Source organism: Nannobrachium achirus, assembly GCF_963921795.1.
Source record: "Nannobrachium achirus genome assembly, chromosome: 17".
Taxonomy (NCBI): domain Eukaryota; kingdom Metazoa; phylum Chordata; class Actinopteri; order Myctophiformes; family Myctophidae; genus Nannobrachium; species Nannobrachium achirus.
This window is the reverse complement of record NC_137824.1, coordinates 21766765-21838853: the sequence shown is the minus strand read 5'-3', so window position 1 is coordinate 21838853 and position 72089 is coordinate 21766765. Positions and strand designations below refer to the sequence as shown.

The window sequence follows — 72089 nt, the reverse complement described above, 5'->3', positions numbered from 1 at the left end:
AATTTAGGACAATCTAATGCTGTGTTGGGTAAGAACCATGCAGTTTTTTGTATTCAGTACAAATATGTAATTTACGCCTATTGTAAATCTGTTTATGAACACATACATTAACTACTGTACTTTCTTTACAGGGGCGGCATAGCTGAATGGTTGTCCCAGGTTCGATTCCAGGCAAGGGTAGCAATGTTGATCTGTGTGGAGGAAAATAGGTATCTATCTATCTATATAGACCACTGCACTGCATCTCAACTCAATTAAAAGCACATTTAACATGACCACATTGACCAGGTCATCCATATGCTGTACAGTAAAAAAAAAAACATAACAATGCAGTATAAATAGACATTAGCCTAGCATAAAATACCAATGAATACCAAAAGCAAAACATTAGCATACAAGGAAAATCATGGACTGCCAGGGAGGTCTTTAATAAAGATAAAATATCAGTCGACTGGGCAGCTCTGATGTGTAGGGGCAAGCTGTTACAGAGCCTTGGGGCCCGAGGCTGTCCTGCATAGATCACAGTAGTGCATCTGTTGACCACTGTACTACATCTATAGACACTACATTGGTCTACAGATGCATTCAAGTGGTTTACAGATGCACTTGAGTAGTCTACAGATGCACTAATGTGATCAACAGATAGTGGTATGCAGTTGAGCTAAAGTGGTTTATAGATGCAATAGAGTGGTCTATATATCACAATATTGGTCTGCAGATGTGCTAAAGTCACGTACAGATGAAATACAGTGGCCTGTAGGGCAAGCTGTTACAGGGCCTGGGGCCCCAGGCTGTCCTGCATAGACCACAGTAGTGCATCTGTTGACCACTGTACTACATCTACAGACACTACATTGGTCAACAGATGCATTTGAGTAGTCTACAGATGCACTGTGGTAAACAGAATACAACACACAGTTGCACTAGAATGGTCTACAGATCACAACAGTGGTCTACAAATGTATTACAGTGGTCTATAGATGTAGTACAGTGGTCTATAGATGTAGTACAGCGGTCAAAAGATACACTACTGTGGTCTATGCAGGACATCAGAGCTGCAGTCTTTATTAAAGACCTGCCTGATCTTTAGCTGAGACTGGCAGTCCATGATCTTCCTTTACTGATGCTAATGTTTTGCTTTTGTTTATTTTGATATTCTATGCTATTTATATTGCATTGTTATGTCTTTTCTATTATTGTTTTTAATTGTACAGCACTTTGGGTGACCTGGTCATGTTAAATGTGCTTTAGAAATGTGCTTTTAATTGTGTTGAGGTGAGATGCAGTGCAGTTGTCTATATACATAGATAGATAGATAGATAGATAGATAGATAGATATTTTCCTCCACACACATCGACATTGCTACCCTTGCCTGGAATCGAACCTGGGACAACCAGGGGCTCTGGTTCCCCAGGCAGGCTCCCCAACTATTCAGCTATGTTGCCCCTATAAAGACACTACAGTAGTTAATGTATGTGGTCTAAAACAGATATACATTTTTACATATTTTACTGGATTAAAAAACGGCATGGTTCTTACCCAACACTGCATGGGATTGTCCTAAATTTGGCATGTCAGTACAGGGAAGGCTTTCACACATTTCCGTTCACATAAATCGAGGTGAAAGCTCGATTGTCCATTTGGAAATTGGTGATGGCCGTTTATCCCTTACCAAAATGTTGTCTATCTTTGAATCATTAGGCATTTACCTGCATGGCAAGGTTGGCTCCATTGGAAACCTGAGGTTGTCTAGAATCAAATCTTGGTATGAAATGGTATTTTGGCATGACATGTCATGCCAAAATAGAACAAGATAGGGTATTTTGTCTATGTGTAACCCTGGGTTCGAACCCGGGCCTCGCACGCGAAGTCCAATATCTTAACCATCGCTCCAAAGGGATATCCCTATGGAACAAGGGAGATACTAGACTTTTGAGGCTTCAAGGCTGGGGCTGCGACTCTCTCCGCCACATTCACCCCCCTTTTAGACCTCCTCCTATGGGGAAGACCGGGACACGGCACCATTGTGCCGCCCAACCCGGGCTTCGAACCTGGGCCTCCCACGCGAAAGTCCAATATCTTAACCATTGCTCCAAAGAGCTATATCTATGGAACAAGGGAGATACTAGACCCTTGAGGCTTCAAGGCTGGGGCTGCGACTCTCTCCGCCACGTATGCATATCATTTAATTAAGATGTCACGTATATTTGATATTGTTTGCAGATATCCAAGACTGTAGGCAAAATTAAAACCTGGCACTATTTTGAATTGAGGATGGGATGTGTGTATCAAGCACCTAAAGCAAAGCATTCATTAACAATTTGAAGAAAGAAAATGCCTATGTCCTCTGGCCCAATTCCGCCTATTGAATTGTCTGCATTTTAGTTTGAGTATTGATGATCCATCACTAGCCATCTCCCTCAATGCCTCATGCAAAAATGAAACAGACAAATTGGACATTTGTCTCAGAAAATGTATAGTTAAGACCTTAGGTAACTATTGAATTGTTTGCATTTTAGTATTTATTTGAGTATTGATGATCCATAAATGTACATATTATGTCACTAGCCATCTCCCTTAATGCCTCATGCCGAAATGAAACAGACAAATTGGACATTTGTCTCAGAATAATGTATAGTTAAGAACTTAAGACCTTATGTAGAATTTACATTCTCTTTTTTACATTTGCAAAGATTCACTATAACAAACACTATGCCAGAATAAACATACATGTGTCAATATTTCAATTAGTCAGCCGGTAATGTTTACAAGCATGGAAGTTGCAGCCGGAATGGCAGCATTAGCGGCCCCTCTGGTCGAATGTCTGTTCGAATGCAGCGACGGTTGGGGCTACGTTCGACCAGAGCAGTATAATCAGATTATCCATTCTAGGGCTCTGCGTTCGACCAGAGGGGCCGCTAATGCTGCCATTCCGGCTGCAACTTCCAGGCTTGTAAACATTACCGGCTGACAAAACTAGCGATTTTAAGGGGTTGTTTCATGCCGCGGTTCATGTTTTATGTACCGAGGTGAGGTTTTTACAGTCTGGGAGCTCGGAACTGCCGTTACTTTTTGGACAAAATTTCGTTTTGTGTGTTTTCCAACTGTGATGTGGAGGCTGTCGCAAGATTCCAGAGGCCATGTTTCTAGGACCTCATCTCGGAGCACAACAGTATGCAGCGACGGGTGAGGTTCTATATGGGGCTAAGGGAAAGGTTGTCTGCTCGTCTGAGAAGGAGTTTTGCATAAGCTATTCCCAACAAAAGGAACCTTCAATTCCAATATAGCCGAGGCCATGATACATGATTTTTCGCTACATGCCTGCGGCATATAATGCCTGGAGTCAGTATGCATTGTTTTGTCTTGAGGCATTATCGCAGGCACGTAGCGAACAGATTGACTTTCGAGCTATAGATAAATATGCGATAATTTATCTGATCGCTCCAGTCTGAAGCCCTGGTCGGTTAGGACACATGGACGCAAAATGGAATATATTGCATTTCTTTTTTTTTTTTTTTTTGTAACATAATTTTTCATGAGGAACAATTTAGCCAGCCAGTAGACTTTCATTATACCAGATCACGCTGCATTGCATTGTACCTGTGCGCCTGCGCCAGTACCCAGCCAGCACGCCCACATGGGTCCCGCATGGGTACGAGTTGGGCTACTTGGGTACCACGTGGGCATGGGCTTGATGTGGGCAAATTACATGGGTCCCACGTGGGATACATGTGGGATACCTGGGGGATACCTGGGCATGGGTTGGAAGTGGGCTTTCCCACATGGTTCCCACATGGGCTACATGTGGGCTAACTTGTCATGGGATTGATGTGGGCTGGCCCAAGTGGTTCCCACGTGGGCTACATGTGGGATAACTGGGCATGGGATGGAGGTGGGCTGGCCCAAGTGGTTCCCACATGGGCTACATGTGGGCTAAGTGAGCATGGGATGGAAGTGGGCAGGCCCATGTTTTTCCCGCATGGGCTACATGTGGGCTAACTGGGCATGGGATGGAAGTGGGCTGTCCCAGGTGGTTCCCGCATGGGCTACATGTGGGCTAACTGGGCCTGGGATGGAAGTGGGCTGGCCCACGTGGTTCCTGCATGGGCTACATGTGGGCTAAGTGGGCCTGGGATGTAAGTGGGCTGGGCCAAAAGGTTCCCGCATGGGCTACATGTGGGCTAACTGGGCATGGGATGGACATGGGCTGGCCCACGTGGTTCCCGGGTTATGTATAAAGAAGAAAAATAAGAAAAACATCCATGGCTTTAATGCTATATCAATTCCATGCTGTACCGGTACCAGTAGGAGAGATAGCAGGCAAAATGTTGACCAAAATAACACGTCTACTTTCTCTAATTGTGTAGACTTGGTGTAAATTAAGTAATGCAGATGTTTAACAATAATTTAGTGTAAAATGAAACTGTAGATCTATGAGGGTCCATTTGGTCACCAACTCACCATCATTTAGCTAGGGACCACCTGGAACGCTCCCAAAAACCACTGGTGGTGTGTGTGTGTGTGTGTGTGTGAGTGTGAGTGTGTGTGTGTGTGTGTGTGTGTGTGTGTGTGTGTGTGTGTGTGTGTGTGTGTGTGTGTGTGTGTGTGTGTGCGTGCGTGCGTGTCCAAAAATGTGTTTTGCAAGAATCGGCCTCATGGTGGCACTAGAAGAGGGGCATGAGGGGTGGAGGTAGTGGTTTGGCAGCCAAGGAGTGTGTGTGCAAATGTTGGCATGGATTGGGGCAACGGTGGCGGAGACATGAGAAGGGCAAAAGTGTGATGTGTGACGTGTGACTGACAGACTGACAGACAGACTGACTGGCAGCCGGTGGAGGTTTTGATAGTAACTGCGACCTGACGGTCGCAATAAATTATAAATGATTTGTCATTTTCTCATATATAAGTCCATTTCCACCTTAACGCTATAATAGTTTCTTTAAACTGTATTATCTTTGCTTTCAATTGTCTTTGTAGTCCCATTAGTGAAGTGAATATAGGGTTGGGAACTGGAATTTTCGTTTTATTTTATCACATTTACTGTACATTAATGGTTCCTGATACCGATTCCCAGAATGTAACTTATCTTAAATGATGTAACTTTCTTTTAATTAGGTCTACTCTACACTGTATTATTCTTTTTACATTCCTGCCTGTTTGTCTGTTGCCTAAGTGCCGTAGCACATCATTTCCTGAAGTGAGCGCGCAGTGATACATTTATAACATTGTTGAGTTTGTTGCCGTTCCTTAAGCAGGGTGACAACAACATGCAGTCACCATAAGAGTGTTGACACCATGCGCTGTGACCTCCTGTAGGAAACCATCTGTTTCTGGTGAGTTACGTTGTATTCTCATGAACATGTGAAAAACAGGCTTATTATAAGATTGATCAACCTTCATGCTACGCTACGCTACAAAGTACCGTTAAACCACAGGAAGCAGCTGCACGCACGGAGCACAGGCTCAGCAGTTTAAACTACTCGCTGCTTAGCTTGAAATGTCCAAGTTACAATGTTTACTTTGTTCTTAATGAATGACTGCTAAATGTCCAAGTTACAATGTTTACTCTGTTCTTAATGAATGACTGCTAAATGTCCAAGTTACAATGTTTACTCTGTTCTTAATTAATGACTGCAGGATCATTAATGGTAAGCAAACCTTTCCTTTTGTTACTCACAGGATTACTCTGAATAACATCGATTTTCTCTAAAATATAAAACAAGATAGTCAGTGCTGTAAAGTAACTAAGTACATTTACTTAAGTACTGTACTGTAGTTTTGAGGTATTTGTACTTGAGTATTTCCAGTTTTCAGTACTTTTACTTCCACTGCACTATACATCTCGGATTCAAATATTGTACTTTTACTCCACTACAATTATCTGAAAGAATAGCTGATCTACAAGCTGTAGATCTGCTATTTTCAAACATTTTATACTTTTACTTTTGGTACTTTAAGTGCATTTTGATACCAATACTTTTGTACTTTTACCCAAGTACGTTTTGAATTTTGGACTTTTACTTGTAACAGAGTATTTCTACATTGCAATATTGATACTTTTACTTAAGTAAAACATTTGAGTACTTTTTACACCACTGCCAACATGGCGGTGCCTTTCATGCTGTCTGAACAGGAAACAGAACTGCATGCTGGCCTGGGTCTACAAAGGGGCGGCATAGCTCAGGGGTAGAGAAACCGTTTTTAGAGCACGAAGGGTTCCCAGTTCGAATCCGGGCTCCCCCTGAGTTAATGTCGAAGGGTCCTTGGGCAAGACTCTGAACCCCACATTGCTCCCGGTGAGCAGGTTGGTGCCTTGCATGGTTTCCTCCGCCACCGGTGTATGAATGTGTGTGTGAATGTAATGCACAATCTCTGTAAAGCGCTTTGGATAAAAGCGCTATATAAATGCATACATTTACCATTTACAAAGCAGAGTCTGCAGCTATTTGGTTTTGTTATCCATTATGTTTGATTCGTATGCAGAAGCATATCTCTAATGCAGGGGTCTTCAACGTTTTCAGGCCAAGTTTCTACCACACAAAGCTTTGGAGTACCCCCTGTAGTAACTCTGAGGACCCCCTAGGGGTCCCAGACCCCCTGTTGAAGACCCCTGCTCTAATGGTTACCTCTCAGATTATAGAGAGATTTCTTTTGAATCAAGATTGCTTTATTTCCAGGAGTATAGGAAAGCTTCACAGAGGCTGTTGTGACGTTTATTTCACTCAATACGTGTGAAACGTGTGGGCGTTCCATCAAACTAAACAAACATTCACAGAAGAGAAATTTGAACTGCAGTCACTTGTTCAACTAGACTCTAGGAGTCTCTGTTGTTCAACTAGACTCTAGGAGTCTCTGTTGTTATGGCATTTGGTGGTCTCTCCACATGTTTAACACCAAAAGCAGGGGTTGGCACTAAAGGTTGGACAGTCAATTTCTACTTGCCCAAAGGTGATGCCCACTTGCCCGAAACCTAAATCGTGATAGGTTTAACTTGAACACTTAATATTTTTTACTTTACTATACTATTCTGGGTCTGTTAGATATTGATCAATATCAACTCAATATTATCTCAACAGCTGTACAATATGACCTATAGGTCATAGTTGTGTTTGATGTAATCGTCATCGTTTCCATGTTGAAAAATGTAAAGATATTTTCAGACATTTTCAAAAATAGTGGAAATAGTTGATCTTCAAGCTCACAACGCGACGCGTTGAGCTCGTAGTTCGGCTATTTCCACTACCAATGTTATTTTTTTAAGTATTAAGTTGTCAAATATGTCAGTCATTTCTTTGCACATTCAGGTTATGTGTCATATCTGCCATGTGCAACTTCAAAGCCTACAAGCCAAACAGAAATGCAATTGTCAACGACAGAAACACAATAAAATCGTTAATCACAATTATTTGAGTGACGATTAATTGTCATGTAAAATGTCATAATGGTGACAACCCTAGCCACAGGCAGTCGTTAGTGTCAACTCCTGCCAAAAGTTAAATATTAGCTGACACTCTAATATTTTAGACACAATTAAATGTCCAGCGTTCTGTTCAACAGGAGCAGTCGTGTCCCTGATTCAGGTGTCATGTTACGACCTGTGTGTTAAAGTTAAAGTTACATGTAATTGAGTTACATAACTAAGTTACATTTTGCTGTAACTTGCTGGTAACTGAGTCACATTCATATTTCTGTAACTCGTCAAGTAACTGAGATACCTTTTGGGTCATTTTTGGCTCAAGTTACAAGTTACAAGAAGTTACAAGCGAAGTTATAATATCACATTTAAGTTTTGTTAAGATTGACGATCAAATGTCCTCAACAGATCATATTTTTTTTTATTTTTTAAATAAGACATAAAACTCAGTTGAGAGGCATATTTCTGCTGGAATGTGACTTGTTTTGTAGGATATTATATTGTTTTTCATGTAGGCTACACTCAATGTACATTCTCAATTTAACGCTGGAAAAAAAGGGTAACTCAAGTTACTCAAGTTACTTTTTCTATGTAACTTGAAACTTTATAAGTTACATTTCTCCAGGGGTATAACTTTAACTTGATCAAGTTACTGCCACGGTGAGTTACTTGTAACTGTACAAGTTACGTTTTCAAAGTAACTTCCCCAACACCTGCAAAGCCTGTGCCAGATAAGCCGCAGTATTCTGTCTGGGTTCCACGGTTTGGTCAAAGACTTCCAAAAGCATGACAGGTCTGGGCCTAAATATTACAAAAACACACCGCGTGGAGTGTAACTTTGAAACTATGAGTGTTCCTGTATTGAGACACTACATGCATCTGTTCTATTAATAGACACTGCAGCACTTGCACACACTCAGAGAGGAAGCTGAAACCACATAGTCTACTTGCCAGCCCATAGAGCCACATTATGAACCGGGACATGTTGAGTACACCAATGTTTTATGTTATAAATGTTGAGTAAGGGTCCCCAGCATTAGGAAACTGCCGGATGCTAACTTGCATATGTTGAGCAATTTTCATAATTTGCATAATTAGCTTTAATTTGCATAATTACCTATAATAATGGACAATATGTCAAAAACTGATTGGACGATTTGAACAATATTGGAGATGTTTTGGGGGTTATTGAGGACGCAGAATCCATTTCTGACATTTTCTAAATTCAAAACGACCGTTTTAAACCGGAAATGGCCATATACCAAATTAAATTGGGATGATTTTGATACTTTTTTGTTGATTTTGATTATAAATTAAATTATAAATGTGGTTATTTATATGCTTATACATTATCAGCATTTCAAAAGCAAAATATAGACAAAACTACACTAATTATTAGAACAATGACTGCCACAATAGCCTATCAAAAATAGTCACTTCATCATTTGGAAAATCAACAAAAAAGTATCAAAATCATCCCAATTTAAGTTGGTATATGGCCATTTCCGGTTTAAGACGGCCATTTTGAATTTAGAAAATGTCAGAAATGGATTCTGCATCCTCAATAACCCCCAAAACCACTCCAATATTGTTCAGATCGGCCAATCAGTTTTTGACATATTTTCCATTATTATAGGTGATTATGCCTATTAAAGCTAATTATGCAAATTATGAAAATTGCTCAACATATGCAAGTTAGCATCCGGCAGTTTCTGCATGCTGGGGACCCTTACTCAACATTTATAACATAAAACCTTGGTGTACTCAATATGCCAGGGTTCACATTCTGGCAAGTGGACTAACAGGTCTCTTGAACAATACCAGTAAGACTCCCTAATCGGGAGATAAGCGACCGTTGGTCGCTTATCTCCACAAATAGGCCAAAAGTTTGTTTTACCAATTATCAAGACATACGGGCAGTTGACAGTTTGCCATGGTTACTCATTGAAGTTGAATCTCCATATATGGAGATAACCTACGCATCACACTAAGTCTGACCTCACCAGCCCATATTTGGGCATGAGCAACTTATGTCTCCATATATGGAGATATGATGACATCACACAGTCCTCAGCCGATGATGTGGCGTGATGTCATACAATACACAAACGACCCCTACAGTATAAAGGGGCAATTCTTGCCAGGAAAGAAGCATTTCTTCGACTCAGACCTTATCGCCAGGGTTGGCTTATAGCAGCTGTCGGTAGGACCATATATGGATTCTGTTAGTGTGGATCTCCTAACAGGGCATCATCTGGGATACAATCCCTTTTATGCCCATATATGGAGATCCCTAACAGAATCCCTTTCATGCCCATATATGGAGATCCCTAACAGAATCCCTTTTATGCCCATATATGGAGATCCCTAACAGCATCCCTTTTATGCCCATATATGGAGATCACTAACAGCTAACAGAATCCCTTTTATGCCCATATATGGAGATCCCTAACAGAATCCCTTTTATGCCCATATATGGAGATCCCTAACAGAATCCCTTTTATGCCCATATATGGAGATCCCTAACAGAATCCCTTTTATGCCCATATATGGAGATCCCTAACAGAATCCCTTTTATGCCCATATATGGAGATCCCTAACATAATCCCTTGTATGCCCATATATGGAGATCCCTAACAGAATCCCTTTTATGCCCATATATGGAGATCCCTAACAGAATCCCTTTTATGCCCATATATGGAGATCCCTAACAGAATCCCTTTTATGCCCATATATTATGGAGAAATCCCTGCTCTGAGTATCTGACATCAGTGTGATGTCACCTGTTTATGCCCATATATGGAGATCCCTGCTCTGCGTATCTGGTTGCTATGGTAAACAGTTGGTTGCTAGGGTAAAAAAACATGGTTGCTATGGTAAACAGTTGGTTGCTAGGGTAAACAGTTGGTTGCTAGGGTAAAACCATGGTTGCTAAGGTGGTTGCTAAAGTACACTAACAGACCAGCAACAACAGACTGTTGCCACAGCAACGTACACAAAGGTTTGTGTACACATGTGGTGTGATGTCATACTGATGCGGAGATATGAGCAGGGCAAAGGTGTGACGTGTGACGTGTGACGGACGGACGGACGGACGGACGGACGGACGGCCGGTGGAGGTTTTCATAGTAAACTGCTCCCTGACGGTCGCAATTAATTCAACTCTTAAAGCGATATTCCACTTTTGGACATTTTATCGTCTAATCAGGCTTTTGGGAACACCATGAACAGTTTTTAATTTGCTTGATTCAATATTTAGATATTTTATGTAAATGTTACCAGGACCTCCCCATACACACCCATTGTAATTTCAAACTCCATTTTAACCATGATAGATTATATAGTGACTCATAGTACCCCACTAATACGTGATCTGGCCGTGTTTTTTCGATAACCTTTTTCATTTATTTTTTATAATTCTTTGGGAAAATAGAAACAATTAAATGCAATCAAAAGATATAAAAAATAAATGGAAAAAACACTGCCAGCTCACACATTAGGAGACTGACTCAACAGAAAAAAAATAATGGGTGTTTTTAATGAATCTGTCATGGTTAAAATGGAGTTTGAAGTTACAATGTGTGTGTATGGGGAGGGGCCTGGAGAGGGAGGACCATATAACATTTACATCATATATATATATATATATATATATATATACTGAATGAAGCAAATAAACAAATCAAAAGAAAGGGAAAGGTAACATTTGTGGTAAAACAGACAACAGACCCCACAGCTCTTTCTCCAAATCCTCCGTATATCAGGTGCCCTGCACTGACAGAATTATTCAACCAGTAAGACTCCCTAATCGGGAGATAAGCGACCGTCAGGTCGCAGCGTGATTTTAGGGCAAAATGTGCAGGAGCAGTGTCCAAAAATGTGTTTGAAACTAGAATTGAATATTTCAATAATAACGTTTTGTTGCTTGTTGTTTTCTTAACCTCACTCAATGCCAAATGCCCAAATGGCTCCAAGGTAGCTGTGCCCTGATTTTGTATGTTTTTCTTTGCCATGCAATGAAAAAAAATGATTTTTTTTTTTATAATTTTTTCCCCACATAAACAGACACAGTTGTTGTGATTTAGTGGCAAAAAGAATTTTGTCAATCAGACAAATGGTTCCAGAGATAGAGCTGTTTGAATGAAAAAAAGTGTCCATCCACTAGAATGGACACACATTTTCTCAATCAGCTAAGCGAGGGAGCCAACACACAAACAGAGAAAACCATCTCTCTGATCTCAGGTCATTTTGACATCTTAAAAAAAAAAAAAAAAAAAAAAAAAAAGAATTCTATACAAAAAACACAAAAGACGTCAAAGACGTCATTGGCACTGAGGCCCATTGAAAAAAAGACTTGAGTGAGTTAATGTGTTAAGCCGCAGGGGGTCCGGGGGGGTAATCTGCCTAAAATGTATGGCACAAAATGACAATGATTGTGCCTAGTGTTCACCCACCAAATGTCAGCTAACCCCTGGAAATGCACAAATGATATGTATTTGGTCCACGGAGCGGCTCCATGGCCTGCCCATCCCAAAATATTTTGTTCCAGGGACCCCCAGAAGTAAATATTTGAGTTAACAAGACTGACCTATGACTGTCTTGATCCAAGGCTAAACAAGCGAAGCTTAAACCAGCGCCCTTCAAGTTACACCACTTTTTATGTCAAGGACCCCTAAATTGAGACGTATTAGCCAATGACCACCATGAATCACTGCTGAATCACCATGTAGTCTACTTGCCAGCCCATAGAGCCCCATTGTGAACCCGGACATATTGAGTACAGTAAGGTTTTATGTTAGAAATGTTGAGTATGGGTCCCCAGCATGTAGAAACTGCCGGATGCTAACTTGCATATGTTGAGCAATTTTCATAATTTGCATAATTCGATTTATTTAGCATAATCCCCCATAATAATGGATAATATGTCAAAAACTGATTGGCCGATTTGAACAATATTAGAGTTGTTTTGGGGGTTATTGAGGATGCTGAATCCATTTTCTGAATTCAAAATGGCCGTTTTAAACCGGAAATGGCCTTATACCAACTTAAAGTGGGTGATTTTGATACTTTTTTGTTGATTTTCCAGTTGGTATATGGCCATTTCCGGTTTAAAACGGCCATTTTGAATTTAGAAAATGTCAAAAATGGATTCAGCATCCTCAATAACCCCCAAAACCACTCTAATATTGTTCAAATCGGCCAATCAGTTTTTGACATATTATCCATTATTATGGGGGATTATGCTAAATAAATCGAATTATGCAAATTATGAAAATTGCTCAACATATGCAAGTTAGCATCCGGTAGTTTCTACATGCTGGGGACCCATACTCAACATTTCTAACATAAAACCTTACTGTACTCAATATGCCAGGGTTCAGATTCTGGCAACTGGACTAATGCCCATGTTAGTTGAAAAAAAAATCTCTTTCACTTAACTACAGTATTCAACTGTAGCCTACTTTCCTCTCTCTCTCCCTCTCTGTAGATAGATAGATAGATACGGCGACAAGCCACAAAACTTATTATTGAAATATTTCAATTCTAGTTTAATGTGAGAGCGCACTGTCTCGCAAACAGGGAGCGCGTGTACTATTTGATTCACTGGAGTCGGGACCCTAGCTGTCTCCGTTCTACTCTCTCTTCTCCTTTCTCCTGCGCTAGAGACAGATAATCACCCCCTCGTTTTAGGCGGAGGGGGAACGGTGAACGAGTGTTGTCTCTTCTATGATGTGATGGGTTGTGTGCGCCGGTTTTCCATTGTTTTATTTGTTTCCCCGGCCGGTCTCCTCTCTCCTCTCTTTCCTTTCTCCTGTGGCTACAGGCAGATATCACCCCTCGTTTTTAGGCGAAATAAGCGAATATTGCCAACAGATAGATTATATCACGGTTTCATTAAAAGGGGTGCAAATGATCTAATTCCATGATTGATTGATTGAAGAGTTTAGCACTGTTTGCAATAGAAGACGCAGTTACAATACACAACATTGGCACACACACACAGTCCCATTCCGCGACCCACCCGTGGGTCGACACCCAGTACTTGGGAAACAATGCTTAAAACATCATACACACGCAGTTTTTATAGACGCTGTCTGTATCTATCTCCGAGGCATTAACGCACACTCACTCACTCACTCACACACACACACACGCGACGCGAGCGAAAAGCGGTTGTCCGTGGTGTAAGATAACTCTATGGGTGTAACACGTTGAAAAATTAAAAATATCCGAGCACATCGGTGCTTAATAATAAGTGAACTTTCCGACGGCGAAGTCCTTCTGATGGATTTTTCTTGGCTGTCAATGTCTCTATAGTCCGCTCTGAACGTGAGTAAAACGATAGTGTACTGTGTACGCTGTATCGACTTGTCATCTAAAGCATTGCCAAATGGGAAATGTTAACTTGAGCATGTTTAAACCACTCGCCGTTTTTTCCTCCTCTGCTGCAATGAATCGCTCGCCTCTGCTCGCACGAGCCGAGCACAAACGAGGAAGGGCGAAACTTGCCGAGGCACAACTGAGGGAGGGCTGGTGGGCTGTGGCGCTCGATTCCACATCTAACGAGGAGAAAGCCTCGTTAAAATACGCTAAAATACGTGCAGACAGCCTGGCTCCGCCCGACCAAATACCTTCCGACACGTATATCGCCCTTCCCAAACCAAAGAAGGGGGGCGAAAAAGCAACTAGCAAAGCCCACGGATAGAGGAGCAGTTGATTCCACATGATCTGCACGCTGAGCGGGGGCGGCGCCCACTGACTTCAATAGAATACGTGGAGCCAGCCGAGAGAACCGCCCGCGTTTATCATCAAGTGACATTTATCCACTTTCCATTCTGACGTCACTGCCAAAGTGATTTCCAGGGGCTAGGTAAAGACGTTTTGCTATCACAAAACGTAAAAATCGGCCTGAAGGTGGCGCTAAATGGGACAGATCCATGTTGATGACATGAGTGTAGACATAGTGTGTAGCGATTTGCGTGATTTTAGGGCAAAATCTGTAGGAGTAGTGTCCAGAAATGTGTTTTGAAACATCGGCCTGAAGGTGGCGCTAAATGGGACAGATCCATGTTGATGAGATGAGTGTAGACATACTGTGTACCGATTTGCGTGATTTTAGGGCAAAATCTGTAGGAGCAGTGTCCAAAAATGTGTTTGAAAAAATCGGCCTGAAGGTGGCGCTAAATGGGACAGATCCATGTTGATGAGATGAGTGTAGACATACTGTGTACCGATTTGCGTGATTTTAGGGCAAAAAATTGTAGGAGCAGTGTCCAAAAATGTGTTTTGCAAGAATCGGCCTCATGGTGGCGCTAGAAGAGGGCCATGTGAGAATTGAGTGTGTGTGCAATATTTGGCATGGATCGGGGCAACGGTTGCGGAGATATGAGCAGGGCAAAAGTGTGACGTGTGATGTGTGATGTGTGACTGATTGACGGACAGACAGACAGACAGCTGGTGGAGGTTTTGAAGTAAGTGCGACCTGCCGGTCGCAATGATGCGGTGATGCGGACATGTCCGGGCGTGCGGCGAGCCGCGAGCACAAACAGTCACGCAATCAAACTGTCTGCAATGTGTCTCTGCTACTACTGAAGTAAGCTAAAGTACACACAATCATTAAACAATTATTTTACTAATCGTTCACTCTCTCAGTGCAGACTGCAGGGTCCTGCAGAAACAGGCAGAGGGGAGGGGGGTGACTGTCTGTCTGTCTGTCTGTCTGTCTGTCTGTCTGTCTGCCTGCCTGCCTGTCTGTCTGTCTCACTGACTGAAACGAGCCGAGGCACTGTCTATGCTGTGACGAACGGAACGTCACGGAAGAGGCGTGGTCCCGAAGTCGAGGGAAGCAGAGGGAAGTAGAGGGAGACACTGATTATAACTTCAATGTGCCTATGTCTTTTGTGTATTTATTTATTTTAAATGTATTTGGACATCCTTAGGGGATCTTTGAGAGATATGCTTCATTATTTAGATAAAGAAAGATTCCTGCTCCTCCTCCTTTAAGGACGTCCACAATGACAAGACCAGAGGCATCGCCACAGATCACTTTCAACCCAAAGTTAACTCAAACAAAGGATCAAACTCGCTCTTCTGCTATAGGCCTACAACCAAAATGTGGAACGCCCTACCGAAGGCCTTAAAATCGCCCTGAAAAACCACTTACAGGCAGCAGCCGTTGGCAACTGGCAATAACAAACCTAGCCCAGCCTCCCCTGACCCTTCTCTGTATTTACCCACTTTTTTTTTTTGCACTGTTTATTTCATTTTTATTTCATTTTTATTTTACTATATCTACTGCATAGTACTGTGTTCTATCCGTCTGTCATTCAATGTTATATGAGATACTTCAATGGCTTCCTATGTAAATAAGCCAAGTGCTTTCCTAGGATCTGCTTTTAGTTGACCTTGTACCAGTGAACTGTACCGTCATGAAACTGTACCTTTTTCTATGCAAACTTCTAATAAAGTCTTCAATCAATCAATCAATCAATGGTCAAGGACTCTTCCACATTAACTCTGGGGGAGCCTGGGATCGAACTGGGAACCTTCGGGAACCCTCTGTGATGTTTGTTCTTATTATTTTCTTCCAGACATCCAGCTTTGCTGTGGACAGAGACCTCTTCAAGATGGATGTGATAACCTGTTTATTTGTCTTTCATTTGGTAAAACTATTAGCTGCCCCACACACACCCACTGTACACACACACACACACACACACACACACACACACACACACACACACACACACACACACACACACACACACACACAGTATTAAAAACATCAGTAATGATGATAATCATGTTTCATTGTTGAACAGATGTTCATGATGCACATGGATGTTGGATGTGAGGTCACATGTTCCACTTCAGAGTATGCTGTAGAGGGGAGATGCTGCCCCCTGTGTGGCCCTGGTAAGAACTGCATCTTTTAATCGTCTCAGTGTCCTTATATTTTGTTTATAGTAAGTGTGAAATGAGCGCTGCTGCTGCTGATGATGATGGTGATGATGATAGACCCACATGATGTCTCATCATTATATTGTCCAATCAGAAAAGGGGACATACGATTACTAGTAGATTAAGTATGTGATGTCCTGTCCATTTTGCATGGACATACACACAAAGCCACGTACTGGAGCTGCAGCGCCGCTCAAGAATATTGACAAAGGTAGCGGTGACATCAACCATAGGTTTAAGTTAGCTGTGACATCAACCATAGGTTTAAGGTATCGTAACATCACCCGTAGGTTTAAGGTATCGTAACATCACCCATAGGTTTAAGGTATCGTAACATCACCCATAGGTTTAAGGTATCGTAACATCACCCATAGGTTTAAGGTATCGTAACATCACCCATAGGTTTAAGGTATCGTAACGTCACCCATAGGTTTAAGGTATCGTAACATCACCCATAGGTTTAAGGTATCGTAACATCACCCATAGGTTTAAGTTAGCAGTGACATTACCCATAGGTTTCTAAAGACCCATTTTCTGTGAATTCAAATCCTCCATCTTGGAACTTCTGGTCCCTGAAAAGCAACCGCAAACAGATGCTATTGGCTGGAAAGGCAGCGAAGGGGCGGGTCCTCACTCGGTAGAGCCCTAGAAACACTATTAATTTATCATAATTTTTTAAATTGAGCAGACCATATTTAAACTCATCATAATTATTGCAAGAAGACTTAAACTAGCAACTGAACAGATATATTATTTATGATAGTGATTACCAAAGTAATAGAATAAAGTGTAACGTCCGGTAACATTTTCATTGTAATCAGTGGTGTGGTAATTGCTCTGCAGCTAGCAGGGTGGAAATAGTGACACCCAGTGGTACCGGCCCCATCCTCTTTTACAGTACACTTTAAGACATAATAAGACATAATAAGACAGAATAAAGCCATAATAAGAAATAATGTGTTGGTAATTAGAGCTAATATATTTTATTAGACAGAAACAAAGACAGAATAGTAGAAAGAGCGAATACATTCTCTGGCACCGTCACCTGCCGCGGAACTGCAGCGACAGACACTGCCGCACGACCGCTAGTTCGACCAGCAGTCGCACTGCACCAGTGGACCAGCAGTCCCGCCAGTAGGACCGGCGGCCGCCGCACGGACCGGCAGGTCCCGTAGCGGTAAATTGCCCGTCCGTGCGGTGGTGGCTGAGACAGAATAGCAGAAAGCGAATACATTATCTGGCACCGGCATCGCTGGTAACTGCCGCGGCAGCCACCACCGCACGGACGGGCAGTTTACCGCTACGGGACCTGCCGGTCCGTGCGGCGGCCGCCGGTCCTACTGGCGGGACTGCTGGTCCTATCGTCGGCGATGCAGTGCGACTGCTGGTCGAACTAGCGGTCGTGCGGCAGTGTCTGCCGCTGCAGTTCCGCGGCAGGTGACGGTGCCAGAGAATGTATTCGCTCTTTCTACTATTCTGTCTTTGTTTCTGTCTAATAAAATATATTAGCTCTAATTACCAACACATTATTTCTTATTATGGCTTTATTCTGTCTTATTATGTCTTATGTCTTAAAGTGTACTGTAAAAGAGGATGGGACCGTGGTACCCATGGTGTGTGACCGCGAATGTTTTCACGTGCATGCACGGATGTCCCCCTGAGACCCCTCGATTCATGAGCCAAGTAAATGGTAACCCCAAATGGCTACTTCGCATAACAGGTTTACAAGTGAGTGTGCAATGCATCTTCGCATAGACGCATTGTGTCATGTTGGCTTCAGTAGGGCTGCTGCTAGTATACTATCTGCACGCAGCAATACCTCAGCCACCATCACAGAGTAATAGTCGTTCAAAGCAAACTTTTAGTTTCAGCTCCTATAATTTAATTTAAAACAAGAAAAAAAAAGTTATTTCCTATACAAATATGGTTTAGATTTAGAACTACCAGGTGTTAAGGAAACACAAACCAAATCAATTCCAATGTGATGGTGTGTCCAACAGGAAGTCATGTGACTGAACACTGCACAGAGTTCACAGCAACTTCCTGTGGACCATGTCCTGAAGGAAGCTTCCAGCCTCTGCAGAATGGAGAACTACAGTGTGAAACATGCAACCACTGTCATACAGGTACATTTAGAACTACAGTGTGAAACATGCAACCACTGTCATACAGGTACATTTAGAACTACAGTGTGAAACATGCAACCACTGTCATGGAGGTACATTTAGAACTACAGTGTGAAACATGCAACCACTGTACGGAGGTACATTTAGAACTACAGTGTGAAACATGCAACCACTGTCATACAGGTACATTTAGAACTACAGTGTGAAACATGCAACCACTGTACGGAGGTACATTTAGAACTACAGTGTGAAACATGCAACCACTGTCATGGAGGTACATTTAGAACTACAGTGTGAAACATGCAACCACTGTCATACAGGTACATTTAGAACGCTGCCACCTTTGTTTTGGAAAGTAATGAAAGTACTATTGTTTAACCCAAATGAAAGTTAATTTGGAATGGAATGGAATATTCGATTCCAGTCTGAGGTATTTACATGAGCATTTTTATTCTGAATGAGCAGTCATTCTGGATAATGCTGCCCATGTAAAGACAAGACAGCCATTGTAACCCACAGTTCCTGGTCTGACAGAGAAGAGTCCATGTACACTAACATCTAATGAACTCAATGTAATCCACAGAGAAGAGTCCATGTACACTAACATCTAATGAACTCAATGTAATCCACAGAGAAGAGTCCATGTACACTAACATCTAATGAACTCAATGTAATCCACAGAGAAGAGTCCATGTACACTAACATCTAATGAACTCAATGTAATCCACAGGTTCTAGTCTGACAGAGAAGAGTCCATGCACAGCAACATCTGATGCAGTGTGTGCAATTTACCACTACGTGACAATGCATATTCACTGTCACCCAACAGACGATGGATGTTTAAAAGCACAGACACACTGCAAGCCTGGTCAATATGTTGTTCGAAAAGGTTATTCTACTCATATTGATCTTTAACATCACAATGTATCATGAAACAGGAATGCTTTCAGTAGATCCTGAAGAACGTCCCTCACTATTTATCATGAAACAGGAATGCTTTCAGTAGATCCTGAAGAACGTCCCTCACTATTTTGTTATTGAGAAAATGACAACAGAAACATGTACATGGACTGACTGTGACAGAAATAAAGTTGATTTTTGCGATCGGCCGGGTGGGTGGTTGGGGTGGTTGGGGGGGGAACAGCACAACTAGCGGCCAATCATAGGAAGTTTTAGTTCCGTATTGGAGTCATTTTAAATCGGCGGAACTATGCCCCTGCCCTCAACCTAACCTCCGTGGGGTGAGTCGCTAACCCTCCTGACGCTCCATGGTCAAAATGACGGTTGTTCGAAAGAGCGCGATTTTCCCGTCTTGAATGACGTGATTCAACATTAAGTTGAATTAAGGTTGACAGGAGAATAGAGCGATAAATCATGTTCAACTTTACATTAAACTGAACTATTAAGGTTGTTGCACACTGCTGCGTTTTTTCGGACGAATATAGTAGCGAATTTCGGAGCACGTAAATAAAGAAATCAACCTCGCGTTATGGCAATCTCGTTTGCACACTGTCGCCTGTTTCGCATTTATTTTTGGACAACTGGGGCCCTTGCTCTCTCTCTCCTTTCCCTGAAAAACACATTTAGCAACGAAACAATGCAGGAGTGTGCAACCAGCTTTACTGTCCTATGATCCCTTGCAAAATAATTATGACAAGGAATATGTAGCCTACTGGACATGTTCTCTTGTTGTTCTCCTACAGGAACATCCTCCACAGATACAGAGTGTGACGACTGTACTGGTGACACCTATTCTGATGGTACTTTTACAACCTGTCAGCCTCACACACAGTGAGTATCATTTACACTCCAACCTTCATCACACAAATTCATTTAATGAACAAAACCAACAACAAAGATATTTCTTCTTGTCATTCCAGCTGTGGATCTATTGGACTTGGTCTAATAAAACCAGGAAATCATTCACATGATTCTAGATGTGGAGGATTGAATTCATTCACTCATATTGTTGGTTTTGCTATTGGTGTTGTTCATGTTGTTGTTGGTGGTGTTTTTTCTACCGTTATGTTGTATTGTTTTAGTGTTGGTGGTGTCCGTGATAAAGTTTCTGTTTTATGTAATTATCTTGATATTTATGTCTTTCAACGTGGGCCTTTCATAGTCGGCCTTTGTTGTTTAGTTAACTGTTTTGGGTCGTTATTAATTACAGTGCCTTTACTTTCGTTTTCTTCTAATTGTTTTCATGCTGTTTGTTTTGCTACATTTGCTACTGGTTTTGTTGGTATGTTGGTCATGTCTGGTCGTTATGTTGGGGTTGATGGTGTTTTGTATTGTGGTAGTGTTTTTTTGGGTAGTTTGGTTGGTCATGCTGTTGTTTATGCGTTGGTTGTTGGTGTTGGTGGTCATGATGTTTTGCCTCGTGGTATTGATGATCGTTCATGGTTGACTGCAGCTGGTTCTGCTGGTGGGATTGTTGGGACTGTTGTTTATGCCTTTTTTGATATTTATAAAGAGAATCAGGGCATTTCTAAAATGGATCTTTCCGTTATTGTTAGTGTTGTTGTTGGTGTTGCTGCTGGTGTTTTTTGTGGTGTTTATTCTTTGCCTGTTTTTTGTTTTTTTAGTCCTTTTTTTTTGGGGGGGGGTATTTTTTATTTTTCATGTTTTCATATAGGTTATGGTCGTTTCTTGGTTGTTTTCTCTAGTTTATTTAGTGGTGTTCATGTTGGTCTGAGTTGTCGTAGTGTTGGTGGTGGTGATGTTTTTGCTAGTCTTGTTATTGGTGAGGTTATTGGTTTTGGTGTTGATTTTGGGCTGCTGATTCTGCTGTGTATTAGAAGATCATTCCAGAAACAACGTGGTAAGTTTACATTTATTAACCTTTCTATAAACAGCCTTTGGATACGCTGATGGTTCTCAGAGTTATTCTACATGTCATCTATATCCCTTCTCCCTCCCCATATCTATTTATCTAGATGTGACACGCGGACTAATAATGCGTTCTGATTCTGGATCTGATTCAAGAAGAAATGTTACACCACAGGTTTGTTTTCCCACAGGCTTTCTCTTCCTGAAAACATGCTATAATAGACGGCATTGTTCTCAAATAAATAACAGAAAACAACAAAGATATCAATGTAATCTTGTCTGAAATGAGCAAACCTACCAATGATGTCACTGGTAGGCACTAGGCAGGTTTATGGATGTAACGCTGCTTCTAAAACCCTTTTCCCACTCGCAGGAAATGCCTTTTGGAGAAAATGACACCTTGTACCTTGAACAGGAACTCTCTATAAGCCGTTCAGCTCCTGATTATAGAGGACGACAAGTTAAGCTTGCACCGAGTCAAGAAGTGAAAGACAGACTATTTTCTGTGAGGAGCAGCTTCATCGAAAGCATTTCAGCTCCCAATCTCACATGTGTTGTGGACAAACTTTTCCAGGAGGGGATGCTAACTGAGGCTGAGCGGGAGACGGCCCAAGAGAAGCAGCTGAGACGTGAAAAGGCAACCTTTGTCATCGATACAGTGAGGAACAAAGGAACTGATGCAAGTGAAAGCATGATATTGATTTTATGTGATATTGACCCAATGCTCTCTGAACATCTAAGCTTGATGTAAAACTGTACAGATACACAAAATCACTGCTAGTTATTAATTCATTCACCCACCCGCTGCCACAATACATGACTCCCGGTAGCTCCGCCCCCACCTTTCCCTCTACGTTACTGCTTTGAAGTCCGACAGCCCTCACTCAGTCATTCAACAACACTGTCAGCACGATGGAGGAGAATGTCACACACAGACACACTGCATGTCGCGTTTTGGACCCAGAGCGTCGAAATCTCTTCCAAATCCGTCAACAAGACCTGGCATGAGATTAGAAAAATATGTAGGCCTATTATTAAAACAAAGCAGCAGAGAATACATAAGTTCTCTGCTGGATTCAGAGCCGTTTTACACTGACTCGGAAAGATTTAAATATGAATACACTGTATTGGCTAAATGGCTCATGACTATAACATCAACACCTTATTTGTTATGTTAAATAGCTACTGATTATCCCCCTTGGGATAATAAAGATATCTATCTATCTATATATCTATTAAGTGGCCTGCCTAACATAAGCCATAAGCATACTACCATCATCATTATCAGCACAGACTTTATTTGTTTAGATCGATTCATGCCATTATAATGATTAGTGTTATTGACCTGGGCGGAATATGAGTTACTTTCATCAAGTCATATGAACTGAGAAAATATGTGTAGGCTACTCATTTATACCAACACAAACATTGTATGTGTTTATATGAAGAAGCACCAAGGAATAGGCTACTTCATCTGATATAAAGCAACTTATCGCTGGACTGGACAGTTGTGTAGGCCTACATAAGGTAAGAAAGACAACTAATAAATATAACTACCAGTGAATTTGACGCCTAAACGGCGTGTTAATGTATTTATTTGATCTGTGATGATGGTGTTTAAACAGCCTATAGCGACGAACGAGGTAGACAGTATCCTACTCTGTCTATTTCTCTTATTTCACAACAACCAGAATAAACTGCTTCAAATGTAGGCTAGGCCTACATGTTTCTTATCATGTCGATTGCTTATAAATGATATCTCTGGCGTTAAAACGTCTCGATTCCGAAAAGTTTTAGCAGCAGCGAGTCGCAAATACAGCCAAGGGTGTCGTCGCACAAATTCTGGGCCCTGGGTACAAGGATTCACTGCGGGCCCACATGAATGTTCTTCATCTGGGGATTTCAAAAATAGCAGATATATACAAGCTCGCAGCACGGCACTCTCGAGTTTATATAATCTGCTATTTTTCGATAGCTAAAGTATAAAATAATTAAGGCCCTTCCACCTTGGGCCTTAGTAACTCAGTCCCTCTTCCCCCTCTTGTGACGCACCTGCACGCATCCCCTGTTGCATGTCAGAAAAAATACACTTCGCGTTGTTCATTCATCATTAGGCTACTTGATCAGTAGCTATTTTACATAACAAATAAGGTGTTGTAGTCATGGGTCAATGGCCTTTTAGCCAACACAGTGTATTCATATTTAAATCGGCTTTTTTATATAAAAAACGGCGATCTGTGGTCCAACAGACAGGGGCTTCCTCATTCCTTTATTTCCCAAATATTCCTCTGCGGTTTTGTTCCATAGTTTTGTTCCATTAGCCGTGTAAGCTACTACACCTTCCTCCAATGCATGCCTTGCCCTGCCGACGGACCAGGAAGAGATTTCGAAGCTCTGGGTCCAACACTGAATTAGTATTTAATGTGTAAAATGTGTGTACAATCCGCCGTATTTCCCATTGAAGTGAATGAAGCCAATAGCGGCGCGCTGTGATAGTGGCGGAGGCAGCTTTTGGAGGGGGCGGAGCCGGGAGTCGTCCATTGTTTTTACCTTATTTTCGCCAGCAACAGGAAGGCAATATGTGACCAGGATTACATCCTGGCCACATTTTCTTCCACCCAGAAAAGAAAAATGATCTGTTCTTTAGATAGGGTCCGTACCAAAAAAAGTTTTGACCAAAAACACAATCTGAGATAAATAGATTTTGGGTTGTATTCTGGGATCTGTAGTCCTGTGATCACTCAGGGATGTGGGAGAGCGTGTTTTCAGCGAATCGATGAAAACACGGACATGACGTAGATCTTGGTTTGTCAGTGAACGTGTTAAAGTACCGTCAACCTCCTGTACAGTGACACGCAGGATTCTGTCCCCGTTAGTGCACCTGACCCCTGGGAGATGGATTACTGAGGTGGAGCGCCACACCTCACCTACCATCAGGCTCCCAGTAGGCTTACTTAATGCACGACTTGCTGCACCCAAGCGATGCAATATCCACCTCTTTCCGCGGGAATTTACTGGAGAATTTTTTGCACCACACTTCCGGTTAACAGCAGACATACAAGCTCACGTCCCCGTCACAGATGCAGCCATTGTGAGCTTGTAGATCACACTCGGCTGCAGCGCCGGAAGCTCCATGCAACTTCTGCGCAATGCATGATGGGATGTTGGAAAGTTGTGGATACGCTGAGTTGGCGGTGACCAGGATCGAACCCTTGACCTTGTGGTCCAAAGGTGAGAGCTCTACCGACCGAGCTACCTGGACTCAACCCTAACCCAGATTCAACCTTTTGTCACAATTAGCCTTCAAATCCTGCTTTGTGATATAGAAATTTCAGAACCAGAATTATCAGAACTATGTTTATTGTCACATCACAGGTTTACAGGTGTAAAACAATAGTGACCATCTCACTCCAACTCTACAAGCTGGCCTCTAAGCTCATCATGTTATCTATGCAGGCAGCATCTAAACATTAAATTGTTCCCATAATAATGCAAGCAAAGTCTTGTGCTGTGTATAGTACAGTAGTTGCTGCTCCTCTGGTGCAACATGTCAGTGCCACCACTAGAGGTCGTATGAGACCATGTGGTGAACAGCTCCAGGTAATGCGTGAGTGCCTTCTTTACCATCAACCATTGTTGTGATTTTCCTCTTTTTTAACTGCCAATAAACATGCAACAAGCATTGTGAGCTTATAGGTGGGATATTTTCAAACAGTATATACAATGAGTTGTTAATACATGTTTCATCGTAATAATCTATGGGGCCTTTTCCACCAAAAGAACCTTGGTTCCAGAACCAGTGCCGGTTCAACATTCTTGGAACCTTTGTTGATTCTTGTGAACCGGCCTGCGTTTCCACCAGATTGAACCATGATTGAACCAGAGGAACCAAGGATTTTGTGGTTCCCGTTCGGAACCAACTTTTACAGTTCAGAACCAACTCGGTTCTCGGTGGAAAAGCTCACCTCTGGTTCATCCCATAGGCGGGAGAAAGAACCTCTGGTTCATCCCATAGGCGGTAGAAAGAACCAGAACCGGTTCTTTGCCGGTGGAAAAGGCCCCTCTGTGTGAGATGTGGTGGAGCAGACGTTCTCCACTCAACACTTCCAGACTCCCACATTATGGGTCTCGAGTCTCGACCCACTGTTTGGCAAACAGTGCTGTTTAGTGTTTATTTTCAGTGTGAAATATCTCTGAACCTACTCCTCTGAGCCTAATGTCTCTGAACCTACTCCTCTGAGCCTAATGTCTCTGAACCTCCTCCTCTGAGCCTAATGTCTCTGAACCTCCTCCTCTGAGCCTAATGTCTCTGAACCTCCTCCTCTGAGCCTCCTCCTCCCTGAGCCTAAATGTCTCTGAACCTCCTCCTCTGAGCCTAATGTCTCTGAACCTCCTCCTCTGAGCCTAAATGTCTCTGAGCCTAAATGTCTCTGAACCTCCTCCTCTGAGCCTAAATGTCTCTGAACCTCCTCCTCTGAGCCTAAATGTCTCTGAACCTCCTCCTCCCTGAGCATAAATGTCTCTGAGCCTCCTCCTCCCTGAGCCTAAATGTCTCTGAACCTCCTCCTCCCTGAGCCTAAATGTCTCTGAACCTCCTCCTCTGAGCCTAAATGTCTCTGAACCTCCTCCTCTGAGCCTAAATGTCTCTGAACCTCCTCCTCTGAGCCTAAATGTCTCTGAACCTCCTCCTCTGAGCCTAAATGTCTCTGAACCTCCTCCTCTGAGCCTAAATGTCTCTGAACCTCCTCCTCTGAGCCTAAATGTCAAACCTCCTCCTCTGAGCCTAATGTCTCTGAGCCGCCTCCTCCACTGAGCCTAAATGTCTCTGAACCTCCTCCTCCACTGAGCCTAAATGTCTCTGAGCCTCTGTCCATCTGTCTCCACTGAGCCGTCCGTTACACAACCTGTTGGATGATGTGTGGATCTGGCAGGTTGGTTCACACAGCAGCTTCTCAGGCAGGTCTCCAACACATGCTGAGACTGTTTTTACTTGAGTAGAAAAAACCACAACGTGGAAATACGTAAAACACCTGGTATTACAGTGTGTTACTTTGAGTAAAAATACTAAAGTACTGGCATCAAAAAAGTAACAAAAAGCAAAAGTGCATTGTGCAGAATGTCCCATTTCACTAATTATTAGTAAATGATTACTGCTACACGTATTGAGAGCTTATACTGTAGATGGGCAAATTTCAAATGGCAGTTACTTATCCCTGCAAGCCCCGAATGAATTTCTACTGGCCAAAAAAAATCCAAAAAAAAAATCAGATGGTGTTGTAGCAGTCCTAATCACAGGAAAATGTAATGCTAAAAAATAATAATGTTTTTGTAAGGTTTTATAGCCATAAATCATAATTCATGCTCTAATTTGCATTTTGGGGATATTTTTCACAATAATAACACATGTACATGTTCTAGACATCACGAAAAAAAATATTACAGGCATTTTACTTCTGTTTTAGTGAGGAATAGCTTCAGTTAAAAAGTGAGATTTTGTTCGTCCAGACGCTGGAATTTCAGTGTGAATGTCAGCCTCTGTGGGTGGTATTTATATGCAAATATCGGCATTGTAATACTAAACAATAGGATTTAATGGTGATGTTAATGTGAAAAAAGAACAGGAAAACTAATTATAACATTTAAAAAAAAATGATTTAAAAAATGTTGCCAAAAAGCAACGCTGGGTCTTGCAGGGTTAAAATAAAGTAAAAAAGTACTCACTGACGGCGCTGAGCAGAAAGTCCCATTTCACAAGCTCAAGTATAAAAAAGCTATTTTCAATTGGCCGAAATACTTTATACAGTCAGTATAGGACTGAATGTTTTTTGTAATAATAATAAATACAAATCTATAAAGTAACTAAAGTTGTCATATAATTGTAGTGGAGGAAAAGTACAGTATTTGCCTCTGAGATGTAGTGGAGTAGAAGTAAAAGTACTGAAAACAGGAACTACTGAAGCAGTGATTAAAAAAAGAAACCTCCACAGAAGGGTCATGTGTGCCCCTTGAAACTGCTTGAAAGCCAGTATTGTATTCATCATTTTAAAAATGATTTAAACTTGTAGCCGATCATCATTTTAAAAATCAAACCTCGGTTCGAAGTGGAGCGGTGAATTTGAGCAGCTGTACCCTATGTGAGTGAGTGAGTGAGTGAGTGAGTGTAAACTGTGCCTGTGAGTGAGTGGTGAGTGTGCCTGGCCTGCACAAAACAGCGCCCCTCCTTTAACTAGTGTTTTGTGTGTGGCCACTCAAGGTATTGCCAGGCTACGGACATGGCCAGCCAGCCACCCAGCCAGCCACCCACCCACATACCCACGGACATACCGGTTCATTGGGAGCGCTTTCACCGCTCCAAAAATGATTTAAACTTGTAGCCGATCTACAAGCATACAATGCCTCGCGGTGCGAGGCGTTGTGTGCTTGTAGATCTGCTATTTTCACTACTGTTGTGCGACAGCCTTGTATGATGAAAGCAGGGCTTTACTTTGCGAATAAACGTACACATTTGAAACTTGGAGATACAAGGTTTCTTCCCGACAGTGAGGATATTTACACCCCCGTATTATGTTGGTGTGACCATGGATTCTTGGGACATGAAAAGTGTGCCCATGCAGAAAAAAGGTTGAGAAACACTGCTGTACTGTACTTAGAGTACAACTACTTTAGTTACTTTCCTTACTGAAGGTAAACTTCATGCTTATGCAACGGGGACAGCTCTTTGTGAGTTGTGGGTTCTGGCAAAACACGCACATCCTAACATTAGAACTCTGTGACATGAGAGGGAAAAAAAGAGAAGAAAATCCTAACATTTGGTGCAAATGTGTCCCATGAGCCCCCCCCCCCCCCCACACACACACACACACACACACACACACACACACACACAGCTTTCTGCTGACTCATGCTACAGCTTCAGGGTCGTCAGGCTGTTCTGACTTAAAGGATTTTCTGAAGACCAGGCTTATAAAAGCTGATGTATGATCGGTTTGATTGATCCATTCAATACGTTGTTATTACAGTCTGATGTATGATCGATGATTGAGCCGTTGAATGTGTTGTTATTCTAGTCAAACAGATGTAAACATCACAGAAGTGCAGTAAGACATACTGTATATAGGCTCATTGTATTGTGGTGCTGTGCGTTCAATGTGCGTTCAATTCATAAACGGAGCAGAGAATATTAAAGCAGAATTCTGGTCTAGAAGGTCATCTTAACTTTAGAAGTTATTAACTTCCCAAAAAGTGGTCCAGGAGTTTATTTATTTTTTATTTTTTTTCATAACAGGCAATCTTGTTCATTTGTCCTAGCCGACCACTGCTCCAAACTGGAGCGATTGGTTATATTGTTAATCCGTGCATTTCTCTCGCTCGAAATATTTTTTCGGTGTGTGTCGTACGTAATTACAGTCAGTAAACAGCCATTTCCCCCAGGCCCACACTAAGGTCAGGTAGGTTAGAACACAGTCCATGCTACAGTATGTGGGTCTAATTAACACCAACATGGCAACACACTACAGTATGTGGGTCTAATTAACACCAACATGGCGACACACTAATCAACAAAGTCAATGATACTTATTTGGGCTGCAGATTAAAATAAAACTAAAACCAAAGTGATCATGAAAGTCAATGAAAGAACATGATTTCTGTGCAGGATCTTCTGGTTCATCAACAGGCTGTAGTAGCAGAGTGTCTCACTGCCTCAGCCTGAAGGCCTCCATTGTCTGGTATCTCCCTCAGTCCATAGGGATATCTCTTTGGTCCAGTGGTTAGACTTACACGCGGGAGACCCGGGTTCGAATTCCGGGTATTACACTAGGAGTGCACTGTTGGAACCCTTTAATTAATACATCATGGTACATAGCATCTCAATGTCACTAAAGATTAAACTTCAGGCCTTACAAAACACACTAATAAGAATGTTACTGGATCTCACCCCTAGGAGAGAAGACCCTCAGAGGATCTTTAAGAAGAAAACAGACACGTTTCAACCTGTGCTTAATGTCCTTAAAAGGATATTTCACTGTTTCAACCTGTGCTTAGTGTCCTTAAAGGAATATTTCACGTTCAAACATATTTGCGGTCATTTTAACGTCTAATCAGGCTTTGGCATTTCACCCCAGACAGTTCTTACAGTTGCTGGATTCAGTATTGTTCAGATATTTGATATTCATTTTTAAATGCCATTTTAACCATGTTAAACTAATTGAAAACACGTTCTTGATTCTGATGACTGATGTCGTCCTTCTAATGTGCATTTTTTCAATTACTGTTTTCAATTATTAATTATTTATATTTATTTTGCACGCACACACGCACACGCACGCACGCACGCACGCACGCACGCACACACGCACACACACACACACACACACACACACACACACACACACACACACACACACACACACACACACACACACACACAGCTTAGGGACAACGGGTTCAAATAGTTTCCTAATTGCTGGGTGAACTCCGTGCTCGCTGCGATGTGATGCACATTTTGGTAACATCTTCAACCTCCTCCTGTGAGTACAGGAAAGTAACACATCATATATATTATACATAAACATCACACAGTGTCATATTTACAGCCCTGGGCTTGTTTTCAAATGGTTTCTTCAGGATCCGCAAGGCCGTAAATCTGCTCCCGATCCGTCATAGTGAAACCAGATGCTATCTGCAGCTAGCGACCAGCCGGAGGCTACAGGACCGCTTTACACATACTCTGGAGACCAGGGGTTCCCAATTTTTTTTGTCTCAGGGCACCCCATGAATATATTTTTAATCAGAGGTAATTTTCACACCCAGCACCTTATATTTTTAGCATATCGTCGTTGTCGGGTGGAAACCTTGTATGTCCAAAACCGTTCGTTTTGTATTTATCATCTATAAAATGTACTAGTGAAAATAGCAGATTTACAAGCACACAACGCCTCGCATCGCAAGGCATTTTGTGCTTGTAGATCGTCTGTTTTCACTAGTTTTGTGCGACAGTCTTGTATGATGAAGCAGGGCAAAAGACGTACACATTTGAAACTTGGAGATACAAGGTTTCTGCCCGACAGTGACGATATTTTAGTGATTATGTTGTGAGGAAAACGTTGAGACAACAGCCATTTTGGTTAGAACTGACTGAAAATAACTTTGTACTTCAAGTTTAAAATGATACTAAATATATAAGTGTCCAATTAAATTCCAAATATTATCAAATGATCTCGCGGCACCCCTGGACTGCCGTCACGGCACCCCAGGGTGCCCCGTCACCCACTTTGAAAACCCCTGCTGTAGATCTTCTATTTTGGAAAATGTCTTGAAAATGTCTTGGAAATGTCTTTGAATAAATACATCTATTTTTAAAGCAAACATTTTTTTTTTACTGGAAATCTTTGCTTCTGGGGGTCCCTGGAACAACATATTTTGAGATTGGGGGGGGGGGGGGGGGTTGGCGCCAAAATAGATATAATTGTATCGTTGTTTATCCACAGTGTTTATCATCAATCATATCGTTGTGTATCCAAACTGTCCCACAGTCATAAACCAAACTTTTTTGTTGGGAACTCTCTGTGACGACGTCTTTATAACGACTCAAACATTTACATCAAGTGATCTAAAACATCCTCTGTTTGGAGAGTAGACTAAATGAAGCAGAGATGTCATTTTCAGTTCAATGTGTGATGGTGTCGCATGACGGCTGTCGCCATGATGGTACATCTAACAGACATGGTGCTGTTACACCATATTTGGTGTCCATTTAAAGGAGAAGACCGTTCATAAAGGATTTCTTACTTTTTAGTTGTCTCCCCTGAGATGTTGAATAGTGGTCGAGGTCTTGCTTTTATTTCCCAAAGCATTGTTGTGATTTTCGTCCAAACCAGAAAACCGAGTTCCATCTCACAACGGCGGTTCATGGGCCAAACCAAAATCCGAGAATTTAAACATGTCAAAACAACAAAATAAGGCCTCAGGTATCCTTCTTGGACTCACAGCAGTGAACGGATGTCAACAAACTGCACGTGATCGCAGCACTGTTGTGAAACAGCCGTAAAGCGAATGCTGTCTCCAGCATGGAGAATGTTTTTTATTCTACCAGCAGGGGCGTAGTTTTGCAATCTTTTGTTGCTTTTACCAGCTAAATGTATGGAAAAAGCGATCTCTTGCAGTTCTATAATGTTCCAAACCCCTATGACTGTATCTACTGCACGTTTATGATGTTGCATATTCATGAGCCATTGGCATTGATTGTTGCAACTTGTCACACTCTAGTAGTCTATTCAGCCAAGGCAACAAAGAACATTCCAGCGACAATAACGTGTGAAAAGCCTAGTACACATTTGAACCTTTAGACTTTAGAAATTGTATTTCTACCCTTTTGTTTTATTCCTTGTGAATATATTTTTGATATAGTGTCTTAGCTTATAGGCCTATTTCAATTTGATATAATGAGCTTATGATAGATAGAAATTTAGTATGTATGCTTTTTCTATTTATCAGATGTTTGTCATTATTGTCACATTTGGTCAATAAAAGAACAGCTATGAATAGGCCTACATATCCACTTTTTTTCTCATCCAGAAAAGCTATAATGTCCATTATCTATGCTACTACATTGATGTTTATCTTGACTGTTATCAATAACCTTTATTCTGATTTACAGTAACCAGGGGTGTAAAGTAACTATTTTAAAGTACTTTACTTGAGTATTTCCAATACTTTTACTTCTACTCACTACAACACTGATCCAAATATTCTACTTTTACTCCACTACATTTATTTGAAAACTTTAGTTAGGCCTACTGCAGTAGTATAACATATAAAACAGGTTCAAATTTGTACTAGGCTTTTTTCACACGTTATTGTCGCTGGATTGTTCTTTGTTGCCTTGGCTGAATAGACTAGAGTGAATAGACACTAGAGTGTGACAAGTTGCAACAATCAATGCCAATGGCTCATGAATATGCAACAACATAAACGTGCAGTAGATACAGTCATAGCTGGAAGAAGCAACAAAAGATTGCAAAACTACGCCCCTGCTGGTAGAATAAAAAACATTCTCCATGCTGGAGACAGCATTCGCTTTACGGCTGTTTCACAACAGTGCTGCGATCACGTGCAGTTTGTTGACATCCGTTCACTGCTGTGAGTCCAAGAAGGATACCTGAGGCGTTATTTTGTTGTTTTGACATGTTTAAATACTCGGATTTTGGTTTAGCCCATGAACCGCTGTTGTGAGATGGAACTCGGTTTTCTGGTTTGGACGAAAATCACAACAATGCTTTGGGAAATAAAAGCAAGACCTCGACCACTATTCAACATCTCAGGGGAGACAACTAAAAAGTAAGAAATCCTTTATGAACGGTCTTCTCCTTTAACAGAGGCCATGATGCACCATACAGGCTGACATGATGCTGTGTTACACCATATCTGGTTACATATCAAATTCACAAGTAACTCTGCAACCTTGGAATCAAAAGTACAATACCTTATATTACCAATTAGTAGCCTGGGCGTTTATTATGCAAAATCGATGTGGACCCCGGGCGTTTAAAAGAGACCAGGGGCTTGGTAACAGCTTTTATTTTGGCACCGGCCAGCACTGCATGGGCCATTATAATTGGTTACTTTTCTCAAACTATAAGGCTAACAATATGGCAAGGTATGGCATTCTCAGCCAACTCCAACTTATGATTAAGCCTCCATGGTCTCACCTCAAAATAGTGGATTAAATCTTCAAATAACCGGATCACACCGAGGCAGCGGGCGTGTAAACTACGAGGTAACGACTGATTAACATCCAGTAGTAGAGATTTCTACATCACGATCCTTTGCCATCAAAGTATGAAGTCATGTTAAGAGCTGTCAGTCTACTGTCCTATCAATAAAGAGCTGTCAGTCTACTGTCCTATCAATAAAGAGCTGTCAGTCTACTGTCCTATCAATAAAGACCTGTCAGTCTACTGTCCTATCAATAAAGACCTGTCAGTCTACTGTCCTATCAATAAAGAGCTGTCAGTCTACTGTCCTATCAATAAAGACCTGTCAGTCTACTGTCCTGTCAATAAAGAGCTGTCAGTCTACTGTCCTATCAATAAAGACCTGTCAGCAGTGGCGGTTGGTGCCTATATTGCGCTCTAGGTGAGGTAGTATAGCGCCGCCCTATGGCCGCGCAAAGCGCGGCCGGAAAAATCGGGTATTTGCGGGCAAATTATGCATTTTTTTAAGTTAAAAGCGGTTCGGTTCTACACGGCGGCAGAACCATTTTGGGCTTAATATAATAGGGTTTATAAAAGCATGATCTGACTGTCTTACCTTGGGCTGGTCAGGAGAAATGGTTCTTTCACAGTCACGCACAGTGAGACAAGAGTTCCTATATCCTGGCTGATAGCCTGAGGTCTGTGTTAAGTCAGGAACAAAATGATCCTCTCCATGTGATGTTTCAGGGCAAGCAACTATATTATAATATCTAGTCATCATGACTCATGTCGATAGTAGTGAAGAACTCCATGCTTTCTGTGTTGTTTTCAATTTCAATACTGGTGCGTGGATATGACATCACATGGAGGGGAGGGGGGGGGGGGGGGGGGGCGGAGTGTAGTTGCATGGAGCTGCCAGCCTCTATCACTACCACCAGGGGGTGATGTTGTATTCGGTCTGGTTTAAACAGACAAGGAGTGGACTGTTGATCTTATGTTTGCAGGGGCGTCACTCTACTTTTTTTTTTCTTTTTCTTCTTCATACGCCCTCGCAAAGTGGCGCCCTGGGCAAGTGCCCCGCTAGCCCCCCCTGGCGGCCGCCCCTGCCTGTCAGTCTACTGTCCTATCAATAAAGACCTGTCAGTCTACTGTCCTATCAATAAAGGCATAAAGTCCAAAGACAAATCTTTAAAAAAGGAGTAATAAAGTGATAAAAACAGTTGGAAATGGGGAACATAAATACAGTTGGAGGGAGTATAGTACAGCATTGTGTAAACAGCTCTGTTTATATGAGCAGTAGGTCTGTTAAATCTACTCAGTACAGATAGTGTTTATATGAGCAGTAGGTCTGTTAAATCTACTCAGTACAGATAGTGTTTATATGAGCAGTAGGTCTGTTAAATCTACTCAGTAGATAGTGTTTATATGAGCAGTAGGTCTGTTAAATCTACTCAGTACAGATAGTGTTTATATGAGCAGTAGGTCTGTTAAATCTACTCAGTAGATAGTGTTTATATGAGCAGTAGGTCTGTTAAATCTACTCAGTAGATAGTGTTATATGAGCAGTAGGTCTGTTAAATCTACTCAGTAGATAGTGTTTATATGAGCAGTAGGTCTGTTAAATCTACTCAGTAGCTAGTGTTTATATGAGCAGTAGGTCTGTTAGATCTACTCAGTAGATAGTGTTTATATGAGCAGTAGGTCTGTTAAATCTACTCAGTAGATAGTGTTTATATGAGCAGTAGGTCTGTTAAATCTACTCAGTACAGATAGTGTTTATATGAGCAGTAGGTCTGTTACATCTACTCAGTACAGATAGTGTTTATATGAGCAGTAGATCTGTTAAATCTACTCAGTAGATAGTGTTTATATGAGCAGTAGGTCTGTTACATCTACTCAGTACAGATAGTGCTTATATGAGCAGGTCTGTTAAATCTACTCAGTACAGATAGTGTTTATATGAGCAGTAGGTCTGTTAAATCTACTCAGTAGATAGTGTTTATATGAGCAGTAGGTCTGTTAAATCTACTCAGTACAGATAGTGTTTATATGAGCAGTAGGTCTGTTAAATCTACTCAGTACATAGTAGTGGTGGTTGTTTTCCAGTCTCTATAGTCTTCTTTTATCACAGCAGTTCGGAGTTTGAGGACCAATAACTGTTATTAAATCATCATAATTTAATAGATGAAAATGTTCTTGTCAACAGGATGAATCAGCCCTGTTGAATAAAGATGGGTTTGCTTATCAACTTAGATCTGATAGAAGACCTCGTTTAATTACTGTTATTGTCTGTTTGTTTGTTACATAATTGATACATTTTCAACTTTCAAAGTGATTACATTGATTTGAATAGCAGCCGGTCAGCATACTGGATGTTAATGTCATGTTAAAGGACAACTTTATTTCTTTACAACAAGGGTTCATATTTTAGATTGTAATTAAAGAATATAAAAGATGAATGTTAAAATCATTTCATTTACTTCTTTCTATTGTTTTAGAGATTCTTATTTCAGTGGTTGGGGGCATGCGTACAAGTGGCTAAATATATCATTTTACACAGAATAAGCCCATTACCAAGATACAACGCAACCTTTCATAGTTGGATGTGACTTATGGGGGGTAGACGTGTTACTGTAAATAACAATAAAGAAACTGCTGGCTTATTGTGTCTAAAAAGACACATTTTGCCACTTGTATGCATGCCCCACATTTTAGCACGGTAAACGCTATGAAACAATAGAGCGAAGCAAATGAAAACATTTTAACACTCACTTTTTCTTTTCTCTAATTACAATCTAAAATATTTAACCCTTGTTGTAAAAAAACAAAGTTGTCCTTTAACACGTTGCAAGCCGCGGCAGAACCCTCTGAACAGAGGTAGCGCCGAAGAAATAAGCCATTTATTTACAAACATGTTTTAAAAAAACAAAGCCCACATGATAACAACACGTAATGGAGTGCTCGACACAGCGTACACATTCATCCTGCAGAGGTCGGCGATCTTACTTTGGCGAGGCGGAGGGGAGATCAATTCCATTCGTTTACGTGCGGCGAAGCAGGGAAAGGAGCGATAGAGAAGCGGCGCCCGAACGTGATTGAAACCGCGATCCACGAACAGAGACAAAGACCAGCCATCTTGTTTGAGCTTCTTGTTGATTTTCAACACTGGGGAGAGGATGAGGCTCCTCCTGGCCAGCCATCCATCCAGAATGTGAGTCAACGGCGTGGCCTGCTGGATATTAGGAGTATCACACCCAGCACCAGAAAATGACTGTCAGAGCATATTAACCGTTTCAGATCGCTCCAAAAAGACACAGAGAAGAATTTCCGATGTTTTTTTTTTTTATTATTATAATTTATATCAAAAGTCCGGGAATAGACGTGTGGCTGATGAGACCCAGTAGGAAGTCCGAGGGAGTACGGCCAGGCTTAGAAGGTGTTAATGTCATACTAATGTCATATGATGTCTTCCCTGGACCCAAGCTAGTGAAAATAACAGATCTACAAGCCTGCGACACATCACATCTTTTTTTTTATTTTATTTTTTTTAATAATTTTTATCCCACAATTTTGTAACCCATTTTTTCACCCAGTGCTAATTGCCTATGTAATCCTGGGCTCTGCTCTCCCTCTGCCGCGCCTGGGGAGACAACGGACTGACCTCATGCTTCCTTCTATGCATGAGGAGTCCAAGTTGCTTCTTTTCACCTGACAGTGGAGATTTCCCTAGTTTGGACGTAGCGCGTGGAAGGAACACGTTATTCCAACCAGTTCCTTTCCCCTCCATCAGGCGCCCCGGCTGGCCAGGGGGAGGCATTATTGAGACCAGGATTACGTGCATGTTTTTGTGAGGGTATCAACCCTAGGAGACACGGGGAGAACATGCAAACTCCACACAGAAAGGCCCTATCGCCAACCCCACCTAGGGTGTGGGCGCTGGACACATCACATCTTATGAGCTTGTAGATCTGCTGCTTTGACTACTTCTTAAAGGTTTTAAAGTGTTGCCTGCAACGCTTCTACAGCTGTCTGTCTGTAAAATGGTAAATGGTAAATGGTGCATTTATATAGCGCTTTTAATCCAAAGCGCTTTACATAGATTGTGCATTACATTCACCCATTCACACACACATTCATACACCGGTGGCAGAGGAAGCCATGCAAGGCACCAACCTACTCACCGGAGGCAATTAGGGGTTCAGAGTCTTGCCCAAGGACCCTTCGACATTAACTCAGGGGGAGCCCGGATTCGAACTGGGAACCCTTCGGGGATTTATACCCTTCGTGCTCTAATACCAGTTTCTCTACCCCTGAGCTATGCCGCCCCTCTGTCTGTCTGTCTGTCTGTCTGTCTGTCTGTCTGTCTGTCTGTCTGTATGAGCACGGCTTGAACAGCTACAGCTCACGCACGCACGCAAGCACACACCAGCAACCCACACATCTTTTAAACGCCTGGGGTCCAAATAGATTTTGGGGACACTATTTGGTGTTATACGGTATGATTATGTTCCATTACAAACCACAGTATTGTTATATCACAATAGTTAACTAATAGGTCTAACTATATAGCATTATGTTACAGTGTAAACACCACAGTATATGATACACGTGGCATCTCTTCCAGACACCAGGACAGTACAGGATGGTCAACTCATTAGAACTCTTCTTTAGGCTCACAGCCAAAACAAACAAACACACTTCTACCTCCACAGTCAGGTAGAGAAACAGAGTTTGATTAACTTAAAGGGCCAGTTCACCTCTGGGACAACCAGATCTTATTGTATTGTTGTTTGGGACAAGATCAACACAATCCTTTATGTTTTGTGTTCGATCTGTGTTTTGAGATATTTTAGTGTCCTTGCTCAGGGTCCTTCTCCATTCAAAACAATGGAGGCAAAGGCAGCTCAACTTGCAAAAGTGAGAGATAAACTAAAAAGATGTCCTATCAATAAAGGCATAAAAGCCCAAAAACTAATCTTAAAAAAAGAAGGAACAGAATGGGAGGAATTCAGCCAAGTGTTGCCTGGACATGCGTCCATTTGACATCGTCAGCAGCAAAGGATTAACGCAGCCCTTACGGTCGGTGGCCTAATGCTTGTCAACATTGGAGCTACTGTAAATATGCTGTTGATGTGGATTCCATCATCATACCCCAGCGTGTGTGTGTTACGCAAACATTTATATTCTGACAGTTTCTGGCTTCTCTGAAACACAAAGATTATCACTATGTGCATGTCTGTGCGTGTGTGTGCGTGCACGTACGCCCTCATATAAGGCACGCCTGCAGAGAAGTAGGACAATCGTAATTAATCAAATTGACTTGGGACCCGGAGAGAAGAGAGAGAGAGAGAAAAAAAAGACAAAAGCGTGGGGTGAAAAAGGAGGCCATCGTCACAGCTGTTGTATGAAATGAAGTAATAAATGAAACATTAGAGTAAACAAGCAGACGGAACTGAACAAAGAATGTTTCCTAACATTCTCCCTGCAGTCTGACGTCCACTCAGAGTCCACATGCTATTTACAGCCCAGGGAACCAAGACATATAACACTGCCAAGGCCCTGCCATTCAATGTAACTACTGTACACAGCAACAGTACTAGCAGTATCAGTGTTAATTGAACTCTGAACGTGTGAAATGGATTTAGTCCATGCTATGCACGTTAACACATGACTTTTTGTTGAGAAAATAATTGGTCTTTCAATTGGACGTGATAAATAACAGTACTTGAATTAAAGGAACCGAGGCCATCGGGGCAGTCTTAAATTTAAAGGGATACTTCACTTTCAAAAAAACATTTGGTCATTTTATCGTGTAATCATGTTTTTATGAACACCCTGAACAGTTTTTAAGTAGCTTGATTCAATATTTAGACATTTGATGTAAATGTTATCAGGCCCTCCAATTAATAATTGTGTTTGGAAAAATGGAAAAAATGAAATACAACAATGAATTATTAAAAATAAATGCTCACGTATTAGGAGGGTATTATGAGTCACCATAAAAAATAATGGTTGTTTTTAATAAATCTATCATGGTTAAAATGGAGTTTGAAGTTACAATGGGTGTTTATGGGGAGAGGCCCTGGAGGGCCTGATAACATTTATATCAAATATCTAAATATTGTTTTGTTTTTTTAAGTGAAATATCCCTTTAAATGTACAGATTTTCAAGTTAGCAGCTAAAAAGACAAAGATATCATGGAGGTCGGAGAGATTTTGCCGTTTTTGTCATGCGAATCTTCGCATCAAAGCATAGCCGCGGGAAGTCATTTAAAGCAGGAGGGGCTGTCGCACGCACCTCTGCTGGGGTGAACATCTCCCAGAGGCCGTGGAACCTCCATGTCCTCCACTTCCTCATCCTCCGATGATGACAACAAATTGACAGTCACTGACTCGTGTCATGTCATTACAATTTACAATTTAGGCATTTTAGCATATCTTAATCCAGAGCAATTTACAATATAAGGTAATACATCAGTTCATCAACATCAATACATCAAATGCAAAGAAATAGTTGCAAAGTTTGAGATCCACTGCACTGTTTCAGTCATTTTAAACATCCATGCCTGTGAGCTTCCCATGTGTAATTGAGGTCTCCACTCAACACACACCAAAGTTAGGTTAAGTACCTTTTATTTAAAGATAATAATTGGAAAATGCAAATTAATGTTAATTGTGCTGCATGGCCAAAGAGACTGTTATTATGCCCACTTGTGGGATGCTGTCAGCATATGTATACAGGGCTTTTCAGATAGAGTGGACATTTTCAACATAAGAAAAAGGGGTCTGTCATTCGGTTGCTCACCACAGTCCACACTAAGGGATGGAGCTCGTTAATTTATATTGATGATTATGAGCACCTTATCGATCCTGCTTATTGAGCCCACTATTGAGGGCTTTCTAATATTTGGTGGAAAGATGTGAGACGACAAATTCTGAACAGAACTGGTATCTTTTTTTATTTGCCAGTTGTGAGAGTGTGGCTGGCCACCATCTATGAAATGACAATTCACAAAAGTAACACATATTATCATTAAAACAATCATTCATTAGTGTGTTAAGTTTTGGCTATTCAAAAATAGCGCTGCAAGCTTGGGGGTTTGAGGGGGACGAAATGTACTCAAAATGGCTTCCCACACCAAAGTGCTTGCTCCTCAGGTCATCGCAGACTTAGTCTGTGCCAAAGTACCTCTGTCCAAAATGAGCTGGAGCCACGGGGTGCACCTCCGTGGTCAGGATGGTTATGTCTGGGAACGCCTGGATGATAGACTTAGCTCCCCGCGGAGTGGAGAAGAGACTCAGGAGGATGATGTGTCTGGGCTGAACGCCGTGCTCCGTCAGCTCCCGGACGGCCTCGGTCGCGGTGCTCCCCGTGCTGAGGATGGGGTACATGAGCAGCACCTTCCTCTTGTGCACGTCCGGGGGGAACTTGGCGTAGTAGACCTTGGCCCTCTGGGTGTCCTCGTCGGTCTGGATGAGCACCTTGCCGATGCGGATGGAGCGGCAGCAGTCCCGGAGGCCCTGCTCCATGGCCTCGCCGCTCCTCATGATGCTGACCCCACAGTTGCCCCTCTCAAACTGGACCCCTTGGTAGCGGTGCCCCGTGGGCGTGGTGACGGTGCACCCCGAGTAGGGGAGCTGGTTCAGCCCCTCCTCGACCGCCAGCCTGATCAGTCGCTCGGCGCAGAACACAAAGTCCCCTCTGCTGGTCGTCTTGTCCCGGATTATCGTCTGTAGTTCCCGGATCTGGTCGTTGAGAGGGAGCAGCTTAAGCTGAGGCCCCAAAGTCTCTTGGATGGCCTCGGGCTGCATGCTGCTGATGCCACCTGCCTCGGCTTTAGACTCCACCACAGCAGGAGAGCTGAACCCAAGATGCTTCAGTGGCTGCTCCTGGCAACTGTTGATCTTCGGGCTATGACTGGGGCAGAGCATCCTGGGGTGGATCGATTTATTATTACTTGTTCAAGTTATTTGATTAAGTCTCCCAAGTTTCTTTAGATTGTGTTCAAATCAACACAGCTGTGTTGAAGAGAAGGATGCAGTCATAAAACTGCCGTGCTAAACATACAATCTCCCGTTAAAAATTGCTTAATGACATGTTGTTTATTACCTGACAATTAATTTAAAGTAATTTGTTATGATGACGTTGCTATGTCATTTCATGATGACACCATTATGTAGAATACCAATGACGCTATACGTATTGTTGCTTGAATTATGCCCATATATGGGGTTCCCTGATGTCATCAATATTAACCCCATATCTAACAGGACTACGTATGGGAATGCCCATATATGGAGGCCACATCGGCCACAAACCACACTAACAGAATCCTCAGTGCCACGTTTTACATCACAAATATAGCATGCCCATAAATGGAGACCTCTTGAAACTGTTCTGAAAAACCAGGTGTGAAGGATGCTACGCAGCGTGCTGTGAACATTGAATACTATGACGAGCAATGCAAGTCTCATTATGTTCTAAGGGATTTCAGTTCCCCTCTCTTTCATCCAAGGCACTTTACATAGATTGTGCATTACATTCACCCATTCACTAACACAGTCATACACCGATGGCGGAGGAAACTAGGGGTTCAGAGTCTTGCTCAAGGACATTTCGACAGTAAAGGTCTTTGCACACTGCTGTGTTTTTCGGGCCGAATATCGGAGTGAATTTCGGAGCGCGTGAATAAAAAAATCAACCTCACCTGTTCATCTGGTTACCATGTACGGTACAGTAGTTAACACGTCCCTGGATGTGATAACGGTGTCCTGGCACTGCACTGCGGTAATTCTTATCACGTTCCTGGACGTGTTAGGCAGATAACACATTGCCTTCCATTGAGGATTAATTCAAAAAGTTTTCATACTAACTGTGACCTGACAGTCGCAATAATCTACAGCCCACCGAAGGTGGCACTACCGTTTGCAGAGTGGACAGTTTGTTATCACAGTGCTGGGCGGGGGTCTCAGCTTCAATCATTCATGTAGGGAAACCTCTTCTCCTGACCCCCCCTTGCCTCCAGGCATGTTTTTCCACTCTCCTCCTACTTTTATTTGGACTTTATGCTTCCAGCTTTCATTCTCCAACTTGGTGGCACTTTAATACAGAAGCAATCTCTGGGTGCAAACCCCCATGTATGATTAGTCACTTCTAAGTGAATTTATTTGTGAACCCACAAATCATACATATGGAGGAGGAAGGATTAATGCAAATGCGTCATTTGACCTACATTTGCCTTCGTCCCCTAGAGCAGTTAGAGACGATTTCAATTTCCTCCTGTTTGGATATTTACATCAATTTCACAATTATTTGTTGTGCAGAGATAAAGGGGGGTTGGGAGTGGGGTTATGTGTGTGTTAAACTCATCCGTAACGGGGCTTCATCTGTGTGTTGTTACTTCAAACAACGTGCCACACACACATTCAACATTTATAAGAGGCTTTATTGTCACTCGGTACTGTATGAGAACAAAGTGAACAGCAAAAGCCAACTTTTACCAAGGCTTTTATGTTGAGTGTTTTATTAGATTCATGGACCGAAATTCATAGACACAATGGATCACAATGGAAACAAGCCCCTGGCGGCTTTTTGTGTTATCCTTTTCACTTAACTTTTTTTTTGAGCGGTGGTAGACCGCTCCTATACGTGGCTGTGTGTGTGTGTCTGTAGCCTTTTTCCTCAGCGTTTTGCCAAAGCAAAATGTGTGTACGTAGCATCATGTTTGTCTAGTGATGTCATATGTCGTATGTCAAAACGTGTGTGTGTAGCGTGTAGCATAGCCTGTACATCCTAGACTCAAATCCTAGTCTGAGGACGTTATGCAAGCATGACCACCGCTCACTTCACATTGGGTGTAATTTTTTTAACAACAATTGCATCAGTCACCCGGTCCTGTAGGTTCACACTCTATAACATCCGGAGAATCAGAGTACTACTGTAACTCTCCTCACTGGCCTCCCAGCATCTCCAATTAATCCAAAATGCTGTGGCACGATTAGTCTTCAACCAGCCAAAATTCTCCCATGTCTCCCCCCTTCTCCACTCCCTCCACTGTCCCGCACAGAATACAAAACACTGATACTGGCTTTCAAAGCAGCCAAAGGTACGGCACATCCATACCTCCAAAGCCTGATCAACCCTTACAACCCCACTAAATTGTAAATTGTGAATTCAGTTTTAATGGGCTCGGGTTTCAAGCTCCATCTAGTGTTGATTGTGTCGACTAAAACGATGGAAAATGATAGTTGACTGCCTTTATGGCGAAATAAAAAACAATAGAAACTGAATATACTGACATTTTAGTCAACAAATAAAAACTTGGACTAGTGGAGCAGAGATCCAAGAGGCGTTGTGAGCTTGTAGCATGTGCGCACCCAAAAAAAGTGTAAAATCACCCATTGCGACGCCATCAAGGCCCGCCAAAATATATTTTTTGTCGACAAAATCAACTTTGTCGACTAAAGTCACACACCAAACACTGTTAGATCGCGCACCACAGCGTGCACGCCTGATTTGTGTTCTGCGTGTTTTGTTCACTGCCATCTTCAAAACCAAAGCGCTGACACCCACAAACAACAAAGAGGCTGACAGATGAAGCCATGAGACTAGTGTTGATTTTGACAGCAAATTGTGATTTAGTTTTAGTAATATAGTCTTTCGAATAAAATGTAATTTTGTTTGAGATTTTAATCGTCTGAAATGTTCAGGTTTTAGTCAAATTTGAGTCAAGTAAATACCACAAGATTTTAGTGGGCTAAATCTACAGGTGATTTATTGACCCGATACCTAGTGAGCTTGTAGATCTGCTATTTTCGGAGCACAACACCTGAGCACAACCAAACCTAAAATGACTTGTCATTTGTCAAAATGACTTGCCTAAACAGTTTAGGACTAGTTTTATTTGTTGAAAAAATTGTCAATATATATTTTTGGTTTTAGGCATCATAGCATAGATATAAAAAATGCAGTCAGAAACATATTTTGCCACCTGAGCGAATACAAATACACAAACAAGAAACAGTAACATACACAGAGGCGTCAATTGGGTATGGTAAGGTATGGCAGCTGCCATACCTTGGCTACAGGGAAAAAATAAAAAATAAATTCATCATGCCTGTTGCTAAGGTATGGCAACATGACTGTCTTGCACGTGCGCCAAACATTAGTTTTTGCTGAACTGACGCCACTGAACATACAGTTCGAAATACATAACATTACATAAAACAGTAAAAATCACACCCAATGTGAAGTGAGCGGTGGTCGCGCTTGCATCTTCAGACTAGGATTTGAGTCTAGGATGTACAGGCTATGCTACAGACACACGCACAGCCACTCTATGGAGCGGTTTACCACCGCTCAAAAACATATGGATATCTCTGCTCTGTGTCCGTCTGCCCGTGTCCCTTTTATGCCCATATATGGATGGAAATCCCCATGACGTCATCAGTATATGCCCATATGGACATATACCGCATCAGGCCTGTTGAACACAAATCTGGTATTAGAGAAGTCAACGTGGGGGACATTAACAGGTAAACAAGTGGTCGTCAATCCCGTTTCATACAGAGATTTGCATGAAGACTCACACGGTTTCCGAAGAGGAGGAATTGAAATCAGTGGCAGCAGGTATAGTGGAAGGAGAGGCGTCCTACCTGCATGAACCACTACATAGAGAGCATGTTGTCACGTCTCAGTGAGTTCCTCTGGCAGGACTGGATATGGTTTCCTCCCGGGATTGGCTGGGCTGACCTTCAGGACCATGATGGCAAGGTGTTTCCTAAAGCGGGAGACCTGTGGGCCACCATCCCCATCACTTTGTGTTTCCTGGTCAGCAGGCAGATATTTGAGAGGACGGTTGCTCTTCCACTTGCTATTCTACTCGGGGTGAAGGACAAACAGCGTGCCAGACTAATCCCAAATCCCACTCTGGAGTCCTCGTATTTAAACTCTTCGAAACATCCCTCTCAGAGCCGTTTGGAGAGCCTGAGCAAGCAGACGGGCTGGTCAGAACGACAGGTCCAGAGATGGTTCAGGAGACGGAGAAACCACGACCGACCAAGCAAACTCAAGAAGTTCCGTGAAGCCAGTTGGAGATTTACATGTTACCTTGTTGCTTTCTTTGCTGGCCTGGCAGTACTTGTTGATAAACCTTGGCTCCATGACATGACATTGTTTTGGGAAGACTTTCCTAGAATGCCACTGATTACTTCCCAATACTGGTATTACATGCTTGAGCTGGGATTCTATATGTCACTGGCGTTCAGTGTGGCGACAGATGTAAAACGCAAAGATTTCAAGGAACAGATAGTTCACCATGTAGCCGCTATTGCCCTCATCGGCTTCTCCTGGTTGGTGAACTATCTGCGGGCAGGGACCTTAATCATGCTGGTGCACGATGCGTCCGACTATCTCATGGAATCAGCCAAGATGTTCAACTACGCGGGCTGGACAAAAACCTGCGACCTGTTATTCGCCTTGTTCGCGGTCGCCTTCATCGTCACGCGCCTCGTGATCCTCCCATTCTGGATCATCTACATGACACTGGTGTACCCCCTGACCCTGTACCCGCCCTTCTTCGGTTTCTACTTCTTCAACGGCCTGCTGGTCCTGCTGCTGTTTCTGCACGTGTTCTGGTCCGTTCTGATCCTGCGCATGGTCATCAAGTTCCTCTCAGGAAGCAGCCTTGAAGACGAAAGGAGTGACAAAGACGAGACAGAGTCTGAAGATGACACTGGGGACAAGACGGAAGCCTCTGAAGATGGCAGCGTACGAAACGACCGTTTTGAAGCTTTGAAGCACGCCCTCCAACGGGGAGGACATCTCCATTCCGTAGATCACGTGGATTAATGCGAGGGAGGGGCTGGGAGTCTGTGATGAAGCCATGCACAGCCTAGAGCTAGGTTTGGGATCTGGAACCGGAGGAACCGGATCTAACATTGAGGAACCGACATCGGTTTCATCACATTTGGAATCATTCCGTGACCGGTTATATGCACTGGTATGTGGACCTCATGTGGACCTCACGTCTGCTAAACAATCACAATACCGGTGGGTCCCCAATTTCACCACCATAGCTCAGAGAGGGTACAAAGACTCTCATTGTTTGAACCTTCTGTATGAAAAAATGACTGGGAAATCTCGCTCCTTCGATGTGTCATTCTCTCTACAACGCGTCGGCAGGTTAGCTACTCCTAGCCTGGTTAATAAACCAGACCGCACAACACCCCCCCGTGGTGTAGTGTGGTCTGGAGCCTCACAATTGAGAATCCATTTCCACCAGCCACCAGAAAGGGTGACAGGCATCAAAGAGGTAGTTGTGTTTGATGTTTCATTGATTAGAGAGAACACTAACGAGCTATTGACACTTGTATGGCTCAATCAATTACTGCGGTTTACAACCCCTTTGAAGTTCAAAGGGAGCAATTAAGAGCAAGTCACCTTGACATTTTTTTTAATCGCCCCTAACATCACGTCAATAGGCTTTAGCCCGCCCCCAAGAAAAATAATCTCTCCCCGAAATTCCAGACTCTCTTCCCAAAACGAAGTGTGTGATAGAGTCTGGTTTATTAACCAGGCAAACTCACCCCGCGTCACGGTTACTGGGTTAGGGTTTGGGTTAGGTTTAGGGGTTACATGTCTCCATTCTGACATGTCTCCTTTCCGAGATACGTTGGGGCATAGCGTCGAAAGAATGGACTGTCAAACAGATGCTATGTAGCAATATCGACATGCACGCTCCCCAAAATTAGGTAGTAGTTTTCTCCCCCTCTTGGCCCAGCAGAGTAAGCTGCACCTCGTCCCTCGCTGCTGCAGCGGTTCCATTGTCTTCTAAATGTGAATTAGCATTTCAATGCCACTCAAATCTACTGTAGCTGGCTAAAGTTCACATGATACAAAGATATCTAGGCAGCCAAGGCAGGCATATTAACAAAGGGTTAGGGTTAGGGTCGCGCCCATCACAACTACTATCGCATTGCATACTGTAATATTAACAGGCTTACATAAGACAACGTCTTGTCACCTCCATTGTTTGTCGTCTTATGAGCACTGAGCAGTCCTTTCTCCCCCGGTCCCCCCCTCTCGTCACGTGATATGCTTGTCTGTGGAGTGATCCAGAGCCTTGTATTCAGAGAGAGACGTGCAAACTCCGTTCACTTCATGGGGCCAGGTCAGATTTCTGACCCCGCATTGGCAGAACTCTGTCTCTATATAATACAAGGCTCTGGAGTGAGCTGCTTTGAACAGCCTGCCTGCCAGCTCGGGGCAGAGCTGAGCAGTGGAAATGTCTTATTTTTTCTCTGTAACGTCACCATTAGAGTATGGCTATTGAGTTCAATGGGGGAGTGGTGCTAGCTTGAGGATTGGTCAAGCTTCACATGACAATCTGGCTATCCAGACAATAAATAGGCAACCACACTTGCAATTTCTAATTGCATTTTTCTAGTTAGTGGCCAAGCCCTGAAAGGGCGTAGCCACTATTGTATTTGTACTTTGTCTTCTTCCGCCACTTTTCGCAACGGTGCAGTTCCTTTTTACGAAACTTGGCAATATGCCAAACGGCAAAAACACGAAACTCACAACGATTGGCCAAAGGGTGGCGCTGTAGTAAGCCTTTGAAAGTGCAAACTTTGAAGGTATGGCAAACTTTTGAAGGTATAGCTCATGTCCTGTTTGACCTGAGGGTAAAGTCAGAAGAAGAGAGAAGAAAGTCTACTCCCAGCAGTGATGGGCAGGCTACTTGGAAAATTTAGTAACACTAGCTACACTACTAGTTACTCTTAATTAAATATAGCTCAACTACACTACAAGCTATCCCCAGAGAAATGTAACAAGTTACACTAAAAGCTACAGGGCAAAAGTAGCCAGGTAAATCGACAACATTGTTTTTTTTTTTTTTTTTTTTTTTTTTACAGCCTTGATGAAGAACAACTTTCCACCAAACAAATGGGTCGGCCAAAACATTTTCATTTCAATTGTTTATTATAAAACAAACTGGAAGTAGCAGGCCACCATGTATGGCCTGTTAATGCTGCTGGTGTGACACATCAAGTGAGGTGTGAGTTAATATTTGCCAGACCCATGAAATGGGTAGGCCTACATAAGCAAATGTCGGTCTGTCCGGGTTTTCTATATAAAGGGTATATATGATGATGACATGATGATGACATGCCTACAAAAGGCATGATGTCATAAATGATGATGACAGACAGGGGGTCTGGCACAACCAGGTTGACCTGGTCTAGTTTACATAGATGCTTAGTATACAACACTGCATATTCTCTATAAATGGTTCAAAATTTAAATTCCAATTTCCAGCCATCTGGTACACCTCTCATTCCAAATCATCACATTCCCACACTGCATGTGACTGCCCTCTAGCGTCTGTTCTGAAGTAAGCCATACATACTACTTCTATAGCAACCTAAGACATTACAATGTAAAGTAGCCTATTTATACTGTATAGAATTTCCATGGCATCACATTTTAAGATATATCATATTGTCTGTGGTATAGTCAATACAATGCAGGCATAAGAAGGGTTGGATTAGTTAAAAAAAGGATTCCTGGCTAATAAGCAGTGCATGCCTTAATACATTACAATTGCCCTCTGTAATAATATTAACTAGAAAAGATGCAATTGGAAATTACAAGTGTGGTTGCTGACGGTTGCTGACAGTAAGCTAACTGTCATGTGAAGCTCGACCAATTGATTCCCTATTGATTCCCACTCCCATTGATTCCCAACTGATTCCCACTCCCATTGATTCCCTATTGATTCCCTATCCCTGACAGATGTCTGTCTGTTCCAGACAGACAGACAGACAGGCGGCGGAAAGGTTACCTTAGAAATAAAGTTTCCCCAGGACTATAATGTGTTGCCCTGTTGCCGTGACACGAATCACACTTACAAACATCTCTGTATCTGTATCTGTAGTGCTTGTCCCTATTTGAGCGGTTCTTACCATTCTGTCCTTGTCCCCTTTATGGTAATCAATATTAAGCTCATATCTTGGAATGCCCGTGCATACAGATGTGCCATTTCAAAACCTCACACGTCCTGCCATTAGCAAGACAGTAGGTTTTCAGGGGTTTTGCAGAACATTGAGCTTGTAGATCAGCTATTTTTGCTATTTGTATGATCTTCTCTGACTTCTAAGTTTAAATCTACCTATGCTGCTACCTATGATTCTGCTTTTCAATGGGAATGGAGTGGTTTCTTGCCATTTGTGAGTTTCTGCAAAAATAGGCTCCATTCTCCATAAAAAATTTGAAAGGCAAAACAACAAGAAACCTGTGGAAAAAATGCATTCAGTAAATACTGAAGTGTGTCAGTCTCATGTGGTGATAAATTAAATTGTGTAGCGTATCTCTTAGCAAAATGCACCCATGCGTGTCCAAATGAAGCTGGTCGATTTTCCATATGGCCCAAGTGCGTGCCACCAAAACAGTGGGAGGAGTAGCGCGGAAAAATAAAGTTTATCTACATGGATGGATGGAAGGAATAAAGTCGTACAAGTACTATAGTCTGTCCCCCCCCCCCCCCCCTCCCCCCTTTAAACACTCAAGAAGAACCGAATACGCTAACCTTTGTCTCTGTGTTCTCATTGTATACTGTATATAAAAAAGGCAGAGATGCCGTCTTGGTGCTCCATGAACCCTTTTCTTTTTTTAATATCTGTGCAATTCATTTCAGCCCATTTGAGAGAGAGAGAGAGAGAGAGAGAGAGAGAGAGAGAGAGAGAGAGAGAGAGAGACACAGAGAGGAGAGAGCCTGCCCATCATTGTTTAATTGTGTCACAAAGTGGAACAGAGTGCCAGTGTGACCTTGTGCTGTTTCAAATCATTCCTACTTTTGAAAATGAGCCACGGTTTACAGTGTCACATACACGTCTTAATTTGAAACCTCTTTTTTATTTTTACATCACCCATATGCACCCAGTATGCAAACTAGAGCAGAGCAGGTTTACAGGGTGAGATTCACAATTTATTCTGAAACTTTTTACGTTATAATTATTCTTTTTCTTTTTAACAACAGCCATTAAAATATAGGCTGCGAGCATGCATGTTCTCTTTATGTTTGAGACAGCATGGGCCTTACTTTGGATCAAAGGATCACTGCAGGGGGCAGAGTGCCTTCCACAGTTCCAGAATTCCACAGTTCCGCCAGTCCTGTTTCACCAGTCGCGCCAATGAACTGCAGTGGCGGATAAGGTATCTAGCTTTTCATATCTGTGGTCACCAGTGCCCCACCCAGTGCATGGGCAGTGGGGTTGGCGAAAGGGCCTTTCTGACGGTGGAGTTTGCATGTTCTCCCCGTGTCCTCTAGGGTAGGTGTAGGTACCCTCACAAAAAGCAGAATTCCGCAAGCCTTGATGTTCTATCTCCCTGAATACAGAGCTTCATTGATCAGCTCATTTGCATAACCCCCTCTGCTCGGCAGTGGTGGAAAAAGTACTTAAGTAAAAAAGTATCAATACTGCAATGTAGAATGTAGAAAATTCTGAGGAGGTGCTGCTAAATAGCAGATCTGCAAGCTCACAACACGCAACACAACGTGCTGCGAGCTTGTAGATAAGCTGTTTTCACTCTTTGCAGAAAGGTTGACCATATTGTCCATGATGGCAGCTGACTAGAGGCCAGCGCTGAAACAGGTGGATTTAAGGTTTTATGTGTGAGCAGCACTCCCCCGTCAATATGCCTGATGAAGCTGAGAGAACAGCACACAACATGAACATATGGGTATGTTTACACCCTGATCAGGACTGAATTGTGTCACAACGTGAACATATGGGTGTTCTGTTTACACCTCGATATCGGGACAGATTTTTGTCAGGTGAAATTAACATCAAGTTTATTCAGCAACCTCGATGTTATTAGATTGTAGATACTTTGAAAACACCACCAATTTTGACAGCACATCTTGATTTAGTTTTAGTCATAGTCTTTTGAATAAAAGCAGGAGTTGTGTCCGTGTGCTCGGTAGTAAGGCAGATCATTTTCCGATGTGGGTGCACTTTGTCACCTATCCTGTTTGTCATATATTCATGGACAGGATCTCGAGGCAAAGTCGTGGCGGAGGGGGGATACGGCTCGGTGACCTAAGGGTTGCTTCACTACTTTTTGCGGATGATGTGGTCCTGATGGCATTAAAGCTATTATATAAACTCCAGGTAAGTCTAATTTACCAAACAATTTTTTGAGGCGGACGGCATGCCCATGTTGAATTTTGTTGTTAATCCTGCTGCATTTAACTGTATTGTATTGTCAGAGTTATTATGCACTTAAATATACATTGTTAATGTTGCAGAGATTGATTGATTGATTGATTGATTGATTGATTGATTGATTGATTGATTGATTGAATACGTTACTAGTCAAAACGATGAAATGCCCTGATGTACAGTAAAACATTTAGGCAAATGGGATAACACAAAAAAGTCCTGCATGGGGACTTGTTTCCAGATAATAATAATAATAATAATAATAACTTTATTTATATAGCACTTTTCAAAACATAAGTTACAAAGTGCTGAACAACAATAAAAATGAAGCATACAGGAGAAAAACAATAAGAACCATAGAAACTAAACAATTAAGAGCAGGCAATAAAAGCACACAACATAAAATCAAAAAACTAAGGCAATTTAAGCAATAAAAATACACAGGCAATGAGGACACACAACACAATTAAGGCAAATGAGGTGATCTAGGGGAAGGCTTTTCTGAACAGGTGAGTCTTTAAAAGTGATTTAAAAGATGCCAAGGAATCAGCTTTCCTGATTGCCACGGGTAGGGCGTTCCATAGCTTAGATAAGCTATGCACAACAAGTTAGGAAACTTTGGTCAATTATATCTCCCCTTTAATATTACCAATTGGTGTTATGTTTAATTTCTTATACCTTTACAACAAGGTACAGCCTGTAAGCATCGGGCACTCGAGGAATGAGCAGCACTACTAAATGTGTGGGTAGCGCCCCCAAAAATGTGCCAAAATGGCCTGCAGTACTGTTCTGCTGGCATTCACTCTAAGTGGCCTGCAATACTGTTCTGCTGGCATTCACTCTTGTTTTGGGCTTCCCTGGCACTGAGTTTAAAATGAACAGAGTGTAAAAATGCACGCATGCATCACGCATGCACGTCGCACGCACGCACGCACACGCGAACACACACACACACACACACACACACACACACACACACACACACACACACACACACACACACACACCGATGGCGGATGAAGACACCGTGCAAGGCACCGACCTAATGAGCAGTTAACCGTTCAGTGTCTTGCTCAAGGACACTCGGACATTAACACGGCGGGAGGCCGCGCTCTACCTCCTCCTGAGCCCCTGCCGCCGCCCTGGTAGCAGGTCCTGTGAGTAAAACCCACTATTTGGGAGCCCGCGTGTCAGGAGGAGAGGGAGAAAAATGGGGTTTGTGAACAATCATTGGTTAGAGGAGATAATTAACGCCATTAAAGCAGCCCATATGGTGAAATGAGCCTCATTCCCATATGGTGGTGTCAGAATGATGGCTCATTTTCTCCACGTTAGGCGGTTGCAGGTGGGTAAATAGCAAAATGCAGGAGGGCGTAGGTGACATCAGCGCCTAGTGTTTAATTACCATAGTGAACATTTCCATAATAAAAAATGTTTTCGATCGCTGGTCTTTAAATGGATTTCCTCTGTCAAATGGATCTGTAAAAAACAATATGATTCCCTTTGTCCATATTTCTTTTTTTACAGTATATGGGACACAAACACAGAAATTCACATTCCTCAACTAATTTAATGCATTATAATTGTTGTTCTTTTATTCAATAATCGATCATAATCGATCCCTAATATGGGCATGTTACGATCGGAACGTTGCGCCCATATATAGGCAATTAGGCATATATTGTATGGAGATCTTGGTTGTTCGTAACGGGCACTCCGACACTGTGAGGACTGGAGGGAGTGCTGTGTCCAGTGTCGAGTCGTCCGGATAGGCGCTTGATCTGACCTATAACTCTATATCGTCGTTGTTGGGTGGAAACCCTGTATGTCCAAAACCGTTTGTTTGGTAATCATCAAGGGTTTTAAAATAGTTAAAATAGACGATCTACAGGCACACAACTTACTTTATGGAAAACATACAAATTTGAAACGTGGAGATACAAGGTTTCTGCCAACAGTGACAATATACATATAGGCATATGGACATCCAGTTGCCCAGAACCGCCGTCAATATTTGCTCATATATGGGTTATACTGATGGTCAATGGTTGGATCGGGTACGATCAGGGATCTCCATATATGGGCATAAAAGAAACACGTGCAGACAGATACCGATCTCCACAACAGGTGCTCTGACAACGGGTACTGCATAACCGGGTACGGGCATGCCCATATATGGGCACCGCTCACTTCAATTATCTTTTTATCTGACTGTGTTTATTTCTCTGCATGCCATTCTTTTTTTGTTTCATACTGTTTTATCTGAGCATATTATGTTGCCGTTTAATCTCTTATGGTTATCATGCCACTCTTTTACCTCGCTCTGTGAAGCACGTTGTGACCTTTGTTCGCAAGAGCATTACGCAAATACATGAATTCAATCTAACTTCTCCATGTGTGGCCCCTGCCATTTAGGCCTGGTGTCTTCAGCATTGGGCAGCAGTGGCACCAAGACGCTTAACCATTTGCATTTTATACACTCTCAGAGTTAAATGAACAATTCAGGATCTTGCTGTGCATGTAATTCAGTGGTTCAAGGACCCCCAAATTGACACTTATTAGCCCGCAGACCCACCATGTGAAAACATACGCCAGGAACCCCCATAACAAAAGATTGTTATGGCCCTATAGCAGTGATTCCCAACATGTTTGATTTCAAGGACCCCCAGTTTGACATACATTAGGCTACAGACCCCAATTTAATGGCATTTCCATCTCTGGGAGCCAAATATGTTGTAAAATCAATGTTAATTTAACTCTGAGTGTGTACCTAAATGTACTCTCTCTGAGTTACAGACCCATAGGGTCCATTTGGTCCATTTAGCTGGGGACCCCCTGGAACTCCCTCAAGGCCCTCGGGGGGTCCCCGGACCCCACTTTGAGAACCACTGGTAGCCTATAATTGAAGCACATCCTTGTTATCCGGCCTAAGTAGTTTATCCAGACAACGACAAATACGTTTAATTGACTGTTGATGAGAATCCATTAGATTTGGTTAATATTATAAGTGTTTAAGACCATGACAGAGTAATCACTACCTCTCTCTCTCTCTCTCTCTCTCTCTCTCTCTCTCTCTCTCTCTCTCTCTCTCTCTCTCTCTCTCCATTCGCTCACAGCCACTGCTACGCATTAGCATTAAAACAATTTGAATGGAAATCTTGTGTCACCGTGTCCAAAATGAATGGGTTTAATCAAGCGTGTCCAGGAGGCATTGGTTCATTCGTTGACGCACACCACAAGGAACTTTAAGGGAGGCTGGTGACTGGTGAGGGCAGGGGACAGAAATAGTTCCATTTATTAGCGTCCAACACGTTGACCTTGGCCTTGTTGTAGAAGCCATTCTGGAGTGCGGAGATGGAGAAATAAAAAGCTATCAAGCTGCGTGTATTAGTGAGCCGAGACAATATGAAGCACGCGCACACACGGAGGCATGCGCTTGTCCCATTTTCTTTTCATATTTCCTATTCCTATTAAAATAAATATTTTAAAAGATGTTCCCCTCCCCCCAACAAAAATTACTTTATACATTTTCAAACAAACAGACAAACAAACAAACAAACACATCTAATAAATATACATTTATATTTCTAAAAACAATAATTAAGAAGTAGTGAAAATAGCCGATCTACACTGTGAGCTTCTAGATCTTTTTAATATTCAGTGGATTTTCTGTGTAGTCTGGGGTTTTCTGAATAATTAGGCTCAAAAAGTGCTGTGATTTGCCTGTGGGTGTCACCATTAACACCCACAGGCCCCTTCTCCTCTATACCCCTCCCCTTCCCTCTCTTTTGTAACTCTTATGCAATGCAATAAAGTACCTTGTTTTTACTTATAACTTTTTTGAATGCTCAGATTTCTCAAGTTTTATCCCACTGATCCTAGAAGCCATACGATTTTAACTTTGCTGCTACCTCCTACCTAGTTTGACTTTGGTTTCCCTTTCAATACATGTTAAGGACGCCTGTAAAAAATTGGCTAAGGAATGTGACCAAAACAAAACTAAAAAAATAAAAGATAAAATAAATAATAATACTAATCCATGGGTTCAAGGCTTCATGGGGTGTGTAATTAATTGATAGAAAATTAATAAGTCACTTTTTGGACTATACTCCTTTCACACATGTAGGCTGAGCTGCACCCACTGAGCCACCAGGGGGCGCTCACTGATGGGTTTTTGGTTTAATTCCCATATTTGTATATTCCTTCTCCAGAAGACGTTTCCACCCACAGAGTAAAACCACAGTTTGTCAGAGTCAATGAATATCCCATATTGATTTGAAGACACAATAAAGGGAGACCACACCGGGGAATATGCGTTTTTTGATAAGTTATATTGAAAATATAGTCAGAGTTCAAAGTACTGTACAGCAAGTACAGTAGAGCATTTTTCACCCATAGTATCTCTGAGTACAAGGCATAATGATTTTACATATATAAGTGAGTGTACAGCATAAAATACATTAGTCACATTATGATTGGACAATTAAGCATAACAGTGGGCATCAGATGTTTTCGTGTTGTTGGTCCCAGTAGCAAGGCCAGATATCATGGCTTGGTAATATCATTTTGTTATCCAGTGTCCTGACCATTATGACCTGATTGGCATCTCTCAGCGTCATTCTCCTGCAGTAACAACAACTCGTCACGGCCGTTAGATATTTGTTCAAAACATCATGGCATTGACTTTTAACACTGAAAATGATATCTATACCATATTAAACATTTTAATCTTATCAATCCCCCGTGAGATAGCATTTGAAGTGTTAAAGGGTCAAAGGAACATAAACAACAAGGGAAGAAAACATGGGTGAAACAGAACATAATAATTGAACAATTTAAGTCAAAAACATTTCGATAGCTTTAAGTTTTAAAGAGGAGAGTCAAAAGAACGTATAGGTTCCGGACGGAACCATGTTTATTTAATACCGGAGGACAAGGTCCGGAGGACAAGGTCCCGCCCATCTGGCGGTGCAACAGAGTAAAACTCATCTACTCCCGTACGAAAAATGTCATTTGTCGGAAGGGCTGTCAATCACAAACGAGGGCACCGCCCCCGAGTGTATATAAGCCCCCTGGGCTATCATGACTTCCTCTAAAGCCGCACCTCTGCGCCCGCAACTAGCGAACCGAGGGGCTTTATTCGGGGGACCTTGTCCTCCGGTATTAAATAAACATGGTTCCGTCCGGAACCTATACGTTTATTGTCATACCTCCAGACAAGGTCCCCCTATGGGACTCATACACTCCCCGAGAAGCCATGAACCGACAAGACTGTCGTGCACACCGACCACACCCGGAAGGAGGTCTTGTCAACCGACGTGACCCCTTCCAGGACTGATCCGACCCAGGCCCACAGGGCCTGGGCGTGTTCAGACAGAAAAGAGACCCTGACAGACCGAGGCCTGCCTTATGCACTAAGGGCAGACACAGGTCCGCCTTATAAAACTGCAGTAATATAAGGGAAAACTCAGGGTCCCCCCCCATGTATCCTAGAAACAGTAGCATGCTGTCTCAGGAAGGGGAGAGAGCCGCCCCACTACATAGTAGGAGGGACAGCAGCACCCAGAACCGTATGCGCCATAGCAGAAGGCGCAACGTCCAGGTGATAGTAGGTCGCAAAGGTGGACGGCGAAGAACAATTCGCCGCTGCACAAATCTCCTCAATGGAGACACCTTTGGACAAAGCCCAAGAGGTAGACACACCCCTAGTACTGTGGGCCTTAAGTGCTACCGGCACTTCAGACCCAGACCGGGTGTAAGCCAACCTAATCGCATCCACAAGCCATCTCGACAGAGTGGGTTTGGACACCGCTTTTCGCTGACGGGCATTCATGACCACGAAAAGCTGAGAAGTAGACCTGCTGTCCACCGTCTTGTCACAGTAGGCCTTCAGGGCCCTAACTGGACAAAGACAATGAAGACGCCTATCCTCCTCCGATGCAAACGGAGGAGGATGGAAAGCCGTCAAAACAACAGGTTCCTTCGGGACCACTCGGTTCTTAGGAATAAAACTCAAATGAGGTTTAAGAAGAACCTTGGAGTCATTATTGAGAAACCTCATACAATCAGGGCTCACAGAGAGCGCATGAAGGTCGCTCACACGCTTAGCCGTAGACAAGGCAAGCAAAAGAGCTGTTTTGAAACTTAAATGTTTCAAAGAGGTCCTCCCAATCGGTTCAAAGGGTGCCTTGCAAAGGCCCTCAAGAACCACTTGTAGATCCCAAACAGGAAACAAGGCTCTGGTCACAGGTCTCAAATGGTCAACACCATGCATGAACTGGACCACCTCAGGGATTTTAGAAAGGCCTTTACCTGCCACCCCCAGGTGGCAGGCATCAATAGCCGCTAAATAACCCCTCAGTGTAGAGAACGCCAGACCAAGGTCCAGGCGGTCCTGCAGGAAATCTAACACCCTCTGGGCCGAAGCTAAATGAGCCACCACAGGTGGCTCCTTTAGCTCACACCAGTCCAAAAAGGCATTCCACCTTCCATCATACACAGCCCTAGTAGAGGGGGCTCTAGCACTCTGAATAGTGGCTACAACCGTCGGTGAGAAGCCTGCTGCGAGCAGGTTCTCCCTCTCACGGGCCAAACCCACAGGTCTAGGCCCCGTGGGTCTGGATGGAAGATCTCGTCCCCTGCCTGGCGCAGCAGATCCCTGTGCAAGGGGAGCCGCCAAGGGGGTCGAGAGAGCAGTGGGGTGATCAGAGACCTCCACACTCCCCTGGATGGTGTCACCAGAAGAACCTCCTGGTTGGAACATCTGATCCTCTCCAGAGTGGGAAGGATCAGTTCCAGGGGTGGAAACGCGTAGAGAAGACCTTGTGGCCATTCGTAAGCAAACGCGTCCGTCCCCAGAGGAGAAGGTCCCCTCACTGAAAAGTAAAGGGGACACTTCGCGTTCTCCTGGGAGGCAAAGAGATCGACTCGAGGTTGACCGAACCTGGAGAAAATCTGCCTCACCACCGCAGGGTGGAGAGACCAATCCTCGTAACGAGGCTCCCCCCTGGACAACAGATCGGCGCCGCCGTTCTGAAGGCCCGGGACATGGGAGGCTCTGATGGACCTCAGACGAGGCAAGCACCAGAGGGTCATCTCGCGCGCCAGCTGATCCAGCACGCGCGAGGCGAGGCCACCCTGTTTGTTGAGATAATACAGGGCCGCCGTGTTGTCCGTCCTGACCAGAACATGACAACCCTGAAGAAATGGCTCGAAATGCTTGAGCGCCAAGTAGATCGCCATTAACTCCAGATAATTGATGTGGCGCTCCAACATGGCCGGGGTCCAAAGACCCCTGGCCGAACGCCCCTCGTGGGTGGCGCCCCACCCCGAGCGGCTGGCGTCTGTGGTGATCACCTTGCGTGACACCACCTCGCCCATGGAGACCCCACTCGTCAACAACGCCTGGTCCCTCCATGGGACCAGAGCGTCCATGCAGACCTGGCTGACTGTCACCTTCCTGTACCCTTGCAGGGAAGGAATCCTGAGCGCCAGTGACCACCGCTGGAAAGGTCTCATATGAAACCTGCCCAGACGCAGAAGTTGCACCGCTGATGCCATCAGCCCAGCCAACTTCATGCACTCCTTGTACCTGACCACCTGGTTCAGTCGGAAGGAGCTGAGACAAGTCAGAAACCTGTCCACCCTCTCCGGGGAGAGGCGGGCGGACATTGTGGCCGAGTCCAGAGATATTCCTATAAAGGAAATCTGCTGGGAGGGTGACAACATGCTTTTGCCAAAATTGACGTTGAAACCCAAGGCCTTCAGGTGTGACAACACCAGATTGGTATGGCGCGCCGCTTCTGAGCAGGAGGCGGCGGAAATCATCCAATCGTCTATGTAGTTCGCCAGCCTGACTCCCTGATGCCTCAGTGGAGCAATGGCTGCCTCGGTCACTTTCACGAAAACCCGAGGGCTCAGGGAAAGACCGAAAGGGAGGACCGTGTACTCGTACAGGCGCCCCTCGAAGGCGAACCGCAGGAACTTCCTGTGTGGGGGATAAATGAGGATGTGCTGATAAGCGTCCCTCAGATCCACTGAACAGTGGAAATCCCCCTGTCTCACTGATTTAATCAGTGACTCTGACGTCAGCATCCTGAATTTGAACTTTTTCAAGTGCTTGTTCAGAGCACGTAAGTCCATAATCGGACGCAGCCCCCCTCCTTTTTTCTGAACCAGAAAATAACGGCTCCAGAAGCCTAAACGGCTCTGGTCGCGTGATAACTCCACTATAGCGCCCTTGCGCAATAGTGAGCTTATCTCCTCCCTCAAGGCATCCGCTTTCAAGCCGCGGGCTCGAGTGTAAATAACCTTGCTGGATAGGGAGGGTATTTCCGCGAACTGTAGTCTGTAGCCCCGTGTCACCGTCCGAAACACCCAGTGATTCGGATTGCAACGCTTCCATTGCTCTGCACACTGTGCTAACGTGTTGCTGAGCAACGGAGAAGCCTTGGGGTTGTACCGCCTGAGCGGGACTACTGGACCGGGAGGGAGAGGAAGGACGGGACCGAGAGGTTCCGTATCCGGGCACGTTTCCGTATCCGCTAGACGCCGGGCCGGAAGGCGCGGAGACACCGGCGGAAAGAGCGTTTCCGTTTCCGGTACGCTTATTTCCGTATCCGGTGGGAGACGGACACGTGACCTCCGAGAAGCCTCGCTTGTTAAAAATACAGGCGGCACATAGCGTGGAGCCCGGGGGACAGGGTTCATCGCATAAGTAACATAATCCCCGGCTCGGGGAATTGTATTTACGTTTACAACCTGTGCTAAGGCCTTTATATGCTTCCTTACGGGAAGACGAGGCCGACCCTGGGTGATATGTGTTGGCTTCTTCCCTGACGCTAAGACCAAACTCCTGTCCTGAACTAGAGTCGGCATAACAGTGCCGCTCGGTGGAGACAGAGGGGTATTGCACACTAGTGAAACCATACCATTGTGAATAGGAATTAGCTTGTCTGGGAACATTTTGCAAAGAGAAATATTCTGCTTGTAACCTGTCTGCATGACTGGAGGAAGCGATATTTTCTGAGTGGAAAGAAATTCCAGCCTGGACTTCTCTACACTGGCTAAATTCATGCAAAATGGGGTCGTCTGTACTAAAGCAGGTGGGTTTGAAAGAAACAGGCATTGTTTTATCAACACACTTTTTAATACAGGCACTGGAGGAGAGCACAGAGGAGGAGACAATGACATTTTCTTGGCATAAGAAAAATTGTTCGTACATTTCACTCGCTTGCGCTTGAGAGGGGGGGTCCCCTGAATGATCAGGGGGACCCCGCCTGAGTCCAGTGTCACTTTCGCGGTGGCTTCCCACGGGCCTTGTGGGTGCCAGCCGGTATCCCGTGCCTGGGAGGGTGGCGGGATTGAGAGCGGGCCTGAGCCCCCGCTGCAGTGCGAGGGGGTCCCGCGGAGGAAGAAGAGGGGGTCCTAGGGGGATTGTTTTGTTTCCCCTGCTTGGAGGAAGAGCGCCCCCTGTCAGCCTGACCAGGGGCCTTGCTTCGTCCCTGCCTCTTTTCCTTTCTGGGTGCCTGGGGGTCCGTCGTGGCCTCCAGGAGTTCCAGAGTGATCTTCTTATCCGCCACCTCCTGGCGGAGAAGCTCCAGTCCACCGCCCATGAGGGAGGTAGGGTGGCCGGGGAGGTCTTGCAGGACCTTCTCGGTCTCCTCTCCGGAACTGCCAGGACACTTTACCTTTTCAAGCCACCTGGCACGTTCCGCCTGGATGCAGTAATCCATACCGTGTCCAAGCCACTCGATGGCGTGGACATTCAGGTCCATCAGCATGCGCAGAGACTTGTCCACCTCCTCCACCGTCTCGTCAAGCACCTCCCGCATCTCGCTAAGGAGGCGCCTGGTGGAGGAGAGCAGCAGCTGGGTGGCGTTCATCGTCCTGGCTGCCAGCGCGGAGGCTCTGTAAGAGTTCCTGACCCTGGAAGACTGCTTGTCGTCGTAGGGGATGGCAAAACCAGGAGGCTTCTTCCCCACGGACAAGTTGAAGGGATTGCGGCCTCCAGGACCGGTCCGCTCATGACCTGGCTTGAGGCTCCCGACGAGGGACTGAGCCATCAGTTTGTCCATGGGAGGGCACAAGGGGATTCCCGCCTTCTCTGCGTCGCGGCAGTCGACCAAGAAGGGGAGCTTGGGGGGGTCCTTGTGTGTAGTCCAGGTTGAATGCAGGGCCTCTGCAAAGCCTGGGACCAGTGGGAGCTTTTCCATTCGTAGCGGGGGAGAGGCTTCCACATCCTGGCCAAGGAGGGGAACTCTAGCCCGTGGTCCGAGTGGCGCGTCTCCGAGCGGCAGCTCCAGGCCGCAACGGATGGTAGCACGTTCCAGCACCGAGAGCTCGTCCATGGGGATGGAGTCTGGGTCTTGTGCCGCTGCCCCTCTCGCCCCAGCCGGCATGGAAGGGGGGAGAGAGGCAGAAGGGGCTGGGGAGGACGCGGCGGAGGTGGAAGCCTCGGCAGGAGGAACCACCCTGGCCGCGCCTCCGCCCTGGCCGGAGGGGAGCGTGGACTCGTCTTCCTCCGAGTACTCACCCTCCGTGTCCACCTCATCCATGTCGTAGTCCTCTTGCTCCGGTTCGTCTCCGTCGCTAGCATGCCAGGAGACGGGGCTAGGTGGCCGCATGGCCCGGAGCTGGGGGACGGAGAAGGAGAGAGGAATGTCACCGACGACTAGAGGGTGGAATTCTTTGAAGGGGACGGCCAAGGTTGCAGCTGGCGGTGGAGCAACGTGGGCGGTCTTGCATGTTCTCTTCTTGGGCACGCCAGTCGAGCCCGTCGGAGAAACAGCAGGGGTAGCAGGGGCAGCAGACCCGCTAGCCTCGGGGCTACCGAAGCTAGCTGAGGGCGAGGCCGCTGGAGGCCTAACCACGTGGCGAGAAGCAGCGCTGTGGCGTACAGCGCTGTCCGGCACACGAGGAGAGGTGTCTGGGAGGGATCCGGCGGAGACCGTGGTGTGAAGGCCGTAGCCAGCGCCAGCGATCTCACAGCGGGCCTCGAGGGCTGGAACATCATACTGGAGGCAGTCAGTACAGTTCACCCCCGTGGCCGGGGCCGGAGGGGACAGAGAGGCCAAGGCGTGTCCTACCCCCATGCAGACAATGCAGAACGGGTGAGTATCTTCATTGGCGATGAGCCCTTTGCAGCTGGGAAGGCCGCACTTCTTCGGTACCCTGGCTAGCAGGCTGCTAACTGTGGGCCGACGAGCCGCCATCGTGAGCTAACCGAAGCTAAGCGAAGCTAAGCTAGGGCAGGGAAACACGTGGCAGAACGTACAGAGAAGAAGTAAAAGACTCAAAGACGAAAGCGAAGAAAAACACCGAACTGTAGGAAGAATATAGAAGAGAAACGTACGGGAGATATTCTATAAAGGCCAGTGGCCGACTTCCTAGCCGTCGCTTTAGGCTAAACTTTACAGAATTAATACTTATATGGCTGAGTTCGCGACACTCTAGTTGCAGGTTAGCAGAGGTGCGGAAGAGGAAGTCATGATAGCCCAGCTGGCTTATATACACTCGGGGGCGGTGCCCTCGTTTGTGATTGACAGCCCTTCCGACAAATGACATTTTTCGTACGGGAGTAGATGAGTTTTACTCTGTTGCACCGCCAGATGGCGCTGTTATCCCATAGGGGGACCTTGTTTGGAGGTATGACAATAAACTGTATATTTCCAAAGGTATTTAAATCAGAATATCATAATTGAACTTTGGTTTTTTTAAGTAGAGGTAAAAGATTTTTATTGTCTTAATTATTAATTATTATATACCTGTATACCGGTATGTATTTTACAAAGGTTCAATGTGTCCAAGATTGATTTGAAATACTCCATGTCAAGCAAGATAAAAACACATCAACATCACGCTCCCGGGTGGTTATTACAATTTGGGGCCGATTTTAGTCAAAACAAGACGAACTTGACTCTTTACCATAATTTAGGTTAAAGACAAAAGCATTCAAAATGTATTTAGACAGCATCCGAAGATCAGCCGTTTGGCGGTCATAATTCGTATTACCTTTAGGTAATGAGTGGTTAATCGTCCCTGCAGGTTGGGGACATTTATAGGGAGGTGTCAAACCGGAGCCCCCTTAAAGCCAACTGTCTATTCCTCCTTACAACTGATTTTTCTTTTACTGGCTTTTGTCCGAGTCAAGGTCTGAAAGAAAACACTTTACAGCGGGAAAACGTGTGTGATGCAGTTTCATACTCACGAAATACATATGGACTTTCCAATCATCCTTTTTGACATTTCCACTTTGGACAGACATGCAGTGAAGTATGTGTCTGTCAACTCATTCTCAATTATCATCTCAAAATATTTTTATCTGTAAGACAAGGGAAAAGACAGGGACAACTCAATCCATACTGTAAGGCAATAAGGTATTTATATATAGAAATTAAATTGAAATGTTTAGATACATCACCAAAAGAGGACACAAGTTGTGTCAGTTTGTTCTGTTAGGGGAAACAGATTAACCCTGTTGAGGATTGGAATCAACTTCACAAAATGAAATATATTTAAATGGGATGAAATGAAAACAAAATGAAATATGAAAATATGAAATCAGAAAATGAAATATGAATTCAGAAAATGAAAATATGAAAGAAATAAAATTAAATGAAAAAATATTAATTCTGAATATTAATTCTCCAAACACATTCCCTCCCGTTTTGGCACAGCCAAACATTGAAAATTGGGTGTGACAAAAATTGTTTTGTTGATGTTTGGAGGCTAATTTGTTAAAATATGGTTAAATGAGAAACAGATGGTCAAGTGTACAGACGTACAGTAAACCCTGTGGATAGGACAATAATCATATACGGTACAGAAGTAGAGTGTATGGTTAGACATTAGAGTTAGAGTGAGAGTAAGGCCTCTGAGACGAGGTGTACCATAACAAGATAAGGTTTTCCCAAAACAATAGTTAGCGAGGCCTGCTGAAAGCCTCTCTACTGAAAGTGTCCCAGAGAGAGAGACTTTAAAGAAGTAAAATAATAATAATAAAATACATAACATAATCATAATGTCATTCTTTTTTCTTTTTTTTTCCTTTTTTTTCCCATAATGTGTAATCCCGTATAAGCCCAGTAGGGTTGTAATAATTGTGGAATTTGACTGAAAAGGTTTGAATGAGCCCAGCCATATAAATTGTTTTTGGAACGGTCTCAGCCTGCTGGGGGAGTAATCAAAGTACTTTTACTCAAGTAAAGAGGATAAGGGATTACCCAGAATAAACCAAGAAAGATAAATTAAAGGTCGAATAAAACAGGGCAAGGTTGAAAATAGAAATAATAATAATATTGATAATAATGATTATGGACCAAGAAAGATAAATTAAAAGTCGAATAAAACAGGGCAAGGTTGAAAATAGAAATAATAATAATATTGATAATAATGATTATGGACATGATTCTGATAAGCCTCTCTCCCTCTTTAACCCATACTGCAGTTTATGTGTTAAAGATGGATTTTGGCAAATATTGGTGAAAGTAAACGTTTTTGGTACATGTCCCTAAGATGTGGTTTGAAAGAACAATTAAACATATTAAATTAATTTAGGCATCCCACCTGCCTTGACTACAGCAAGGGAGCGAGGGGCAGATGAGAATAGAGACTATCAGTTGTTTTTTTGTTTTTTTTATATGTTCTGAAAGGAATGAAAAACAATTCCCAACAGAGTCAGTCAGCGTTCAGTTGTTACAGGGAATAGTGTTTTTCCCGACAAAACAGGAGGACAGGAGAAAACTGGTTAAAATAAAATAAACAGTCATGAAATTAAACTGGTTAAAATAAAATTGAAATAAAACAGTCAGTCAGTCAGTCACTGATAATCAGTCAGTTAATCAAGTTGGTAGCGAGTTGGTGGAGTTAGTTCCACTATACCTGTTCTGCCATGTCATTAGTCCGTCCTGTCCCCTAAAATAAAATCAAGCCCACCTGTCATTGATGGGAAAAAAAATTATTAAGACGTTAGGGGCATCACATAGAAACATTCAAATAAACCCAAGCGTTGGTTGTTATCAGTACGAGTGTAGTCATAACAAGAGCGAATGAGATCCCTTTTGAGAGAGAGAGAGGGGGAGAGAGAAACCAAACCAAGACCAAAGGTCACCGTCATATGTGTAAATAATTCCTAGTTTTGCAAACCAGGCAAGTGGGTTAGAACAGATTCACCATCATGTCAACAACTCAGTTGTGTTCTGTGATGTTTGCCACTCTATGTTCCTTAACACACCCTGATATTCTAACATCGTGATTCCGACAGCCTTGACACTGTAACAAGTGTCTGATATTTCACTGGTAAACCATATTTAAGTAAACAAAATATATAGTACCATTATCTCGGGGCGTCCCCAGGGTCAAAAGAGTGTTTGTTCTTTTCGGGACATTGTAATCCATGAAAGTCACGTAGCAGATCTACAAGCTCACAACGCGTCCCATCGCGTTGTGAGTGAAAGGCCAGCCAGGTTCGGCTGGGGGGGGGGGGGGGGGGGGGGGCATTGTCAAGCCCTTCAGCATCTGAAAACATTGTTTGCGTCCTCTGTTCCTTCCTAATGAGGTTTGAACATCCAGTGGCAATAATGTCCGATTTCTCCGCAGCTCCGGAATGTGTTGTGTTGATTACTGGGAGTCCCCGATGATCTTCCAGAATGACTTGAGGTCCGGGTTAAAAAGAGGTTCTGGGTTTAGATTGTAACATCTCATCCGTGTGGGTCCAGGTTTTACACGATAAAAACACTGCTTCTCGGAGCAGGGGGCTTTTTTAGCTTGAATGGTCATGTTTCTTAAAAAAAATGTTCTTGGGAGCGCTGAGATAAAAAGCTCCTGTATTCAACATCTCAGAGTGGCCTGAGACGGAAATAAAATACAATAAAATAAGATAAGACTGAGACGAAAACAAAGACGTGTAAGCGTAAAGCATGAAGATTTCCGTCAGAACGTTCTGTTCTGGAACATAAAGGAAATCTACCAATTAAAATAACCACGCTATTTCTTATGTGATTAAGTGGCTTGAAACAGCCGTATTGGGTATACCGCACTGGCCGATAAGACTTCTTCAGAACAAGAATATGTTCTGGCTCAACACAAAAGATTTCTTCTCAGAACTTAAAACCGCAGCCGTTCTGGAGTATACTCAACATAAAGATTTTTTTCTCAGAACTTGAAACCGCAGCCGTTCTGGAGTATACATGAAATCTAAATTAAGTCTCGTGCTAATAAATATACCAACTATTGACATGCAATCTCCGCGGCCAAACGGCTGCTATGTCTTCAGAATAGGAAACCTCAGTCTCTATTCTGTTACTCCTTCGTGCAACAAAAAGCGACAAAACAATAGACTAAAACATTAAACATTAAAAACGCAGCTTGGGCTAAAGATAGCTAGTCTCTAACTTAGCAGGTACAAACGTCTGAACCCCGGATTGTGGTGAATTAGGACTTAGTGTGTGAGAATGGAGCCCGCCTCTCAAGTCTCTTGTGCGGAGAGATGAGGGGAGAGAGAAACTGTCTGTGAAAGGCCCCTGGTGTGGCACTGTCCGATTCTGGAGGTTTCTCACTCTCCGCAGCCGCCCAGCGCAGTTGTGCCAGAGCTAGAATCCCAAGCCTGGCCACTTCCATTTCGGCTTTCTTCAGACTTTTCCGTTGTGAGATTTTATCGATATGTTGATGTGGGAGAGAGTCATCATATCCGAATTCCTTTCTCCATATGGGCAAAAATGGTGCAATTGTGGGGCACCTAGAAACAACCTGTTTCATTTCCTCATTGTCTATCTTAAATTGTCTATCTTGTCTATGCCATTAAAGCTGTTATCAGTTCATTCTCCAAGCTTTGAAGAGACGCTTCAAACTCAAAGGTGTTGTTCCGTTTGTAAAAAGGTTGTTTACATTTCGGCAGGTGTTTTCTGCCTCCCTGTGCATTTCCCATTTTGCAGCTGGTCGGGTAGGTGGAGGATGAAATAAAAGCTAGTTTGCTTGCAGGGGAAACGTCTGATAATATCCTCGGCTGGTTGTTACTAGCAGAGATGAACGAAGTGGGATTCCAAAACAAACTGTCCAGCTGTATCGAATCCATAAACGTCAAATCAGTAGAAATCCGTAACTGGTTCTAGCAGCGGAGAAGAAAATGAGTCCAACAAAGTTGAGTCCCCAATATCTCCTCGGAGCTAATCCGGCAATCGAATGGACCATTTGATGGGTTTTTGGTTTAATTCCCATATTTGTATATTCCTTCTCCAGAAGACGTTTCCACCCACAGAGTAAAACCACAGTTTGTCAGAGTCAATGAATATCCCATATTGATTTGAAGACACAATAAAGGGAGACCACACCGGGGAATATGCGTTTTTTGATAAGTTATATTGAAAATATAGTCAGAGTTCAAAGTACTGTACAGCAAGTACAGTAGAGCATTTTTCACCCATAGTATCTCTGAGTACAAGGCATAATGATTTTACATATATAAGTGAGTGTACAGCATAAAATACATTAGTCACATTATGATTGGACAATTAAGCATAACAGTGGGCATCAGATGTTTTCGTGTTGTTGGTCCCAGTAGCAAGGCCAGATATCATGGCTTGGTAATATCATTTTGTTATCCAGTGTCCTGACCATTATGACCTGATTGGCATCTCTCAGCGTCATTCTCCTGCAGTAACAACAACTCGTCACGGCCGTTAGATATTTGTTCAAAACATCATGGCATTGACTTTTAACACTGAAAATGATATCTATACCATATTAAACATTTTAATCTTATCACTCACCCTCCACACTGCTTGCTGGCTGAGCTGCAGGCAGGCCCCGCAAAGCTGTGCGACCTTTAACCCCTATAGCTGAGTATTTTGGTTCTTTTACTCCTTCTATAATTCAGATAAGTGTGTGTGCATGTGTGTCAGTGCATGTGTGTGTGTGTGTGTGTGTGTGTGTGTGTGTGTGTGTGTGTGTGTGTGTGTGTGTGTGTGTGTGTGTGTGTGTGTGTGAGAGAGAGAGAGAGTCCAGGTCTGTCTGGAACATGATGAAACAACCACAGGGACCAGATGTACACATTGACACTCTTCATGACAACATTCCTACATGAAAGGGGTGAAATGTGCGTGCGTGTGTTTGTGTGAGTGCGTGCGTGCGTGCGTGTGTGCATGGTGCATACATGCATGCTTTGCTGGTGGTTGCTGACAGAAGATATTAAACAGACTGAGTTGCTTCATTCCTTCAAAATCTTCAGATTTTCTTTTTTGTATATATGTATATTAAGGACCCCTGGGGGCCCCTGGACCCCACTTTGAGAATAGTAAAATAGTGACACTTTGTGCCCAACACTCTTCTAATGTTGAAGTAGATAGGGCATTAGTTTACGTGGGAAAAACAACAACAATAACGTAACAAAAGTTGAACTACGGAGATACAAGACCCGCCCATTGAGAAAAGTAAATCTCCTGAACTTGAATGCAGCATCTTACGTTGAAATAACTGCCCTCTCTCATGCCGTAATCCACATCTCCAGTATTCACTTGATTATGCTGAGTTTAGTGTGGTATCAAGTACCAAAAATAGCCGACCTCCAAGCTCACAACACGATGCGTTGTGAGCTATTAGGTCGGCTATTTTCAATATTTTCACCAAAAAGCCCTTTTCGAAATTTCCCCTGCATTCTCTGCACGTCCCTGCCTAGCACTGAGGAGCAGTGTTCATTTTGTTGACTAAAACCATTACGAAATATGTTCGTTGATTACCTTTTTCACTGACGAAAAACAAAAGAAAACTATAGCGGATGATGACTAAAACTAACGACTATGTTCACTGCGTGCTCTCTGTCCAGGAGGGAGAACTGTGCCTTTCTTTTTGAATAAAATAAAAATACAAATACAAATAAATAAAAAAAAGACAATGCCGTCAACAGAGGGCATTTATAAGAGAGAAATGTGTACGGGTGCAAACACAAACACGCTCAATGCACAATACATCTCCCCAAAGATAGTCAGAAGCTGAGAATAACTTCCCCAGAGAGAGAGAGAGAGAGAGAGAGAGAGAGAGAGAGAGAGAGAGAGAGAGAGAGAGAGAGGCAAAGGGAGAAACAATGGCAACATCCTCCCAGCCACTCAGCACCATGGCCAGACAGACTGTGGTGCAAAGCAATCAAGTATGCATCTGAACCAAAAATACACATTCCAGCAACAATTGTCGCTCGAGCTTTGGAACTGTGTGCGGACTTCTCTTCTGGTATGTTGACATTCATCCCTTTGAGGGATGTTTTTGTCTGATTAGAACTCTTAATTGCTCCCTTTGATCTTCAAAGGGGTTGTGCACTGAGGTAATTGATTGGGCAATAAAAATATCAAGAGCTTGTTTAGTGATCTCTCTTATCAATGAAAGCATCAAAGACAACTACCTGTTTGATGCCTGTCATAGAGGGGAGGGGGAAGGTGTTTGTATACACACAGACTTACAGACTATTTCCCCTTTAAGTTTTGTACTTTAGCACAATTCTGAAGTATTTGTTCTTTACCTGAGTATTTCCAATAGCAATACTTTTAGGCTTACCGGTACTTCTACTCCACTACATCTCGTATCCAAATTTGTACTTTTACTCCACTACATTCATGTGAAAACTTGAGTTACTTTGCAGATACAAATTATATAAAAAAAAAAAAAACATTTTATACCGTGGCTATTTGAAAATAGCCAAGCTTAGACCTGCTATTTTCAAAATTTTCAAATTTTGTACTTTTACTTTTGGTACTTAAAGTACATTTTGAGTATTTTTATATTGCAGTATTGATACTTTCACTTAAAAACGGTTCACTCACGTTCGAAATCTCGTCTCATGAGACTTCCGAATCGTATTGAATCCAATCGGAGGTCTCGCAAGACGACTTTTTTGGAGACAAATTAACAACAAGGTAAGAAAGCCATTTAGACAGAATTCTCCTTTAACATGGTGTCAGGGTATTCCACATTATGGCGACAGAGCAGTAGAAGGAGTACTTCCCTTGTGTTTGTACAAAATACACACTTTGCATCGCGACATGTCGGGGGCCTTTGCAGTCGCACCTGGAATCAGCATGAGAGAAGAAAAGAAAAAGAAAACAGAAAAAAAGAAAAATCCTGACATGAAGAAAACAGAGAAGAAAAAGGAGCATGCCGGGTCCATTTAGTCTGCCAGCCTCCAAGTAGGCGACGAGTTCAGGACCGTGCTAAAAACAGAACACGCTGACACAAGGAAAAGGAGGAATCATCTGCATACTGTCACTGTCAGGTCAGAAACCTTGTATCTCCATCTTTCAACTTTTCCTGTCTCTTGTTTCTTGTTTCTTTCCCCCATAAAGTTAACGCCCTACTTTGTTGCACAAGAATGTCAAGCAAAAGTCGAATTGAAGATACTGGTCGTAAGCTTGTGGATCGGCTATTTTAGCTGGAAAACTGGTTCTTTTTTTGCTGTGTTCCCTGAAAAGTAACCTTTTTGAACATGGTTTCGACATTATGTAGACCAAAGCAGTGTTCTTCTTTGTGGGAGCGCTTCGTGTTACTACATGTCATCTTTTCGACACCCAACCCAAACCCTTATCCTAACCTCCGTGGAGTGAGTCGCTAACCCTTCCGACGCTCCTAAGGGCGTCTGCTAAATGCCTAAATTGTAATAGTAAATTGATGCTGTATTTACAACACGTTCAACAAGTTCCTACAGTCTACTGGGCCCCTATGAGATTTTTTTGTGATAAAATAAAATGAATAAAATTGTGTCAGTAAATCAAATCTGCATGGGGGAAATTTAATTGGAAGTGTGAAAATCAATAACCTCGCTTCAGCTGTTTCATTTCCATGAGTAGGGAGCTCGCCATCCGTGTGGGGGAAAAAAAGAACTCTGTTTGAAAGACATCTAGACTTTAACGTCACACTGTTGTAACCTTTTCAAGTGTCTGCCCTCGACACTTGCGCCGAAAGGGCGTTTTAGACATGTATTTAGACATGCCGTTTTAGACATGTATCCACATCTCTCCTCCCGTTGCTTTTGGCCCCATATAAAATTAGCAGCGGAGCCTGCTCACCTTCACACCTGAAGAGATGAGTCTGCAAATGACTGTGGAAAGTCAGTCAGTCAGTCAGTCAGTCAGTCAGTCAGTCAGTCAGTCAGTCAGTCAGTCAGTCTCTGTCTCTTTTTAACCCATTAGTTCAAATAGGATTATTCATGCCACGTCCAGAAAAGGTTGAGAACCACTATCTTAATGTGTTAAAATACAGCACCTGTAAAAGGCCTCGAAAGGAAGCGAGGAGGGAGGGAGGTCAGCCCACAAGTAGTCTGACCTAACAAGGACATTCTATGGCCCCGACAGATCTCATCGGCTCCTCCGGCGTCTCGGAATGGACGCAGCGGGGGACACGACTCCTGCTGCTGTCCGCTTTGAGTAAATTAGGAAGTGAATCTGAAGTGGAAAACGAGTGATAAATCAATATTTTATATACAATTAAAATGTTGTGAGCCACAGTTACAGGGGCGCTACCCCAGGCTTTTATTTCTTGAAAAGTCGAGGCTAGTCCACAAGAGGACTCCCTCCGCTCCACCCACCGTGCTGATCATTATACCCGGAGAAGCGAGTCAGGTCCGTAAGACGGAGTCTAATGGTAGGTGTAGGCGTTGCAAAGTGTGTGTGTGTGTGTGTGTGTGGTGGTGGTGGTGGTGGTGGGGGGGGGGGGGACACGTCTTTGCCACAGAGGAAAAGGCAAGGAAGGAGGCATTAGCATCGAAATGGATGTCAAGGGCGAGCTGGGGGTCAGGTTAGCCGTGGAAGAGAGCAAAGAAGGGGGAAAAGGGGGGTCCCTGGTGCGATGGCACTGTAGAGTGTAAT

The 72089-nt window shown here is 43.3% G+C and overlaps 2 protein-coding genes and 1 long non-coding RNA gene across 3 annotated transcripts; 2 read left to right on the top strand and 1 right to left on the bottom strand.

Annotated features, from left to right (window-relative positions):
• The first annotated feature begins 16041 nt into the window (after positions 1–16041).
• On the top strand, positions 16042–18483 carry LOC308301543. Its single transcript, XR_013962894.1, has 3 exons — positions 16042–16075; positions 16235–16328; positions 18374–18483. It is a non-coding gene; the product is annotated as an uncharacterized lncRNA (long non-coding RNA).
• Positions 18484–40191: 21708 nt separating this feature from the next.
• Positions 40192–40953, bottom strand: LOC308302325 (uracil phosphoribosyltransferase homolog; the record flags this gene model as incomplete). Its single annotated transcript, XM_080746581.1, has 1 exon — positions 40192–40953. One exon carries the CDS (start codon positions 40951–40953, stop codon positions 40192–40194), a length of 762 nt encoding a protein of 253 aa, XP_080602707.1.
• A 3748-nt stretch (positions 40954–44701) lies between these two features.
• Positions 44702–45871, top strand: LOC308302324 (ceramide synthase 2-like; the record flags this gene model as incomplete). The annotated part of the gene is made up of 1 exon (XM_080746580.1): positions 44702–45871. The coding sequence occupies one exon, from the start codon at positions 44702–44704 to the stop codon at positions 45869–45871; it is 1170 nt and encodes a 389-aa protein (XP_080602706.1).
• Between the last annotated feature and the right edge of the window lie 26218 nt (positions 45872–72089).